The sequence below is a fragment of the Phasianus colchicus genome, chromosome 1 (genome assembly GCF_987193195.1).
Source record: "Phasianus colchicus chromosome 1, bPhaCol1.hap1.1, whole genome shotgun sequence".
Taxonomy (NCBI): Eukaryota; Metazoa; Chordata; class Aves; order Galliformes; family Phasianidae; genus Phasianus; species Phasianus colchicus.
In genome coordinates, this window is record NC_143436.1 from 73,886,395 (window position 1) to 73,958,483 (window position 72,089).

At 37.5% G+C, this 72,089-nt stretch overlaps 2 protein-coding genes across 2 annotated transcripts; one reads left to right on the forward strand and one right to left on the reverse strand.

Moving 5' to 3' along the window:
- Positions 1 to 887: 887 nt before the first annotated feature.
- On the reverse strand, positions 888 to 13,716 carry MANSC4 (MANSC domain containing 4). The gene is made up of 4 exons (XM_031606229.2): positions 13,623 to 13,716; positions 8,014 to 8,352; positions 2,576 to 2,710; positions 888 to 1,722 (listed from the first exon to the last, which is right to left on the reverse strand). The coding sequence occupies exons 2-4, from the start codon at positions 8,240 to 8,242 to the stop codon at positions 1,040 to 1,042; spliced, it is 1,047 nt and encodes a 348-aa protein (XP_031462089.1). The 5' UTR covers positions 8,243 to 8,352; positions 13,623 to 13,716; the 3' UTR covers positions 888 to 1,039.
- Positions 13,717 to 21,464: 7,748 nt separating this feature from the next.
- Positions 21,465 to 41,867, forward strand: KLHL42 (kelch like family member 42). Its single transcript, XM_031606220.2, has 3 exons — positions 21,465 to 22,423; positions 29,578 to 29,771; positions 31,619 to 41,867. The coding sequence occupies exons 1-3, from the start codon at positions 21,549 to 21,551 to the stop codon at positions 32,059 to 32,061; spliced, it is 1,512 nt and encodes a 503-aa protein (XP_031462080.1). The 5' UTR covers positions 21,465 to 21,548; the 3' UTR covers positions 32,062 to 41,867.
- Positions 41,868 to 72,089: the final 30,222 nt, after the last annotated feature.

Sequence of the window (72,089 nt, forward strand, 5' to 3'; positions counted from 1 at the left end):
AAAAAAGTCTAATGGTACCAGGAGATAGTGGTATTAGTCTAGGAGGGCTTCAAAAACATTTGAAGTTATTGTCAGAAGATTGAGGTGAAAGCAAAGCATAAATAATTGGATGATCAGATGTTTAAGTTAATGGAATTCAGTAGTTTTGGAGCCTTACGTTCTTAATGGGCATTTTTCTTTGAGGAAGTAAGCAGTGCTGGTTAAATAGTTTTATTCCAGTATTATGACTATATAGTTATATAACCAATGAAAATTATATAAAGGAATATTATATAATTTAATAATAATAAGATGCTATAATAATGAAATAAGCAAGAGAGTTAGGCACAGCGAGACAAAGAGAATAAATAGGAGGCTTACCCATGTTGTGAGCTCACTCAGGAAACTCCAGTGGAGTGGATCTTCCGAAGAGAGAGAGAGAGATCCTTCCCCACTGGTAGTCAGCTCTTAAATGGGTCTAGGAGAGGTGGAGCCAGGCTCCACCCCTTCCTGCAGCACAGGTGAATTGCTTTCACCTGTGCTCCCAGGGCTGACTCATTGCTCGCCTCAGGTGACTAATCAGAGGTTCAGGCCGTGACTCAGCAGATCCCAAACAATCTAGAATTTAACAGGAAAAATGAATACAGTTTTTATGAAAACAACTAGATCTGAGGCTATTAAATAATTCTACAATTAAATCTTTTATGACATTACAAAATTTAAATCAGTTTTACTAAGGCTGGTCAAAGTTAGGCAGAGGTCACGTAAGCTGCAGTGAATCTGCTCTCTTAAATTAGGGTAAGTGTATTGTTTTTGTTAGGCATTATTCTGAGTCAGATTTTGTACCAAAATATGCTCAAACAGACTTGGACATGTAGTGAGACCTGTGAGTGTGCAATTCTTATCCATAGAGACTGTGGAAATATATTTAATTGTTGAGAATGAAATTATAGCTGGATGATTCTGAAACTTACTCTTTGTTCTGTAAAAGAATTAGGCCAGGAAACATTATTCATTTAAAAAAGGCTGTTTGTTCCACAACAAGGGTAGTGACTGTATTTTACAAGCTACCTTGGACAGTAGTGTATTTTATTTGTCTAGACATTGTTCTTCCTCTCTGTATGGGTTGGTAGTGACCTTTCCTACTTCTGCAGCACCCTGCTCCAGGAGCCACAGTACAAAAGCAAAGGAAGATGAGATAAGAGCAGAGAACAACAGGAATCAGCCAGACACCCAGAGCTGCAGCTTCCCAAGCAGGAGCTTCATTATCAGAAGTATAATTCCTGCCACTGTAACCTTTGGTTTCATTTAAGTGTTGTTTGCTGCTGTTCAGACGAGGAGTGGGCATGCGGGATAACTCCTCTGCAGATTTAGGTATCAAAGTTGAGTATACAGTCCTTCTGTCTGAGCGAGTGAATAGTTTAGTACTTCCTGAAGTTGTGCTTGTCCTCTTAGCTAAATGGTTATCCAGCAGAGAAGTTGATTCCCTGGAATATGTGCTGCCTTTTGTTTTTACAACCGTCAGGCTTGTGCTGGAGGTGAAAGTGTTTCCTGTTATACTGTAGCTGATGGTAGAAGATGGAGCTTGGAGTAGAAGAGAACTTGACGTAACATTACCATGCTGGCATCTTTCCCATTCAGAGGTCTTTGTGCTGTTTTGCCTTTCATATTTATTCTGTGAGGTGTAAGTACTTGGCCCCTTGAATTTCAGTCTTTCAAAAATAAGAAGGTCTGGATCCATCCCTATTAAATCATAAACAATATTAGTTTATGTGATAAAAGCTCATCTGCATAGAAGAGAAGAAGAGAGTCCATTTGACCAGCAGCTGTAGGGTGATTGTGTTCCTGGGGGCTCATGCATCCAGGTATTAGCACTAGAGGAGATTGGGATCCAAGGGCAGATACTGGGTGTCTGAGCTGAGCTACTGGAGCTTTAAGACACTTCATATATGAATTAAATATATATTTATATATATACATTATACACATCATATATATGTGTATATGTGTATATACACATATATATTAAATATATATACACATATTTAACTGTATATTCTAACTACACATAAATATATATATTTTCACTAGCAGATCTCTATGTGGCTGCACAGCATGGAGGACAAGGCTTTTGGTGCTGCCTTTATCTGTCTGCTTTATGCATCTCACCGTGTTACCTACGTGGATAGCTGTGTATATATGTACGCATGTGATATACTTGTATGCGTGGTTGATATGCGTGTGCCGAATGGGAACACATTTTTAGCCATGCTACTGTGTGAATCTAGGGGCACAGAGCAGCAACAGGCTCTCCTCTCTCTGTCAGATCTTATATGGTACTTTTCTTTAACAAGAGTATTCGTTAAATATTCAAAGAACAAATCTTGGCAGCAGGGTGCACCTTCAAGGTTCTTTCTCAAATGCTGAATGAAAGAAAGAGTGGGAAAGTATTCCAAGCAGTATGAACATTAAAGAAAAAAAAGTATTACACATTTTTATCATTGTGTGTTGCTACAAAAGGTCTTTTAGCAACTTACTATATATATATATACATATTGCTGTATTTTCAGTCCTTATGCACACAGTGTTTGATTACCTGTCGTGATGTTGTATAAAACAACGTTGATTCTAGCCTTTAGTATGCAACTTTCCAGTGCTGGGCAAGACACGTGCAAGCAATTCATATTTTCATTAGTAGCTCCATGGTAGAACACTGCTAGATTACAGGAAACTATAATACAAAAAGAACAAAACTGAATTTATCAGCACTGTAAGTGTTGTATATTCCCTGTTATTATGAGGGCTTCTCTGAAAGTAACGCCTCCTAATTTGTTGTCCCATAACATCAAAGGAGGATGTTAGTGAAGTGGCATTTGCTATGTGACTGATGGCAGCAGAGGGGCAGTCTGACAAAACGGTGTCTGACATGAAAGTGGGTATGAAACAAAGGTGTAGAATTGAATTCTTCCATGCAGAAAAAAAAATGGCACACATTCATCACACCGTAACACACACTGCATGTTTATGGAGACCAAACAGTAGATGTTAGCTTGGTGAGGCAGTTGTGGTTTGTCTCGGTAGTGGTGACAGCAATGCAAAAGACTAGCCACATTCCAGACAGCCAGGCACAGCTGTCCTACCATGAAATGAGGAGTTTCTTGGCCAGCTGATCCATATCAATTGGCAGATTACAACCATGAAATCATGTATGGAACTAAATATTGGCTTCAGTGCATTGGAACTGGTGGTGGTAATGTTGGAGTATCTCAGTTTGCACCAAGTGTGTCCCACAAATGCTCACACAAGAAATAGAAAGAGTCTTAGCTGGACTGTCTTTCCATACCCACTGTACAGACCAGATTTGGCATGTTCTGAATTCCATCTGTTTGGGCTGATGGAAGATGGACTGCATGGGAAGCATGTCACACTGTCATAGCAGCTGTGAAACAGTGGGTCAACTCCACTAGCGCAGATTTTTACACAGGCTCTTGCTGGCAAAAATGCACAGCTAGTGGTGGTGACTGAGCTGAAAAATAGCGTTTTGTAGTTGAGCATTTGCTCTAGGAAATAGTGTTATTGTACTCTTTGTATCTGTTGTAATCTCTATGGAAATAAGTAAGAGGCATTACTTTCAGAGTGACCTACATGCATTATTTAGCGTTAAAAGAAACGTTAATACTGAGCAGTTGCACAATACATAAAATCTGTGATTCTCTCATTATCATGCAAACTTCTTAAGCACCCACTCGTATAAGTAGAACAACTTCAACTATATTCATATTTTATACCTAGAGAAGATGAAAAGGATAGCCAAATGAATTCTAAATTAATTCTCAGAATAAATAAAACCATATGCTGTAGCCTGTAGTCTTCTCTTATCTTTCCTTTATATCTTTATTGCAGTGATTGGACTATTTCTGAAAGTAAAGCTGTCAGTACAAGTTTGAGGTGTTTGCTCTTCTGCAATTGATACCTGTCTACTTGAAACTGGAGAGCAAACATTTCTTTCACTCAGACTACTAGACAACCATCAGACGTTCAGGCATATCCTGAACTACAGTATGTAACTGGCATCCTGCCTTGCTTTATCTTGTTTGGCTTTGGGCTATATATTTCTGTGAATATAACATTTAAAACAATTCATCATCTGTATTTGGAGACTGGCTTCTCTCTTACCACCTGAGGAAACCGTTAATGAGAACTAATTTTCAAAACTATGTAAATACACGAATACTAGTGGTTTCAGATAGCTGAAAGCATGAAAATGCAGATTTAGAAGTCAATTTAATTAAACGCTTTTGAAAATGTTGTATTTTGTGCTCATAGATATGCTTCAATACTCAAGGTAAATGTTATACTCAAAGTCAAAATATCAAGTCAAAAGTTGAATTTATTTTATATCACTGTGCTTGGAGTAAGATCAGTGTTAATTTTTGTTTAGTCACATGAAGTTTTTTTTTAATAGCAGAAAATCATTCTAGTTGCAGGATAATGATGTCAAGACAATCATGGAAAAGCTTTACTTGACATGAATTGTTAAGAAACTATCTAGCTTTAAAATATTTTCCATTTACTTTGGTATTTATTATAAATATTGCCTTATATTTGTAAGTAATGATACCAACTTGTAATATTTATGCAGTGAAAAAGTAATGCAACTCTTTCCTCTTTCCACTGTATGTATAACTAAAAAACTAACCCAATCTTATCAACAAATGAGAAAAAGAAAGAACATGCTCTCTACCCACCCTTACTATCTTTTCTGTATTCACTGTGTTTTTTTTCAGTTAGTAATCTAAATACTGCATTGAATAAATACAGCTAGAAAATATTTTTCCATCATAATGAGCATATCAGATGTCAGAGATGAACACTGTTTTCAAAAGATGTATATCATGCGATTTAAAATTTGCAGTCAAAATGTACTCTGTCTGAAAAATACAAATTCAGAAGCTTTCTGGAATAAAAAGACATGCTGTAGAAGTGCTGTTACTGAATGTATATTGTACTATGTTTTTTAGCTACTTGCATTCAAATTTGTATTGCATAGCTGAAACAAAAATAGTAATACTTGCAAGAACAACTAGAATCCTAAGCTGTAATGAATAGCGAGTAAAGTCATCACTTGATATTGAACGTAAATCAAAGAGGTTAAACAACAGTTTTTCTTTCACCGAGACCATGTTCTATCTCTAACTAGGCGTCATCAGTTTCCAGTTATGAAAATAGCAGCTGAGCTTAGAGAAGGCTTTTACAAAAGTAGAATTGGTACAAAGAAATTATGGCTATTTAAAGCAATAGAAGAACAGTGCTTGTCAGAAACAGAATGATAATTTACAAGGACTACACAAACTCTTACTCAATTATGTACCAATTAGTTTACATTTTTCTTTAAAAGATTACAAGCATATTGTAGTGTTCAGAAAACATCTGTAGCCAGTACACCTTGATGTACTTCCTGAGAACTATAGACATTTAGACAAGTAGACAAAAAAGAATATAAAAATATAGACATACAGACATAAATAAATAAACAAATAAATAAAAACAGTTCTAGTCGTCAGTAAATATTTTGTATAATTTTTAATATGAGTTCACAATAAAAATAACAGGCCTTCAAATATTTCTATGAAGTATCTATATAATAGTTGCTTTTCTGTGAAATCTTTTGCTGAAATGTTAAGCACTCTGGAAACACTAAAAATAGAATATTATGAAATCTTTTTTTTTTTTAATCAAAATTTTCTGATGTTTGCTCACAGTGATTTTTTTTTTTTTTTTCCAACAGAAAACTGTTCTTCTCTTTCCTTGTGTGTTGTAGCAACGTATAACTTTGCCTTGAAACCCACGTACTCAGTGTTCTGGATTTTGTTGAAGAATTGACATTTTGTACTATCTGTATGTTTTATGCTTGTTTTTCAGTAAGATACACGAACATTATGTAGGTTTGGTGATATACTGCAAGGATATAAATTCTTAGTTAAAAAAATAGAAGATAAATGAAAATACATGAATTTGTTCTAAGCTAAGAGTGAGATTTCAAATCCTTTCCTATCTTCAAATTTTGTTCAAGGTTCTATTGTTATTAGAAACTCATATTTTTGGCACAACATAATTCTAAGAGTTTTTCATTGTAACGATTAGTATACACGCTTTATGAAAATATCATTAATATTAAAAAGAAAAAAGACCATATCTCTTCTGAAGAAATTGGCTTTTGAGGAAGTATTCTTTTTGGTATATGTGTTAGATTTTATTGCATAAAATTGAGTAAGAAAAGTAAGTCACAAACCTATTTTTGGGGTGAGAAAAAATAGTTCTTTGGTCAGGAAAAATACACAAAAAGCATGCTATAAGATATTTTGCATCACATTGTACAAGCTAACTATGCCATTGTTTGTTTTTAAATTATTTCAAAATTTATTTTTATTTTGTATGATTACCTTTCAGTAACTGTACTATTACTGAGAATCCAGCAAAGAAGACTGTCTTATCAACTGTCAATATTTCTTGAAGTCTTAATTAGGGCTTTTATTGGCAATATCTGTGGTAGACTACATCTGACTCTTTGAGACTGTATGGAAATCACAATCCAATTTAAAGCATATTTACGAAATGCCATCTGATATCTTTGTACTTCAGTTAATGTTATAACAAATCTGCACTTGACTGTGAAAAATTATAAAAACAAGGCTTCAATTACCATTACTTACCTTCATTACATACCTAGTCTCACGTTTTATGACCAAAAAGGTTATTGTCCAAAATGGAAAAAATGTTACTAAAATGTTTATAATTATTCTTCATTCACCTTATTTAAAACAGAAGTTGACTCCTCACAGGAACGCTGATGGCCATTAGGTTAGTTGACTTGGTGCCAGATTTTCAAGGACAAAACCTTTCACTGAATTTCAAGATTTTTTTTATTTTTTTTTAATAACCGGTAGCTCACTTTGATCTCCCATATCAAAAAAATTTTGAGTGTTTTGGGTTTTGCAGTCAAATTTAGGCACTACAGGCACCAAGTACACTCTTAAAATATACACCTACTGTGTACAAAAGGAGTGTGGGGCTTGGGTTTTAGAGAAGGAATGACATTTTCTCATTTTTATTCTGAGTTTCATTTTATTAGACTACGAAAAAAAGGATTGCTAGCTGAATAAGCACTGTCTCAGCTTTATTGCTCATACTAATTTTATAGTACGGCAGGACAAGAATCATAGAATCATAGAATGGCCTGGATTGAAAAGAACCATAATGATTATCTAGCTTCAGTCTCCCTGGTGTCGCCAACCACTAGACCGGGCTTCCCAGAGCTGCAACCAGCTAATAAATATTATGTATTTCATGGCACATTTTGCAAGTGTAGCTATAACCCTGGTACCTTAAACAAGCTAATTTAGACAATTAAACTGCTTGCTTCATTCTTCCAGACATTTTAATTGCTAATAGCACTCATTGCATTTTTAAGTTGCCACGGAGCACTTAATGAATTGCTGAAAAGCCAAGAGTACCAGCTTGTCAACAGCACACAGAATGAGATTCCCCTGCTTCCTGACTTCAGATTCTTCACAAGAAAGAAAAGAGGTGCCACCTAATTATCAAAATGACTCATAATGCAAGCAAAAGTAAAAATAAACAGAGGTATCCAGAGTATATTTCTACTGTAGAATATAGTAGGAATTGAAAGAAGACTCAAATATAACAGACTTGTGTGAAGATCCTCCTCCCACCCCTCACAGCCATTCTCACTAGCTTCTATAACATTCGTGCGCTGGGATCATAAAAGAGAAGATTAATTAGATGAAATATGGTGCACACAGAACAGGAGTGTGTTCTTTCCTCTCAAAGAAATGAGTACTCTTGTATCTCAGAGATGGCTAAATAGTGTGTTCCTTCCTTTCCACAAAGCATGTCCTCATATACCAAAGAAGAGCTCTATTGTAATCAGTGTCCATATACAGTGGAGTAGAATTTTTCTGTACTTCTGTTCTTGTTTTTATGTGTGCCACAGTCTTGATAATAAACACTCACCATTCCTCTGAAGGCAGCAGGTTCTGCTGCACTGCTGGGAAGAGACTTCTGCATAAATCTTCAGCACCTGGGCTCCTCTCTTCTGTGATTCCTGCAGGTCAATCAGAAGACCAGGAAAGCGTCGGATCCAGCAGTTCTTGTAAAACATGGTGGGTGTGCAGAGAGAATCTGACTCCACAGCCAATCCCAGAAGCAACAGCACCTCTGATATTGCCACCAGCAGAACCATCTCTTCTGTGTAATTGGCTTAGTGAGTGTGCTTTCTCCTTCATGGATGTGCTGAAGTTTGGACCAGCATTTTAAGAGACATTCTCTTGAGTCATAAGGATGCTACCAATTCTGCCAGGGAAAGAAGTCAAGACAAGTTTTTTTCCAAACAATTCTGATGTTTTTTGGCCAGCTGCTGAAGGGAAGCAGTCATTTTATGAGCTACACATGATTATAATAATAATAATAATTATTCTCTGCATTATTTGGAGAAAGTTTTTGAGAGACAACAGGCTTGAGCATGTGCTGCTTGTAGTCATCCAGAGATCTTGCTTCTGTAACCTCAAGTTTGTGTCATAAGTTCTTCTAAGACCAAACTATGCAGACAGCCTTAGTGTGTGAAGAATAATGGTAAGCACAGCATTAAGTTTCACCTCAGCTCTGAAAGTATGCAGCCCTGTCATTTGAGAGCAGGTGGGTCTGCCACTTAATTCATCCTCACTGCTACTCTCAATACAGAAAGAACAGCTCCATTTAGTTTCTTAATGCATTTTGAATAATCTGGTTCTTGCAAATTTAGTTTTTTTCTTGAGTAACAAACTGAAGCATCTAATACTGTCTGCCAGCTAGAGGTGAAAATTTGTTCTTGCCCACTCTGTTTTGGTTGTAAAAGTGGTACGATTTTATTTGCAAGGATCTAGCAATAGATAACTATGACTGGAGAAGGCTGCAACCTACAGAATCACAGAATTGCAGGGGTTGGAAGATCAAGTCCAACACTCCGCTAAAGGAGGCTTCCTATAGTAGGTCACAAAGTAGATGCCCAGACAGGTCCTGAATATCTCCAAAGAAGGAGACTCCACAATCTCTCTGGGTGGCCTGTTCCTGTGCTCTGTCACCCTCACTGTAAATAAGTTCTTCTATATATTTGTGTGGAACTTTCTGTGTTCCAGCTTTTGGGCGCTGCTTCTTATCCTATTACTATACACCAGTGAAAAGAGTCTGGACTTGTGCAATTGACTCCTGCACATTAGATATTTATAAGCATTGATCATATTCCTTCTCAGTCTTCTTTGTTGAATGGACCCAGGTTTCTCAGCGTTTCCTCAAATGGGAGATGCTCCAAGCCCCTTATCATCTTTGCCACCATCCACTGGACTCTTTCTAGGAGATACCTGTATTTTTGGAACTGGAGAGCCCAAAACCTGACATAGTATTCCAGATCTGGCCTCATCGTGGCAGAGTAGAGGGGGAGGATCACCTCCTTCGACCTGCTCAACTTACTCTTTTTAATGCAACCCAGAATAAAATTGGCCTTCTTGGCTACAAGGCCATGATTGACTTATGGATAATCTGTTATCCACCAGGTCCTCCTCTGCAGAGCTCCTCACGAGCAGGCAATTCATTAACCTGTAGTTATTTCTCCTCAGGTGCAGGACTCTACTCTTGCTTTTGTTGAACCTCATGAGGTTCCTCTCCACCCAAGTCTTCAATCTGTCCAGGTCCTGCTGAATGCCAGCACAGCCTTCTGGAATGTCAGCCACTCCTCCCAGCTTCATATAACTGGCAAACTGAGGTGTGGCTCTATCCCATCATCCTGATCACTGACAAACAAAACTGGACACAGCACTGACCCCTAGGGAACACCACTAGTTATAGGACTCCAGCTAGACTCTATGCCACTAATCACAATTCTATGAACTCTTCCAGTCAGCTGATCCTCAACCTACCTCACTGTTCACTCATCTATCCTATAGTTTCTAAGCTTCATTACAAGGATACTGTGGGAGACAATGACAAATGCCTCGCTGAAGTCAAAGTACACTTTGTACTTTGTTGTACATCCACTGCTCCCTCCCCATCTAATCAGGCAGCCATGACATCATAGAAGGCTACCAGGTTGCTCAAGCATGATTTCCCCTTGTTGAATCCATACTCCTGAAAACCTTCTTCTCTTCCAATTGTTTGGGGATGGTATCCAGAGCAAGTTCCATCATCTTTCTAGGGACAGATGAGGCTACCTGGCCTGTAGTTTCCCAAATCATCCTCTAGATTTGTCTCCAGACTAGAGAAGTAACTGCAGTCCTGCCTTTAATCTTTCACACATTTAAGAATACTGAATGGTTTGCACTGTCAAAATAACATATAACATATAACATGTTTATAGTAACTAAAAATGCAGGTTAAAACTCCAGCTTACTGGACTGTATTCTAGGAAATACTGACTTCTAAAAATATTTATTTATTGGCTGTTTATAGTAATCAGGTGGTTCAATCTTAATTGATAGGAGACTATATCAAAAACAGTTAAGCAGTTTTGTGATGGATGACTTCAAGAAGGTTTCATAATAGCAGGTAACTGATTAAGAGAAAACTGAGATGGGAATCTTACTAATGCTTATTGATATCGAATGGGCAGATGTCAAGAGGGTGGACCCAAGATCTTTTCAGAGGTGCCCAGCAACAGGACAAGGAGCAGCAGCACAAACTAGAACACAGGAAGTTCCATATGAACATGAGGAAAAACTTTCTTACTTTGAGGGTGACTGAGCACTGCAACAAGCTGCCCAAAGAAGTTGTGGAGACTTCTTCCCTGAATATCTTCAAAGCCCACCTGGATGCTTTCCTGTGGAACCTGCTGTAGGGAACCTGCTTTAGCAGGGGAGTTGGAATAGGTGATCTCTAGGTAGAATCTTCCAGCTCTTACAATTCTGTGATTCAGTGTGATTCTGTAATTTTTCTGCTTACATTAAAGCTTGGAATAAGCCTGTGAGAGTGTAAGAAAGAAAGTATAGATGGCATATAGGAAGGCAATATTTCAAGCACCTGATCTGAAATCTGAAACTCTTGTGCACATTGTTTTTTAAAAGGATGCAATCTGATCTTTGGTTCCCACTGCTGTGTGCAACATAACATAACATGCAGAAAGGATTTAAAATGCTACGATACACATGTTCATATACACTCAATGGGCCAGGTAGAGATGCTGAGGGAATTAGGCAGAAATACAGTTGCCTACCATAAAGATCATGTTTGGAACAGACAACAGTGTTTTAGACAGGATTTTTTTTCTTCAAGATTAGGATTGTCCTGTGAGATGCATAGAGAGCGTCAAAGTCGTTTCAATTCTTTAGGTATTACTGCTAGCATTTGTTTTGCAAAACAGATCCCCCATTTTGGAAATGAGACAGCATGTACATAGTTTTATTCTTTATAGAGCTCCTTGAAAGGTAATGGAGTTCAGCACAGGTTAACTCCTGTAGACCCAATAGCAAGATCAAAGAATTTATTTCTTCAGCTAAAATACTGGCTATGATTATAATATATGTGTAGGTCACCCCAAAAGTAACACCATCTATTTATTTCTATGGAAACTATGACAAATACAGAAGCACAGTAACACTGTTTGGTTCAGCAAATTTTCAGCTACAGAACACTGTCTTCCAGTGTAGTCATTAACTGTGCATTTGCACCAGCAATGAACAAGAGCCAGCATACTGTGCTTGTAAAAATCTGCATCAGCAGAGGTGACCTGCTGTCACTGTCACTACTGCTGAAATGCACCACTAACCACCTCACTGTATTCACATCCACTGTTTGGTCTCCATAAACATTTAGCAAGCATCGACAAATACCAGTGGGTGCCATTTTTCCACATGGAGGAATTCCATTCCACACCTTTGTTTCATAGCCACTTCCATATCAGACATCATTTAGTCTGACTGCCACTTTGCTGCCATCTGTCGCATGGCAACAATGTGTAACTGAATATTGGTGGGAAGGTTTAGCCTCTACTGTCATACACCAACATCCACCTCCAATGTTGTGGACTAACACAGTAAAATAGAAGACATTACTTTCTGAGAAGCCTTCATATTATAATGTTTTCATACAGACTCTATATCTATTGTGAGAGCACTAATTAAATTGTTAAAAGGAGCCTAAGTAACTAATTATTTAGGCATCTGTCTTGAAAATGAGCTTTTGGCATTTCTGTTATTTTACTTGTTGTTGTGATTTATTTATTTGTAGTCTGTTGTGCATTATTTTTGTTTTTATCTCTGCCTGAACATCATTATTTAAAACCTTGAACATGTTTCACTATACTTTTTTGCATTCCGTGAAATGCAAAGAGGTGATTGTAAGCATCTGCCATTGTCACGAGCATCACTGACTGTATTTTTCTGAAATAAATTTTGGTTTAAGCTTTCCAAATATTCCAAAGCACCACCTGAAATGAGACACATGCTTCTGAAAGATAAGCTTGTATTGTGGCTTTACCTCCAGTATTTAGTATGAATTTTGTCTGTAAGACTGATATACAGAAATGTTCATTCTTGACTGCTTTCCTTGCTCCAACTCTTCTCCAAGAAGAGAAGAGTTTCTGAATAATATATTTCTGAATAATATGGGGAAATGTAGAACAAAGATTAAACTCATAGTAAACAAGCGTTTTTACTGGGTAAAGCTGAATATGTCTTTAGTTCGCTGAACTGAATTAGACTACTTGCATGACAAAAAAAATTGATATAATAGGTAGCTTTAACAGTAGTGGTACATATATTTGTGCTTATTAAAGATTATGATGACTCAGATCATCTGTATAAGTGTGATGCCTTGCAAATTGTGTATGTAGATCACAGATATACTTCTTCCTTTTAAGGAAAAGATAGTTAATTAAAGACTAGCTTTGTGCCCTATTTCAGTTAGAAGGACTTGAAATACCATACAATTTCTTCCGTTTCAATGATGCTGTCTCTAGATATTAGGATAAACTGTAACACTGGATGTGAAACATGCCTGAACATCTAATCATATTTCAGACTGTTCAATAAGTCTTTATCTGGCATCACATTTTGATTAAAGGAACAAATACTCAAATATCTGCTGTTGCCTTTGATGCAGTCACCAAACACAGTTAAGTGAGAGTACTCCTTGTGTTTAACTATGTTGTTTTCAAGATTCAGATTTGGTAACCAGTCAAGTTCTATATAGATTTATGTGTCTGCTATATATTTTATATTTGTATTTAGTTTGCCACATGTTGCTAGTCTTTCTCAGTACCTTCCCATTTTTATTCTGTTCTGCTGCCTGCTTCAACCAAGCAGCTCATTTTCTACTTCATTACTCGTAATTCTTTCTCCTTTCTCTGTTTCTGACTAAATCATGAGAGCAGGAACAGCTGCACAAAAACACTTGTGTAAAGAATTATAAAGATATTGAAATAAATAGATAAATTACGTAGACAACTTTCTTTCAAAACTGAAAAGTTTTTTCTGTTAAAGCTCATAGTCTTTTGCCACCTTACTCAAAATTTCACTTTGACTTTTGGATGGAAAATGCATATTTAATACTGAAATTTAGTTAAAACTTTTCATAAGAAGTAGATATCTGAATCTTACCTTCAAACTAGTAACCAACTGTTCCATGTGCTCTGAAAGGAGGGATCAAGAGACTTTTGCTGCTAGTAAGGAGTCTCTGGTATCAAGCCAGATATCATGCTATTTGTAACTCTTTTCACCGTTCTTCTCAAATTTCTTCCTGGAAAACAAACTGGCATTTACCTGTTTTCTGTAAGAACACAGATGCATTTGCAGATCTTTCAGTAAAAGAGATACAAGTGTACCTGGCATAAAGGAAAAGAATGATATTTCTTGTTATAAACAGAAACAGCACCTGAAGAGTTCCACCTGAGCTGGCAGAAATAGTGGCGCAATCCAAAAGCTTACTAGTACAAAGGATTCATCAGTCATTAACTCTTTTTTTGCCAGATTTAAATAAAAGTAGACAACTTTTCCACCCGTAGTTTCAAATATCTATATGCTTTTTTATTTAGCTTATATGGAATATATGTTTTTAGTATTTGGAATATGTAAAGACCAGAAAGAAGATCTCTATGGTTCAGGGAAGCATTCCTGAAAGTGACCAAAAGTGCCAAGGCTTTGATTCTGCAGTCAGGTCAGCCAATCTTAAATTATAGCACACAAATAGTTTGGCTTTGTTCACCATTGCCCTCTGGCTCAGAGGGAGCAGGTGGACAGTAGATGTCTCCTTGTGGCTTTGTGGCATCACACTTTGTTTCTGTTTGAAGTACTATGATAGATGTGCACCTTGCTCTTTCCCAACCAACACTAGATCCTTTCTTGGAAAGTTTCCCTTTTTCTGCTCTGTCAGTGCTGGTTAAACCAGAGGTGGATGAGAGATGGATGAATCCATTGTGTAGATGCAGACTAGACAACAGAGAACAGGTGGGCCTCATGTCTGGGCCTTCTCTGTACCAAGGAGGTTATGGGAGAGAAGCAAGAGATGCTCTTAATGCCCATAATGCAGTCAAGAATCACTCCTTGATGCTGCCATGTTGATACACAAGTACGTAGAAAATTATTCTTGCAAACACAGACCCAGCTTGTTTCAGGCTTAGGAACTGACCACTGCTAAATATAAAAACCATTCTCTACTGCAGCTGAAGTCATACACATTAGCTTAAACCATGTGTGTCCAACTTTTAGTCTTGCTTGGGCTGCGTTAAGTGAAGAGAAATTGTCTTGGGTTGCATTTACATAGGTTGCTTTAAAAGTAATGTCTGCTATTTATTTCCACAAAAATGACAACAAAGAGCACAATAACATTGTTTGATAAAGAAAACTCACATCTACAAAATGCTACTTTTCAACAGTCACCACCATTAACTATGTGATGGTGGTCAGTGATGGACAAAAGCCGGCATACTCTGCTTGTAAAAATCTACCAGCAGAGGTGACTTCTTATTGCTATCTCCACTGCTGAAATGCACTACCTACTGCCTACTGTGCTACCGTCCACTCTTTGGTGTCTATATATATTCAGCAAGTGTTGATGAACGTCAGTGGGTTCAATTTTTTTGGCATAGAAGAATTCAGTTCTACAGCTTTGCCTCATACACATGTCAGATGCCATTTTGTCAGACTGCCCCTTGGCTGCCATCTGTTGCACAGCAATAAAATCTAATGTTTGGTTGGTGCTTAGGGACAGGCTGGGTTGCTCGGTGTTGCAGAGACACAGCCATTATGGTGCAGGACAGAGGGTGGGCCACATAGTGAGTTGTGTGATGCTGCACACAGCCTGCAGATTGGACATGCCTGACTTAATCAATTTGTGTTACAGACTGATAGAGCAGCTGAAAGTGGACAATTGCAGCTGAGAAGCAAGACTGAAATCTTCATCTCATTTGACTTAAGTATATACATGTGTTTTTTATTTTACTACAGAAGTGATAAGATAAAAATTTTACCTAAGCCTGAGTATTTTGATAATGTCAGAATATATCACTGTGACTCTTACACTCTAAAAGTTGTTGATGTATCATGAAATAATGAAATATAATACTTTGAAACAAATGTAAATGCAAAATATCTCTGACACTACTGGAAAAAACTGTGTTCACTTTCTTCTTTCAAATTTCCCTGAAATCAAAATATATCTGTGAAGTGTTTTAAGTAAACAAACAAACCAACCAACCCTAGATTTCTTGAGATAACTTTTGTTAAAAACAACTATTAGCAGTCAGATTTTGGTTTGGAACAATATACTGACTTCTTAATAAGTTGAATTTTCTCCAAATTTTGGAATAGATCCAAGACTCTGATTACAAACACATTTCTCTATAATTCTTCTCTGGTAAAAAGAGGTAAACCTTTACATTTCCTTGAGACATTGTGGGGGCTGGGGAAGGGGAATAAAAAAATAAAAAAATTAAAAAAACACCTATTTTAAACATTGTTCCCAAGGGGCTGCCAGGCCCTAAGATTCTCAGAACTTAGCCTCAAAATAATTCTGGCAAAGCTTCAATATGAAAGCTGGAGTCCTTGTGTTCAAACAAAGAGTAACATAAGGCTTAACCAGATAAGGTTATACAAATATAAATCTACTAGCTTACATATAAACTTGAGCCAGGTTTATGACAAAAGGGCACAATGTTTAGCAAACTTTCCAATGTATGACGACCATTTATATATGACAGAACAGAGAACTAAGTAAAACGGATGGAATTTCAATATTGTAAAAAAATTCATACTGCTGGATGCATAGTGAAAACCCTCCATGCAGAATACTGTTCATCTAACCCAGTTGTTTTGTACTAAAACTTGGTTCCATCTGTTTATGTGAGGATTTAAATGTGTGTGATGTTTTAAAAGCTACCAGTTTACTCTCCTCTAGACAAAGCTATGCAAGAAAATTCTGGCCTGGGCATGCCCAATGGATTTGTTCAAAACAACTAACTAGCATTTTAACTATTTACACACTCCTACCTCGATTCTGCTGTCTGGTGGCTGAAACTTACCATGATCCATGTAAAACAACAATATACAAACAATTAGAACTCTGTACACAGCAGAGTACACAACTCTGCTGCCTGTGACATACAGTTTAGTCTTAATTATTCATTAAATGTGATTCAAAAAATATCATGCAAGCATTTTTTCAGTACCATTATAAAACATTTGTGTTACAATCAATAAATATTAAATTGTACATTCAATGCAGAAAAAAATTAAACAGAAAAGAATAGGGAATAAAATCAAAACGTGCTATTATTTTTTTTTTTTTACCCCTTAGTAATATTGTTAATGGAATCATATAAGAAGTGCTTTGTTTGGCTACAAATCTGGAGGGGAAAAAAAAAAAAAAAAGAAAAAGAAAAAGAAAAAGCCTTTGATTAGCAGCTCATTCTTCACAAATGATAAAGATTTCAATTAAAACAAAATTATGCTCCAGTTAGGTTTTCTTGGAAACACAAATATAATTTAAAACATTGACATTTTAATGCTGAAATAGTGCAGGATATTTCCTATGTTCCACAGATACTTACTTTGTATCTCATGACAAGGAAAATACTAAATGATGGCAACAGCTAGTGAGTTGTTTCCAAAGACTAATTCCTTTCTTGAGTAATTTACTATTTCTCAATATACAGTTCCCTGGCAGTACAGTACAATTCCCTGGCATCTTAGAGGGAAGAATGTGGCACTTTATATTAGGCAGCATTAATATCTTAAACAACCCCTGATTCCAGCTCACATTTCAGACTGACACGGTGAAAGGAATTTACAGTTTACCCTTGTCGTTTTTTTTTTGGGCGGGGGTTGCTCTTTTTATGGTCTGGTCCTTAAAACAATCAGCTTGATGTTTCTTATGAATTCCCATGTATTACCCACTGTCTCTATGTTAAATCAAGATAAGGTTTGCTTAAAACATACACAAAACAATGCAGTTCTCCACTGCTGCACACTTTTTATGCAGTCTTGGGCTAGAGTCACAAAGAAATCATAGGATCACAGAATCCTAGAATGGTTTGGGTTAGAAGGGACTTCAAGGATCATCAGTTTCCAACTGCCCCCTGCCACATGCAAGGTTGCCAACCACTACATCACGTACTAATTCAGATTGACCAGGGCCACCTCCAGACTGGCCATGAACACCTCCATAGATAGGGCATCCGCAGTCTCTCTGGGCAGCCTGTGTAAGCACCACCCTCTCTGTAAAAAAAAAATTCCCCATGACATCTAATACCTTCTTTCGTTTAAAACCATTCTCCCTCCCATTCTCCCACTATCTACCCATGCAAAAAGTTGATTTCCTTCCTGTTTATGATCTCCCATTCAAATACTGGAAAGCCATAATAAGGTCTCCCTACAGCCTTCTTGAACAAGCCCAGCTCCCTCAGCGTGTCTCATAGGAGAGGTATTCCAGCCCTCTGATTATCTTCATGGCCTTCCACTGGAGCCTCTCCAAAAGCTCTGCATCTTTTCTTGTGTTGGGGGCCCCAAACCTGGATGCAATTCACCAGATGGTGCCTCACAAATGCAGAATAGAGAGGTACTCTCACCACCTGCATCAACTCAGGCTGTATTTCATGTACATGTAAACCAAGTTTCCTGTGAAGAAAAGCATTTGTCATTCTGATTCTCTGACTGATATTTCAGTTGCTGGTACTTTGTTGAAATGTCATAGGAAAATAGACTGGAGGCCTATCCAGCTTGCCACAGAAAATCATCAAGTGGTTTGCTGAGATAAAATAAGTGGCCATATTTTACTAAGTAAATTGAAGTGGTGTTAAATACCTGAAGTGACCCTAAAGTTTAATCAGGCTTCAGTCTTAGCACACAGAGAAGGTGTGTGCCAGCCTTATAGCTGTTCAGTGCCTCCATGCTCTCTGTGAGGGATTAAAGCAGGGAGCCACGCTCAAGTACTGCTTCTCTGTTATCTCTGTCTTTGCGTTGTTTTGATTTATAGCAGCGGCAGTTCCTCCTGACTCTCTCTTTCCTTATTTTTGCTATGCTAGGAAAGTCAGAGGACTATAAGAATGTATGCCCAGGCACAGTCAGGATCAGAAGCTTAGTTATCCCATATCATGGTTGAATGGTCTGTTACAATGGCTGCTGTGTAAAAGAGCTTCTTCCATTTCTGAGTCTTTCCAATAGAAAAGAGTGATCTTTTTTCAGCACTGGAAACAATTGAGGCATTAAGTAAAGAGAACAGCTTAGGTACTGTACACAAGCAAAAGCGTCTAGCTTGTGAATGCCAAGCAGAAGTGGCCATCTCAAGAGTGAGAGCCCTTTACTAACCATTTCTGGTAACTTCCTTTTTCATTTACTGGCACACAAGCATTATCTTTTCTCTAGAAATTAATTTGTCTCTCAGACACTGTAGACAGAGACCTGAAGCATCTAAAACAAGCTTGAAGATTTCACTCCAGAAGCCCAAATCCAAACGTTTGGTATTGAAAAGCTAAGCATAATTACCCTTCCTCTCTGTGTGTCTTGTTCTTTGGCTCATGTTCTTTTTACTCAGTTTACACACTTTTTTAATAGCTACCAAACTTGTTTTCATGTTTGTTCCATGCTTCAACTTGTTGGAGTTACAGATGGTCTTTCATATTTGCTTCAAAGATCACGCACATTTTTATAATTGCCTACAGATTTTGACTTTATAGCTCTAGCACTAGAGATTTTCATTTTCAGCTGTGAAAAATGCATTGCTTACTCTCCTAAGATCAACAAAAATGACTGCTAGTGAAACAGCAAGACCTTTTCTTTGACTCCAGTATAGCAGGATATATATTACCAATCTTATCATATACTACAGTATAGCTGTGAACTGGGAGACAGATCGAATTATGTGTACAAATATGGAACAGAAAGGTAGTCCTTACCTTGATGCAACTGCTGTATTATCACCACATAAACACAGCATGCAGATTAATATAGTAAGAGAGCAGAAGATCTACCCTGTCAGTGTGCTCTGACTTAACACTGTTGCCCAGTCCTAAGCATAGATAAAAACATAGGTGGCTGAGAATCAGTCTAGGAAAAACCACAGATTGAGGAAACAGACAGGCTTTCTGCAAATGTGGCTACTTAGTAAGGAGTGCTACTGTCTCATTGTGCATATGGCAACTCCTGTGATGACAGCTAGAGAAGTCAGCACTCTCAGAAGTTTGGTGGTGGGAAGAAAGTACTCATATCTATTAGCACATTACAGAACTGATGCTGTCTAATAAAAACCCTGTGAAAGGTGAGCTTAAAATCCCTTGCAGAGTGACAGGTGAAAGCACACAGGAAGACACTAAGACAGTAGCAGAAATATTCTATCTAGGTGCTGGTGTTCTTATTTGGAGGGAACAGATCTTACCATAACTCACTACATGGAAAAAATCACTCAGCAATTAGTAGCTAACTTGCCAGTACATCAAACATATGAGATTCCAAACCAGATGTCTAAAGATGGCAAGCATACCACCATGTTGGCAATCACACTGTATTCCAGAGGGAATCTTAATGGCCTTAACAAGCATGAGCTCTCTGTTTACATCTAGCATGTTAACCATTACAATGACTTGAAATGTCTGGCTCTGGGAGTTAAAGTGCAATAGGATGTATACCTTGGACTCTTTCTGAAGAGGTAGGATCCTCAGCTTGTTGTGAATTATATCACTGAAGCTGCTGAAACTGCTTTGGAACTGAAAGGATTTCATATCACAAAATGGGCCATTTAGAGCACTTGCATCATGTTACTTTTGAAGTGAGATGGAAAACAAAAATGAAATCTACCCTACTTCAACTCATACATGCTTTTGTAAAAGTTGGCAGGAAATAACACCTTTAACCCTGAGATTGGCATTGATATCATTCGTATGGAGTAGAATAAAGTAGCAAAAAAAAAAAAAAAAAAAAAAAAAAGTGAGAAAGGATCATTTCCCAGAGGAAATTCTAAAAAGCAAACAACTGTTTTTCTAAAACAAATGAAAAAACAATAACAAGTAAATAATCAACCAACCCAAACACAGACATTCTGAAGAGTTCTATTAACTGGGGGAAAAGAGCAGGGCAATCTGCAGTAACTGGAGGTAAGTCACATTAATGTTGAAAGGAAAAAAACAACTCTAGAAATGCACAGAATGAAAATTAAAAAAAAAAAAAAAAAAAAAAAGAGAGAATAGATTTTTAAAGTCTTTTTGTTGTGCATTTTATATTAATTGTCATTATGTAATTATGTAAGAGTACATATTACAGCATCACCTGTTTCAGAAGTTTAAAAAAGAAAAAACAACCACTTCCGTTGTGCTTCATGTGCATGCAACAAGGCCAGCACCAGAGCAGCCACTTTAAACATGAAGCTAGATGCTCAGCTATTAACTCATTGGTTACTTGCTCACGTCAAACAAGATCAGAGCTCTGCTTTGTAGTTGACTCTGGTGAATAACACATATTTCCTATTCCTGGAACTTAGCTTAAATAGAAAAGACAGAATAGCAGAAAAGGTTATAGTATCTGTATACGCCAAAGGAGGAGCTGATACAAGTGCAAGAGGAACACAGTAAGAGTTACTAAATCCTGGAAATAGACATGAAAGATGTTCCTTTTCGTTGTGTTTGTTACACAGAACAGCAGGGAATCGGCACTGCCACCTCCCCCTAGCTGTTCAGGGTCACACGCATTTCTTCCCACGTTCCAGAACATTCCCCGCTGCGGGGCTTCACAGGGACATTTATGGCAGCGGGTTGGGGCAGCGCGAACAGCCCAATTCGGGCAGTGCGAAGAGGAGGTGAGCAGCTGCTCCCCACCCTACAGCGGGCTCTCAGGCCGCCAGCAGTGAACTCACTGGGGCGGAGCAAGACGGGCGAGTGCAGCGGCGTTCCCTTTTTAGGGCTTTTTTTTTTTTTTTTTTTTTTTTTTTTTTTTTTTTTTTTTTTTTGCCGGCTCAGCTCCTCCTACCCGGCAGCGATCCCTGGGGCAGAGGTGGAGCCGGCTGAGGCCGGCAGCGGCCGGGTTGGGTTGTAGGGGGTCGCGATGTCCCTTGCGGAGCGACAGCGGATGGAGGAAGAGGAGGGGGAAGGGGCCGGCGGCGGGGAGGAAGTGGTACAGATCCGGCTGGGGGACAAGTGCTACCCGGTGTGCAAGAGGAAGCTGATCGAACAGAGCGACTATTTCCGAGCCCTGTACCGTTCGGGCATGCGGGAGGCAGGGCAGGGCCAGGAAGAGCAGCTGTTGCGCGGAGGGCTGAGCGCGCTGGGACTAGAGCTGGTGCTGGACTTCATCAACACCTCCTGCCTGGCCTGGCTGGAGCAGGAGGGTGAGGAGGAGCCCCCTCTGCTAGAGGAGCTGGTGGAGGCCGCCTCCTACCTGCAGGTCACTCCCCTGCTGCGCTTGCTGCTCTCCCAGGTGCGACTGGGCAACTGTCTGGAGCTACACCACTTGGCCCAGGTCTATGGCCTGCAGGACCTGCACGACGCCTGTTTGGACTTTATGGCTTCCCATTACCACCAGGTGCTGCGCAGGCCCGATACCCAGCTGCACCTCCATCTGCCACACGCTCTCCAACAGCACCTGAAGGAGAGGCGGATGAGGGGCACTGCCACCCTGGTGGCCATTGGGGACTTCATGGGTACCTCATCCCTGGGCCTGTCCCCGGGCTGTCACCCGCAGGCTGAGGCCCCATGGTCCATGCTGAGGTATGACGAGGAAGCAGAGCAGTGGCTACCCCTGGCCAACAACCTACCACCAGATCTGGTGAACGTGCGAGGCTACGGGTCGGCCATGCTGGACAACTATCTCTTCATCATTGGGGGGTACCGGATCACCACCAGTCAGGAGATCTCAGCTGCCCATTGTTACAACCCTTGCCTAAATGAGTGGAGTCAGCTGGCTTCAATGAACCAGAAGAGGTAACCTCTGCACCCTGGTGTGCACATGCGTCCTTGTCTGTATTCAAAACAGAGACTGCTGAGTCACCTGGAGTTGGACAGACGCAACCTTACAAGTAGTGATTCAGAGCTGTCTCTTGCACCATGTGATGGGAAGCACTTAAGGGTTTGGCAGTAGCCTGGTAGCCTAAAGGCTTTGGCTTTGCTGGCAGCAGCCCCCCAGCTGTGGCACAGCCTGGCATCCTCTCTACTTTTTGGTGACTCCAGAGTGTGGCAGAGGGAGCTGCTATAGGAAGGGTGAGGAGAATAGGACTCTGAGCAAATGCAGGTGATTAAGGCCACAGCTGTGGGAAAATGGGAATTAGGCATCAGCTGAGGACTGAGCTGTGGCCATCTGCCATAGGTGGTCATTTTCACCTGGGTGTAAAGTGATGGTGGATTACCATTTTTCCTTTAAATCATAGTTCTAGGAGCTCTGGTCTCTCCAAGCAGCCATCAGTACTGGTAGTTGAAATTCTATTTAAAATAACAAAACAACAAAAAAGAAAATTCTGTGTTTTTTTGTAAATCTTAGCTTCAGTACTCCATGTGGTAAGAAGTTTTACTACTCATAATAGAAGTGTTCAGTCTATCAGAGCTAGGGATTGCTGGAAATATTTGTTGTTGGTTTGTACTTTTACAAAAATCCCAATGTTCTGCAGGTCTGCATTGTGGTGAAGTCTTTACCAGAAAAAATGGCAGGAAGATTGTCAGAAATTTCTCAATTTGTGAGAATATTTGGACCTAGTAAACATTCAGCATCTTGATTTATTTATTTATTTATTTATTTATTTTTCTTCCAACATTTCTGATGAAGTTGCTATTCAGAAACATTTATATGTTTAGGGAGCTAGTGTTGATGGAAACCCAAGAAGAGTCCTCCCCAGGACGGGCTGTAGCTGCTCTGCCTTAGTCATGTTGAAGAGTTATCAAAATACAGACTTTTACTTTATTGAAACAAAATATCAAAGATGAATTTTCTAGTTATTTCCATTTTAGAAAAAAAGTGTTTAATTTTTTTTTTCTTCTCTATTGGAATCAGAGTGGAAATAAGTAGGGAGTCCAGAACTTGCTTTAGAATGAAAATTCTCTTTTCCATTCAGCAAATTCAAGTAGCAGCCAGAGACCCCAGCCCTTAGCATGAATGCTTTGAATTAGTGTAGTAAATCTGTAATCTCTCCTCCAGGTGAGCTTGAATGCTAAAATGCCTCAAAACGGAAGTTTGACCTAAAATGACTGGTTTCCTACTTCAACCTTCTTTCACTGCCTCTGTTTATCATTGTGAGAAATTCACTAAAATGTTTGCCTACCTGGCCAGTTGTTGGAATTGATTGGAATCATAGGGTGTATGTCGTTTGTTCCAACAAACACTGTACAAAGTAACTGCTATGAAGTATTTAGCTTTTAAACTCTGTGAACACCTCTTTCTGCGTGTATATTTCTTGCAGTCTGTTGGTAATCTCTGGAGGCACCTTTGGGGACTGAGCTGTTTTGGTAGAGCTGGTCTATGCAGTATTGCCTGCCAAAATTGCCGAAAGCATGTTAGACTCAGTAGAAAAGAATGACAGATCAAACCAATCAGTGTCTCTTGTAGAAGCCCTGTTTTGATCAAATTATGAAGTTTGGTATTGGTTTGCATGGTGTCCATAGCAAAGTAGGTGTTATTATGTGAAACAACTCTGCAGCATGGCAAACGAGACGGGTTTTAAAAATGCCCTTTTTTTCACCTTATTACCTGATTGTTCAAATTCTAGATGAGCCTTTTACTTCCACGCTTTCCCATTTTTTTTCTAGGATATATAGTGATTATATGAAAAAAATAAATGATTGTTTTCTTCTTTTATTAATATTTTCATCTGTACTACCTTGCCAACAATCTTTAAGCCCACAACACCTGACAGGTGTTAATCAGCATGGGATTTCATGTTGGCAATTTATGTTGGAAAAGGAGCATGCAAATAGATATTTTTGAAATAGTCACCAGTCTTACATTTCAGTGTAGCGACTGCAGGCTAAAAGGGACAAACATCATGTTGCCTTCTAGGCTGGATAGCAGCTAATGAGTATGTAGCTTTGTGAATAATGAGTAGGGGGAATCTTTTTCGTGGAAACTCTACTAATCTCATCATAAAACTTGTTGTTGACTTTAACATCTTTGTGGAGTCTCAACCCTGAAGTTTTTTTTTTCTTTTTTAAACTTTTCTAACCTAACATTTCAACTCTCTGATACCAGATTGACCAGCTGGAGCAGCTTGTGGCCAGAATCCAAAAAAGGATGGCTTGTGCTGTGGGAGCTAAGAGCAGGGGAAGGGAATTTTTGTACTCAATGTTTACATTCAACAGGAGCAGCACTGATTCCAGTCTGCTGATTAGATGTTTGCTTGGCATTGCAGTTTTAGTTTGTTGTGCTGCAATAAAACAAGCAGGGCAGTTGCCTAGTATGCTGCTCAGGTAATTGGCTTGTTTGGCTGTCTACCAAGCTAGTTGATGTCAGCTGATACAATTATATACTGTGGGTGTGTCTTTTACATACCTTGAGAGAAAGTTCTCCTTCTGATTGAAGTGGGTTTGACTTCAGACAGCATTTTAGCAGTATTTAGATTTGGCCTTTATGACTGGAGGCATGTGTTGGCTTTAAGAGAAGGATGAAGAGTTATGGATGTAACTGTGTTTATTTCATTTGAATATAGTAAGTATTTCACCCTCAAAAAACTTGTGAATCCTACAATGTCTTTAATTATTTGTTTTATTATAATGTAGAAACTGAGGATGTTGGGATCTATTATGCGTGTATAGATGAAATATTCCCAACTTACCTCTAAATAGAAGAAAACTGTCAGATGTATGCTGAATACTCTAGTTTATGTTGTAGCTTTTACTACTTTGTAAGCATAGAGATCTTACAACAATCATTTTAAATTTGTTCATGGTAGGTAGCTCCCATATATTATTCCTGCGATGCCCACATAAATTTGAGAAAATATTATTTCCTGTTTATACTTACATAAATCAGATAAAATAATTTGCCCAGATTCATAGGGAGCTGGTGTCTGAGCCAGGAATTTCTCATTATCTGAGGCTAAATCTGATACCAGCCATAAATAATCCCTAACAGATCATAGTTTCTAGATCTCTAATTTTTTTTTCATTCTAGAGGTGTTGCTGTGCTTGGAATAGTGTCTTCAGAGAACTACATGGACTTCTTTGAGGAAGAAACTTCATGTAAAGGTTGCCCAAGACTACTTGGGGTCTTTGGGGATAGGAAGGTAATAAGGAAATTTGAGGTTCAAGTCATGTATTTCAGTACCTTTCCATACTTTTTTTTTTCCTTTTCTTTTTTCTTCTTTTTTTTTTTTTTTTGATGCTGGCAGTTTAAATTGACCATATAAAAATAATATAGGATTTCTACTGCATGTTCCAGTCACAGCTGTGTATTTCATGTTTATTTTCTTTCAGCACACTCATGGCAGATAAATCTTCTAGTTTTGGAAGACCCTTACAAGCCCCTGGCTGCGATTATATACATGCACTTTGAATACAGTTTTTGTGAGCCATCTTTGCCTGAACTGCTGCCACTTTGGAGGCTCTTACAGGAATGCAAGAGAGAATGTTCTAGGGATTGGTAATGGATTAGGAGACTTCCTCTTTCTTTGTTTGTTTTTTTTTTTTAATCATTTTTCCCCTTTAAAATTGCACTTTGCTGGGGTGAAAATAGATTTTTCAAAAATTTTCAGGTAAAAAATATACATGTCACATCTATCACAAATATATCATCTGTGCTTCCAAAGCTCAAGTATGGAAGCAGTGTGTTCTGCGGTCGTATAAGGAGTGTAAAAAGAATAGTTCATGCAATAAATGTAGAGTGCTTTGAGAGTAACTTGTTTCCTTGCTTAACTACCTCCCTGATCAGAAAATTATCTGTAACATCTGTGCTAACTTCTTATATACTAAATGAATAAGGTCTGTCAGTGAACTAAGGGGACTTGCTCTCTTCTTCATAGTCAGTGGTCTCTTACAGACATGTTATATGGTTGTTAATACAATCCTGAACAGCCTCCACTTTTCACAAAATGTTTGGAAAGTTATGCATTCTGACTGTTTGGTCCTTGCACATTAGATTCTTTTTCCTTCCTGCATGAAGCACTCTACACTGCTTTCAATGAATGGAAAAGGTTGTAATTTGAACTGCTGTAAAACCCACTCTTATGTTCCTGGGGCTACTTTCAAGAGGAAATGAACATCTTCAGAAGACTTAGCTGTATCCCAACAAGAAGGGATAATCACTAGAGAGTATTTCACATTTCCAAGTTTAGGTAACTCATGTAAGTGGGTGGAGTTACCACAGCTGAATCTGATAAACTTTTAAGCTTGGTTGTTTCCGAGCTGTAGTCTATGAAACACTTGTTATGGAGAGCTGGCCAATGTTTGTTGTTGTTGTTTCTCCACCACATTAAAAGTATAAAAATACACTAAATATTTCTTAATATTCTCTCTCCATAAAAACACCTGCTGTTACTGGCATGGAAAGGTGAATGGGAGAAGTTTTTCATTATGTATTGGGCCGTTGTCCGAACATGCATGTAAAGCATGCTAATGGGTACTTGTTGCAGCTTTTGAGTAACATATCCCATAAATTTGAGGTACTTGCACTGATTGTCATCCTTTTTAATGAATGTTGGAAGTGGTTAAATCACTCAACCAGCAGTTAAAATTATTGGCTTACTAGAGAAGCGAGTGTCAATTAGGAAACCTGAATTCTTTTGTATTTGGACACTTGTTTTTCATGTCTTATCTTCTAGAAGCTATAGCATGTAGGAATGCTACTCTGAAAGTAATATCTCTCATTTTGTTATGTTAGTCCACAACATCAGAGGTGGATGTTGGTGGTATGTCAGTACAGGTTGAACCTTCATGTTGATAGATAGGCCATTAAATTTTGTTGCCTTGTGACAGATGGCAGCAGGGAAGCAGTCTGACAAAATGGCATCTGACATGGAAGTGCCTATGAAACAGAGGTGTGGAACTGAATTCCTCCGTGCAGGAAAAAATGGCACCTAGTTGACATCCATTGATAGTTGCTGAACATATGGGAACCAAACAATGGATGTTAGCACAGTGAGGTGGTGAGTGGTGTGTTTCAGCAGTGGTGACAGCAACAGCATGTCACTTCTGTTGATGGGGATAAAAATCCATACATGTGCAGCATGCATGTTCCTGTTCATTGCTGGTGAGAGTGTGTAGTTAATGGTGGTGACCATGTTGAAAAACAGTGTTCAGTAGCTGAGAGTTTGCTCTATCAACTAGTGTTATTGTGGTCTTTGCATCTATTGCAGTTCCACAGAAATAAACAGGAGGCATTACTTTTGGAGCAACTAGCATATTAAGTGTGACTAGAAAATTTTACAATAATGAAGCACTGTCTCTGTATGTATGAATTCATTTTGTTAGCCAAAAACCCTGTACCATCTCCATCATAGACAAAAAGTTGCAGACTTTCTAATGTTGATTTTAAAGGATGTTTGGAAAATGAAGTTTTACTATGGTTTGGGTTGTTCTTGTTGTTGTTGGTTTGTTTGTTCTTTCTTGTCTCTGCTAATTTATGGACTTTTTTTCTCCACCATAAGTCTTACAAGAGATAGATTACTTTAAAAATAATTATGTTTTTGAAGTGATTATCCTCATTTCATGCTCACTATTGATCACCATATTTTTCTGAATTCTTTAATATGGAAAACAATTGTTGTACAGAGGAAATGAACAGCGTGACCTAATCGTAAATATCAGTTTTTTTTTTTAAAAAAAAAAAAGAATAAAAAGCAATTAATTCCTTCAAAGAAACATTTTAGTTTTCAAAGCTTTATCAGGGTGACAGGAGCAGAATGTTTCCATCTGGAAACAATTGTTTTTTTTCCTGAATACATTTAATGAAAAGAAGTTGCAGAGCAGTCTGCAGCTAGAGGTCTGTTTTGTCCAGATAAAACCCTGCAAAACTGCTTGGTGGTAAGTTTTTAATCTTGGATTCATGGGGAATGAAATTTACTTTACAGCTCAGCAGGCCAGTGCAGTGCTAAAACACCACAGGTTTACAGATGTAATGCAGTTCCCCATTTGTTTTTGTGTTAATGTGTTGCACACCAATGACTTTCACACACTTAGTTAATCAGGATACTGTGTGGTAAAATCTCATGGATTTGGCTTGAAACGGGCAGTACTGAATAATCTTGCTTAGATGATGGCATAGACTTGTAAGTAGGACTGTTCCTGAAGGGAGAGAGGCTTCATTAGACCATCTTCCACAGCCACAAGGAACAGATTGAACCTCCACTTCAGATCCTCCTTTATTCTGCTATCCACAGACTAGTTATTTCCGTATTGTCTTAAAACTGTGAGATGTAAGGCTTCTTGCACTTCAGTAACTGGGTAGTTAGCCTTAGTTAGGTATAAAATATAACAACATAATTGAGTAGAATAAGAAATAAAAACAGATCATTGTCTATGGAGTGCAGTGTATTTTGTTCAGCTATGTATGGAACACTAATTTACAGATACATCTTGCTTCATTGGGATGGAGGATGTCTTTATCAGTCTAAATCAATGCTAAATGAGGTACAGGAGTTTCTCTTTTTTCTCTATTGCAGAATGTAATTCATATATTTCTATTTATTAAAGTTATTAAAGAGACTGTATACGCATTCCTACTTGATGGTCTTGTTTGAAATTTCCGTAATTTTAACTGAAATAATCTTCTTGACTGTGGGTATACATAATATATTTGTCTGTACTAAAGGTACTTCAGTAAAATGTACTTTGGTATTAAAACTGAGTCATCTACTGAATAGATTAACAGTTAACAAAACATTTACAGCTCAAACTGCCATAGATTGAAATCCAAAGTAAAATATTAATTAGTCTCAGTATCAACATCATTTATATCAAAATGTCACTGTTTGCTGTCCTGAATAATTAAAGTGTAATTACAGAATTTTGGACATGCACTGCACACTTCAGATTCTGTAATGTATGAATTGACATGATGTGATGATAAATGTGTTGGAGCCTGATTGGAAAAAAGTTTTTCTTACGTTTTTCTGTCCATTTGTTTAACCTATATCAGTGCTGCAATCTGTGTCTTTCAGGTCAAATTTTAAGCTGTTGGCTGTAAATGGAAAGCTCTATGCCATTGGTGGTCAATCCCTTTCCAACGTGGAGTGCTATAACCCAGAAAATGACTGGTGGAATTTTGTGGCATCCATGCCAAATCCTCTTGCAGAATTCTCAGCTTGCGAGTGCAAGGGCAAGATTTACGTTATTGGAGGATACACTACAAGAGGTAGAAAGCTTTTTTTTTTATTATTTTCAACTGGTGTAATGAAACAAACCCATGAAATGGAATAAAAAAATTATTGCTGTCATACTGGCATCAGGTTGTGGGTTTTTTCACAAGCTATACCTAGGAGCTGTAATTTTGCATGCCAAACGTAAGTACTTGAAAACTGGATAGCTGTCTGTAATGTCCCATATGACTAACTGGTATTTGAACCTGCAGCTCTGCTCTTCCAATAAAATAGACCAATTGGTACTTTAGAATTTAGGTTAGTCCTCCTCCTGTTAGATTTTGGTCATATAGTAGAAAGAAAGGTCTCAACAGATAGACCTTTGTGGAAAAACATTAAAAAGTCTATATTGTGTTTTTCATGTTTGTTATAGTTCATATAGCATTTCAAAGTTGTTGGGTGTTTTGTTTTTTTTCTTCCTGTGCATATAAAAAAACTTGGGCTTTGTACTGAGTAAATGAGGGCTACATCACAATAGACTTCTATTTCATGTGCCTTGTCTCAAATAGTAGAATCCTATTTTTTTCCTCAGAAGTTTACTGCTATGGAAAGGCATGGAAACTTAATGTTTCCAGGAATGTTGGGATTTTTTTTGCCCCCCTAGTGAGTCAGGGAATTATTCATTGTTTATAGGCAAAGATCATGGAGTTTTGATCAGCATTTTTATACAGCACTGCTAATGTTTCCTATTTTTTTCTTTATTTAATGTGGATTAAGTGTACAGGAAGATGAGTAATAAGCAATGACCAAAAGTCATTACAGTGCAAGAAAATGCTGTGGCAGCACCTCCAAAGCCATGCTGCTTGTGAACTTCATTTACGACAATCCAGTTATATTTATGGCTATCTATACCTGTGTTCTTACATAACTTGTTAGCGTGTCACCATCTGCTGTTCCACTTGGGAGTTCGTCTGGAGATCATTGTGCAGAATAGACTTGTAATACAGAGCAGATTTTATTGAAAAGCCAAATCGGAGTCTGCAAGCCTGTTACCACTTGTCACTTGGGTTTGTATTTAAGTTCCGGTCTCCAGAGGTTGAAACTGAATTTACTAGCTAAAAGCTCAAGTGCGTTCTTTAATTTAGTGAAGCCTTCAATGGGGATGCTGTCTTGGTCTCCTGAGCAGTAAATTAGGGAGGTAGTGTAACAATTTCGCAGAATAACAGTGTTGCAAACACATCCATGAGTTGTAGCTGAAGCAGAGATAGGGCTTTAGCTTTTCTCTCTTCCGCTATTTGGTACTGTTGCATGAATTTCGTGGTCTTTAAATGAGTTTGACTTTGTGTATTTCTCTCTTTACAAGGTACTGTAAATGAGCCCTTAGTTTATCCATGCCACTTGATGAAATGTAGCTGGCTTTATGAATGTTATTCCCTAAGACTTTGATTTGTGGATTGAAATGCTAAGTTAAGCTTGGATGATAAATCATCACTTGATAGCTATTAATGAAGCATACAATTATCATGATAATTTGATTTATATGATATCACCAAGCTGAGTATTATTCAATTTACCTTTTCATTAAAAATACCTTGCATATCAATCAGAGGCAAAATCACAATTATTAGGTAATAGCTAGGAATTATGCTGCTAAAATCTAAATTCCCAGATCATTTGTATCAATTAATAGAGCAGCAGCTGAATTTTTTCCTGCTATGATAGAATAAAATGTTCTAGCTTTATCACTGGGGGCAAAAACTCACAGTTCTCAATAATCTGTTTCTTCCCTGTCACCTACCCTTTTGCACTGTCCATAATAATGGCTAATACAGTTCATAAACAGAAATAATACTCCTCCATAAGTGCCATTTATTTATTTGTAAATCTCTCTCCTCTGTTTCAGACAGGAATATGAACATCTTGCAATACTGTCCTACTTCTGATTCTTGGACCAACTTTGAACTCTGTGATGTCCATGTTCGTAAACAACAGATGGTCTCTGTTGAAGAAACAATCTATCTAGTAGGAGGTTGTATTCATGAACTTGGACCAAACCAAAAATCCAGCCAAAGTGAAGATGTGTTAACTGTGCAGTCTTACAACACTGCTACCAAAGAATGGCTCTACCTCAAAGAAAACACATCAAAGTCGGGTCTTAACTTGACTTGCACTCTACACAACGATGGGGTTTATATATTGAGTAGGGATATTACTTTATCTACGAGCTTGGAGCACCGTGTTTTTCTGAAGTACAATATATTTACAGACAGTTGGGAGTCACTAAGACGCTTTCCAGCCTTTGGACAAAACATGCTGATCTGTTCTATGTATTTGCCTGATGTATGAGATGTGTGATGGCATCAGGTTTTTCTTTGCAGCTCATTAATCATTCTCAGAAGAAATATTACTCCCTCTAAGCAATCCAGTTTCAGAATGTAACATAGGCATGAAATACTGATTCTTTTCTTTAAAAAAAATGTTTCAAAATCCATTATTAAGAGCAGTGGTTCTAGAAACAGTTCTAAGGTTTCAGTTTAATTTTCTTTTATTTTGTATTTATATTTCACCAAGTATTGTTTACAACTTAAACATAAATTTTTTATTTTGGTAACTAATGAAGGATATAGTTCCAAAGGCAAAACTGATTATTCTCATTTTATTCTCCGTCATTATAGACAATGCGGAAGAGAGAGTATACATGGTGAAAGTGAATATAATTCAATAAAATGAATACTATGTAAAATACTATATAAAAGAGAAATCAAAAAGGGAATTTTTTTAAAGTACAATTTTTACACAAACTGTTTTCTATTGAATGCATAATGTTTAAAATTGCTTACACTCTCATGCTATTCTCCCTTCTGCAGTCACAAGTGAGAATTTCAAGGGTTCCAGCAAGTAGGTATCACCAAGAAACATCCCCTGAATTTTTTGTCATAAAATGCTTTGCAAGGGACTGGGAAGAATTATCTGGAGACTGAAAGTTTCTGTCTGGATTTTAGATGCTGCTTTAATGGCAGTTAGCAGAATTTATGGTTGCCGTTATGACAGAGGTAAAAAGTCTGCAAATTCAAATGAAGAAGTTCGCTTATCTTCCAGAAAATTTTTAGTTTTAGTTATCCTGTTTTCTGCAGTGCTGAATATTAAAAATCAAATTATAGAAACAAAGAAACAGATGTTAGCAGCAAGCTGCATTGTAGGAAGATACAGATGAGTACACACTGTGGTGAATCTGCACCAGGCACTTACTGCTTGATAACAGTCACCTAGGGCAAAAGAGGAGACTGAATCAATTGATGTGGAAGGGTTCATTTTTGTAAACAACTTCCTTATGACACCAGCTCTAACAGGTGTATGTGGATATTGACTTTCTTGTTTTACCAGTAGCCTGGTAGATATAACCAGTTTGCTACCTAAAGTTGTTAGCTTCTCCAAAGAACATAAGGGGATAGTCACCATAGATTCTCACTTGTGTTTCCTAGTTTCTGCATATTGCTTGAGACTCTTTTCATTTTGGAGCTGACAGGTTCCTTCCTCCTGAAGGTCTTGGTTGTTATCATGGGAAGATTTCACACAACTGCAGCCTTTGGGAAGGAGAGAACTAGATTAGGTGTATATTGAACAGATTTCACTGATGTCACTGATGTTGATTTTGTGCGAGATTTTATTCACTTGAATGTGTTCCTATTAAGGAGAGGTATTTTTTTCCCCTTCTGAAATTTGGGTATCTGAATTGACTTTTGAAAATGAATGCCTGTTGTGCAGAGAAGGAAAAGAGTGCAATGGTTCCCTCAAGGTTCTTTTAACTCCCATCTTTTCCATCTATGCTTAGATGCATAATTTTGATGCTTCTGATCATGTATAGGAACCCAAATAGCAAATTCCAGGAAACTCTGTTTATCTAGTATGGACACTAAGAAAAGTACTTTGAATATCCAGAATAAACCTTCTGGATGGATTTTTTGCAGTCTGGCAGAGCATGTTATGCTTGAGCCCCAAATAGTGTCTGCCATTCATCTGTATGCATGAATTTCACAAGTTTTAGACTTTGTCTATTTGTTAGCTTTCGTTCTCTTTGAAAATCTCATGCACTGAACGGCAGCTGTGTTATGTCAGTTGCATCAGACCAAACAATAGCTTTTCTACAATGAAGAAATAGGGTGACTTTCCTGAAATTCTTAAGTGATTTCTTTTTAACTTTTGTAAGTGTTTTAGAATAAATATAAGCACTGTTCTGTTGTCTGGTTATAAATTATTTAATCCACATTATTTTACTTCCTCCCTTTTCATTTCTGTGTATGCTACCCTACTATAATCCATTAGTAAATTCAGATCAATAATGGTGGAGATCATATTTGAATTGTGGCATTCTCCCACCTGGCAAATTATGTGTGAAGAACTCATGTTTCCAGATTTTCAGTTTAGTATGTCTAATCCTTTCAAACACATCCATTTTGTAGAGCAGGCATTGTTATAAAAGCTGTGATATGGTGCTTTTAATGTGGTCTTTTTCATGAGAGGCATTCTGAAATTGGAATTATATAGGTGACCGTGATTAGGTGACCATGCAGAAATATGGAGAACCTGCTCGAATGTAGAAAAGAAAACAGCTCAGATCGTAAATGCAATCAGACTGTGTAGTCAATCTGTGGAGCAAATTTATCAATAAATGACAATTAACTGTGCTACAGTAACAAATCAAAACTGGTGTTGAATTGAGTAGTATGAAACTAATTAAGCTAAGTGGACTGTATAACTACAGGCTGAAATAAATATAGTTTTTAAGCAAAATTAATTATGGAAAAATATGCAATGGATATTCCTTGTAAATTAGGAAAAAAATCCTACCTGTAATGGCTGTCCTTTGCCCTTCTTATTTTCTGTCTGACATCTTAATATTCCACATAATGCACTGCTGAACAGTTTCTGCCCTTCTGGGTAAGGGAAAATGGTTTAGAGTTACTAGTAGTGAGTAGTTTAAAAGCTGCTTTTTAGCCAGTGGAAATGTTCAGTGAGCTGTGTTTGCTTTCTTGGTGGGGAAAAAGTCCTATCTTATGGACGGAAGAGCTCCTTCTGAAAAACAACAGTTGAAGTGAGAGCAAGGGTCTTTATGATCTTACCAGCTACAAAATTCTTCAGTGTTATCCCGGTAACCACGTTCTAACTTTCCATGTGGCCTTGGAGAGATTGTTCTACCTGCTTGTGTGTTCATTCCCTAAGACAACACGTGAGTAGGAATGCTGATCATGTGGGGGCACGTGGTTTTCGTGGTGTGACAGTGTTTGTGAGATCTCTTGAAGGTGTGCAGAAGGACTAATATCCTGCCTCTAGTAACTATTTACTTGGTTGTTAAAATTGTTTGATAGAAAGTGGCAAGATAGAATACAGCTAGTAACCTCATTTTGGTCTCTGCTAATTATCTTCATTTTGAACTGATAGCTACTTCCTATCTGTTTCTTTTGTTTCTGTCACCTACAAGCTTACAGTTTGCCTAAGTTTCTTAGAGTTGGTTTTCTCAAGACTGTATCCAAATTTAGAACTGCTGCTTTCCTGCTGTGGCTTGGTTATCCATTGCTTTCATATCCACTTCTCATCTTCGTGGAGTGAGTCTGCTTGATACTAGCCAGTAAAAGCTGACTATAGTAAAGGATGATCCCAAGTTGAAAGAAAGAATAACAGGAAGAACAACAGCCTCTAAGTCCTGAGGGAAAGGTAAATGGAAAACTCTGGGAACTTTAGTCCCTTCCCATAAAATAGAGAAGTGTTTAGAAAGGTTGCTCACATCAAGCATAAGAGAGAGCATAATAGTTTCTTCCTTTCCAGGAACGGTTTGTGGTTTTCAATGTGAAATAAGAGTTATGTGGAGCTTAAGTTTAATCTCCCTGGCCAATTTCCATAGATTTCTCTTTCTGCCCTGTCAGCTGAACTTTCTTTGCCTGAATATTTTTTCCATTCTTTGAGAGTTTTGTCCTACATCAGAGTCCAGACTGTTTGGATGAAATCATGTGATAACACTTTGGCCTTTTCTTTTTGTTAGTCTCCTTTTCGCTGGTCTATGTATATCAATCACTGAGATGAAAAAGTGATTTGTAACTCAGGTATTTTTTTTCAGTTATTCAATTATTGGCTCTCAAAAGTTAAGTCTACTAAGCTACGGGTTTTTTTTTTTTGTTTTTTGTTTTTTTTTTTCATTTAATCATCATTTTAGCGAGGAAAGCTACAGATTCAGAATGTGTGGAAATTGACCTATATCAGTAATGTGAGAATGAAAGTCACAGAGTGCAATGATGACAGTTAGTGTAAAACATGCTCAAAGACCTACTAGAGCAGAGATTTATCATCACAATCACCCCTATAAGATAAGGTATGTACTGTAAACGATGTTCAACCAGTGACAATCCCTGGGATACTTGTCAGTGTTACCAGTGAACTTAAAAGGAGTCACCAAAAGTCCTTTAAGGGTGGAAACTGTCAGCATCCATAGTATGCTGTATTGATTTTGCATTTACGATAATGACCAAAGGGTGGCTCCCTATACCTACTTATGAACATGAGTAAAAGATGAGATAAAGAACAGTTAAATATTTTTCTCTACTGTACTAACATTCTCAGAGTATGTTCTCTCTTTAATCAACCTAGAATCTGTTTTAGTGTAATAATGTATTTTTTTTCACCAAAGGAAGGATGGAATCTGGATTTTGTGAACTACTTGGGTAATGCATCCACATTTATAACTTGCTATCCCAAATATGCATTCTTTATGATTTTTTTTTCTGGAGCCAATTGCTATTATCAATAACATGTACGATGTCCTAAGTATGTCAGTATTTTCAATGTAAGTTTCAGTTCCTTTATTTATAATTAGAAGACTTTCATTACTGAACTACATTTGTTCATCTTTTTATAAAAAGAAAATGAATCGCTGCAATTACTGTCTCTTTCTAGTGGAAGGCAGATTAGACAACATCCAGTTTTAGAGTATTCAATTATCTTCTGTACGTTTTCAACTAATACAAGCTTTGATAGGAGAGAAAGTTGTTCAGCTCTTGAGCATTCTCTGCTTGATGGTACTTATACCATTATTTTAGATTTAACAATAAACGTAAACCCTCTGAATCCTCAATCCCTCACTCTCTCACTTCATATTCTGTTTTGAATTTGTGATTATTTGATTTATTGTTCATTTTCCACTGTCTGATATTTTCCAGGTGTTTCTAAGGTTATGCCTTTATGATAAAATATCCTTTATAAATAATTTTCCAAGATTAAATAGTTTACTCTGTCCCGCCAGTATTTGCCTATGAAGATTTTACCCAGCCATTGTGGCTGGAGGAATACTTTACCAGGGCAAACCTTAAATTCAGTGCTTCTACTGTACTGGAATACTCAATTTTGAATTAAGAGATACTGTCACTACACAAATCACTGCTGACATAAGATTTCTTATGAAACTGTCAACTTTCTGTGTATTGTAAGCTTCTGTCTGTTTCTGAATTATTTCTAGCCCCTCTTGTTCAAGATTTCTGTAAATATAAAAAGTTCCTCTGCATCTTACTCATAAATGCTATATAGCTTTTGGTATAATCTAATATCCTCCTTCCAGGAATCTTTCTAACTTTAAGTTCTCACATCTTTAAAATAACTTAACCTATAAACTTTCTGGTTAGCTTTTATTTGTAATGATTTGAAACACAATTATTTAGAATCCTGAATATGTTATTGTACTTAGTGAATGGTCATAATACAAGGGATTTATGCAGAGTAAAGATAGTAGAATCTTATCTGTTGTTCTACAAGAAGACTTCAGCCACCATGGCTTGAAATGTAAAGAAGTAATGTTACTTATTCTCCCTTGGAACTTGATCTAATTTCATTATTTACACTTTTTACTGAGATCAGAAAATCTATTAGCAGTCAGACATTTGGAAATGATATCAAAGGGATTCTGTTTTCATCTTGGGGAATTTTTACTGTAGTTTTCTTTTTTCTACTGGGCTTACTATATATGTCTGGAATAGCATTCTATCATCTTTTTAGTAATGCAAGGGAAATTTTGCCCTTTAACAGGTAGGGCCTTGATTTATTGTGAAGACCAGAACTTTGTCATCTGAAATGTGTGTTTTGCTGTTATAAATTAGCAACTCATAACTGCTCTGAAGCCCATAAAAACATGATTTGGGGTGGTGGGGATGAATATGAAGTCAGAAAACAGATGCTTATGAATAGCCATTCTCTAACCTCCAGGCATAAGCAATTTTCAAATGTGGAAGCAAATAGAAGTTGTTTTAAATGCTTTTAAAATAACTCCCTTTTCCCTCTTCCCCTCTCTCCCCCTGCAACCACAATAATTTCTGGTAAGTCATGTGTACATTTGGAAGAAAATGTTAGTGATGAGGTAAGAATACACTGTTCTTGGGAATATGATCTCTTATCAGAACTGCTGCTTTAGCAGGTCCAGAAACCTACTTTCAGCTTCAGTATATCTCTTTGAGTGACATTTATGATTTTTCATGACATGCTATCTCTTAACACATGTAATAATGGTAAATGTGACAGGAATTACAGAAGCCCTATTGCTGTATCTAGGAGCGAATGCACAATGGGCTTGAAGAAGGCTTTTTTAAATTTTTTTTTATATTTTTAACAGATCTGGATTTAAGCCTTTTGATTATAGTAAATCAGAACCAGCTTTGAATTTGGCACATGTTTCAGTGAATTAATTCTGAAAGACTCTGAAAAGATGCTAATTGTGCAGTTGGCTGAGAAAAGAAGAGCCATAGAATGAAGACTTGGAGAATCTTCTTACAGTGTGATCTCTGATATGCCCTATCTGCATTGTGTGTTGTGTGAACAGAGGTAAGACAAGTCTTTCAAATATACTGCTTCTAAATATTCAGGAGAATTGTTTCCCTGGGAATATCTGGTGAACATGTTTTATTTTAGATTACAATACTATGAGGTTTTTTTTCTTTCTGCGATGTCTCTGATAAAATAAATGGAAAAAAATCTTGTGTATAGGTAGTTGGATCTGTCAAGAGTTACAACACATCAAAATACACGACAAGATGGTGAGTGGAACAGAGACCCATCATTTCTGTTTTACATAGTCAATATATGGATATACAAGTTTTATTTGCAGAAGAATTGGAGCTTTGGCAGATAACCATGCAATGCGAAACAGCTCCATGAACAGTTTGAGAGCAACCCACTTCAGGTCTATGCTTTTATATTTATCAAACAGCTCATGAAATGAGAGTATTTCCTTCTGTCCTACAACCTGCTATGTTTGTATCTGTCTGTGAGAAATTGGGCATGGGCTTTACCGGCACTGTTATTTCATTAAGGAAAGTGGGTCACTGTGTGGAACTTGCTATTCAAGATTAGTTATAGAGACTATTTTCACTGTTAAGGAATGACTGTTGTTAATCAGTGTGGCCATAATGACCCTAGAACATCCCTTTTCTACGTAGCATAATCATAAAATGGCTTGGGTTGGATGGGACCTCAAGGATCATCAAATTTCAACCCCTCTGCCAAAGACGGGATTTCTAGCTTCTAGATGAAGTGTTAGATCAGGTTGTCCAGGGCTCCATTGAATTTGGCCTTAACGACCTTCAGGAATGGGACATCCACAAGCTCTCTGGGCAATCTGTTCCAGCATCTCCCCACCCCCGCAGTTTACAAAGGCCCACCTTTCAAGTTTATCTGGTCCCTCTGGATGGTATTCCTTCTGCTGTATCAACCACACCACTCAGCTTGGTGTAATCAACAAACTTGTTTGTAATCAACAAAATTGTAATCTCATCATCTCTGTCACTCTGTAAGATAATAAAGAGTATCAGTCCCAAGATGGAACCCTGTGGGACACTCCTTGTAATGCAGTAGGAACTCTGAAATTGTATCTGTGTGGATTCTCACCTGATCCATCTACTTTACAATACCTTGAAGTCCACAATCATGTTTGCCAGCAGCTTTTCATGAGAAGTTCCACTCTTTGTATGTCCCCTGATATCCAAGATAAACTTAGAAGAACATAAATTCTTTCACCCCTTCTGGGTCCAGTACTCTGCTGATTCTCTTCCAATGGTAAATAGAAGTTACAAACAAAAAAACAAGGTAATACTTCCCTCCTGTGTGGGAGCAAGAACCCTAAGTCACTAACAGCAAGAAAAATCACTTGTTTTCTGTCAGGCCTTCACCACAGGGAGATTTTAATAGGGTGCAGTCTCTCTTGGCTTCAGGCCATTCAGCTAAAGCTGGATACTCACTCTGTCAAGATAACTCTGTTGATCTAGCAACTGCTTCCTTCAGGTGCCATAGGGTGGGACATATTAGGAACTCAGCAGCCCATTAATTCCTTCCTGAGTTCTGTGGGAGGTCTTAAAAGCAGTTGTAAGATTTTTTTTCAGAGAGAGCAAGTTTGGGGTTTGACTTTCAGACTCTATAGCAAGCATGAGTGGTGCACTGGAATAGTAAAATTTAACCGTCTTTTTGTCAAGCTAAGATGCATTTAGACTTTAGCATCAAATGAAGTCAGAGATATAGGACGTGTTTTGATGCCAGGAAAATATGAACTGGAGTACAGGGTATGCCATTATTTTTAGTGTCCCAGTGTAGGTTCAGCTCAATTGACACAGATTTACATAGAATTATGAAGAAGGCGTCTTTCAGCATGACCTACAATGCCTAAGCATCAGGACATTACATTTCAGACACTTCTGCAAGGGATGTGATGTTTGTAAGTTCAGCACTTAGTGCCTTCCTGGAATTTTTTAAGTGGGCATTCACAGTCAGTGACTCTGAGCTTGTTTTGTAAATTTTACTAAGGACCTCTCAGTACCATCCTATCATGAATGCTCTACAACACTGAAAACACTAGTGGCAAAACACTTAGTTGCTTAGTGGAAAGTATTCAGTTGGGTAGTCTCCCTCAACCCACGTTATCTGGACCAAAACAGTAAGGGACTTGCCTCTCTTCCAGTGTGGAAGAGCAATTCTTCCAGCCCAAGTCTCCATAGTTTTTGTTCAATGTATTGAACAAAATACGTACAGATAAGGGATTGCAAAATATATTGTATGTGTATATTGAGAGCTACTGAGCAGCAATCAGTAAACAAGAGTAGTATGATATAAGAAAACAACTCAGCATTGATGTAGTTAAGCATTCAGCTAAGCAATAAAGGGAGTACATATTCAGCTGAAGAGACAGGCAGAGAAACGGAAGTAGCTGTTTCTCTGTAAATTATCTGTACAATACTGTGATAAAGAAGATTTTGTTTTCAGATGCACACCTTTTTTTGTGTAGGTTTTCTCTAAATCTTTTTCAGCTATTATAGTATTCAAATGATTTTTTTTAATTCTGTGTCCTCTGATTCTGGTCCTCTCTCAATTGGTTTCTTTACTTTGTTTAAACTAGAATTTCCTTTATCAGATTTTAACAGATGTCTTTTCCTTCTTCACCCTTCTTTCTTCTTCCATCCCCTAATGTTTTCTGTGGCAGGGAAATTTTGTGCATGTTGTAGATGATTTTTGGAAGAGGGGGCAGCCTTGCACTTCCATTTCTCCATTATGTTCTGACAGCAGCAACTGGGAACAGTTAGGACCCAATTTCTTTACTGCACTTTTAACCATCACTCATTTAAAATATAACCTTCTGTTGGAAGAAAAAATGTATTCATTTGTATATCAGATTTGTAGAGCTAATATCAATTTTGATGTCATGTGATATAACACTCTTGGATTCTCAGAATTGCCAACTGTAAAATTTATTTAGCTGATGGTATGCTACGAAGAGTTGCCGGTTGAAAAATAATACAAAGTGTTTTTTGGTTTTCTTGGAAAAGCCATTTCAGAGGCTTTACCATCACAGTTCTCCATGTTGTGCAGAGGTATGTATAAAGAAACAGTAAGAACTTCACAGCAGAAGTATCTGTGTGAATTATTGTTTTATGCCATGGTATTCCTAAAGTAGCTAGATTGGAGAGGCAGAGATGTTTTGCATTCCTACAACCCTGTGAGTATGTCACAGTGGGCTTATTCTGGGTAGCTGACAACTTCATCTGTGCTGTGTCAAATAGATTGTGTAGAATTATTTATTTATTTGCTTGTTTGTTTGTTTATTTATTTATTTATTTAACAAATAAATTCTACTCTTCAAGCCCAGAAAGGAATAATTCTTCATTAGTAGTAACAGCAAACTGAAGCTAAGAGTGAAATTCCTCTTTTCTGCACAAGTTTCAGCCAGCTCTGCTTGGCCATGGTGCCAAGGTACGATCTGTGGCAGAATCTTTGAGAGCTTCATCTGTCCAGCTGCTGATGGTCTGAAGGAAGGTTGTAGTTCATTGCTGGTTGATTTGGTCTGCATATGTGTATACAAATGAGATTTTACATGCATTGAAGCAGGCCGTTACTCCAAAAATCTTACGCTGTTGTCTCTGCAAAGCTTTTCCTTTAAATTTAGAAGAAGTTTATTCTAAAAGAGATCTGGAACTTCCTTTTCCAAAAAGCCACTCTGATTTGATCTGATTTTGATTGCATAATTACAAACTAAACAGTTTCAGCATGTAACAATACAGAGAAACTAAAATAATCTTATCATTTGAAAAATAAAAAGATAAAATTTGATAATTTATATGGCTCTACACCCTAGGTAAGATGGATGATTAATGATTTCTTAGTGATGTATGTATGTAGGTCACTCCAAAAGTAATACATCCTTTTAATTTCCATGCAACAGATACAAAGAGCACAACATTATTTGATAGAGCAAATTCTCAACTACATAACATTTGTTTTCAACATGGTGTCCATGTTTAGGTATGCATTTTTGCCAGCAATGAACAAGAGCCTGCATGCCAAACATATAAAAACCTGCATGGTTGTCTGGAACATGGTTTGTCTTTCATATCACTGTCACCAGTGCTGAAACACACCACACACCACCTCACTGTGCTCGCAGTGTAGCGCAGTAGAACAAAAAAAAAAGTAACAATTCCGATGGGAATATCTGCTGCCTTACCGTTAACATCTCCCTCTGAACCAACATAATAAAATGGAAGACATTGCTTTTGGAGCAGTCTGTATACTCTGTCCCACATTAGCTTTCAACTCTACATGTAGTTTTGACAGAAACTCTCATCTATCAGTTGTTGTAAAAAGTCATATTTTGTGTCATTTAAGAACATTTCCAAAAATAAAGCTTCGTACACTTAGGATAAACCCTATGCACCTACTCCACAGTTTAAATGTGCTGCTTTTGAAAAAGCATACTATGCATTCTATAAACATTTTTCATATAATACATTTCCTTCAGTAAATATTTAGTTATCTTATTCCAACACAGATGTAGACTTCCCCAGGGATAAGAAGGAGGTTGATGCTAGGTGTTGCTACTGCTTTTGCAGTAGTGGTGCATCATTGCTGAAAGAGTCTGTTATCTAGAATAAATATGTGGGTTTGCCTTAGTTAAAAGGTTTTGTTCTGGTTATTTATGAAATAAAAAGCTTATTTCAATTGTATATCTGTGCAACTCTTGATCATGATGGAAAAACCTTTTCTTAGGCTTTGCAATAGCTGTAATAGTTCCCTGTGCAAGGAGATGCAGTCTGCACTAACATACGCTGCTAATTGCAAGGTACAGATTTGCTAAACAGAGTACAACCTGGCCTATCACATCCTATGTTCTCAAGGCAATACATTGTTGGTATTTTGGTACTTATGTCATCTGTTTTACGGCTGTATCCTGTTTTTAACTGTATGTCTATTCTCTCTGTCCTACATGTCCAATTCACCTCTTAAAATGAGGAATTTGATTTTCCTCAGCTAAAGATACAGGAATTTCATGAAGTGTATTTATTTATGGACTGTAGAGTCTTCAAAGGAAATTCAGAGAAGGTCAGCTCTTTTTAGCTGTCAAAGATGGGAGATTGACTTTCATTTTCCCATACAGTCAAAATATTCCAGAGACCACAGATCACTGGCAAAAATATGATGTGTTTGCCTGCAACTTTATCATAATGTGATCATAGTCTTGTAATACCAGTGTTCCTTTAAGACACAAAATAATGCACACATACGTGGTCATATTCCGTTTAACTTTTATGCTTATTCTCATTTATGCTTTTGCCTCCAGCACTTGTTCTCTCTGATGCTGTGCAATTTGAAAGTGCTCCCAATGAGCCAGGAGCATATCCCTGAGCTCTGACATCCTTGTCAGTTTTTTTCTTACCGCCTTATTGGCTTGCTTTAATGTGAACTTAACTGCATGGTTTTGAACTGCTTGTGACAACAAATTAGACATGGAATAATAAACCTTGGCGTCTCTTTTCAATAGTAAAGGTGTCCCATAGCTGACTATAACCTCTGATTCTTTCTTGAAGAAAGGACTTTCATCTGTAACCTTTTAAGAAATTTGTCTCTGAGTAAGTATATGAAGAAACTTCAATCTGCAACTTCAATTGCTCGCAGACTTTTTTATGAACTAAAAGTTTGAGAATTTTTGATTTATTTTTTTCCTTATAATTTGGAAAAATCATTATAAGGAAGATAAAGGTGTCACATTTTGACAGATTATTTGCTGTTCTGGACAACCTCTCCAGAAGGCAATACGTTGTAGTGAAGCTGTGATTGTGTTTGTCAGAATTTACCTTTCCACTTACTAGCAAGCATTTCAGAGTAGGCAAATATTGTCTCAGTGGTAGATGTAAGTTAACTGAAGATTATATTGAATATCAGTTTGGAAACTAAATTTGGGGATGTTTTTTTCCACAGTAATATTTATGGCACATTTCAAATTATTCCCAAATCCAGGTAATGGGAAAACATTTATAATAATTGTACAAGCAATACACTCTATAAAAACCTAAAATAAATAAATAAATAAATAAATAAATCTATTTTAACTTTGAGATGTTAAGTGTTTTAGAGAGATTCTGTTAAGTCATGGAGGTATGGAGTCCTCTTTGTTTTGCCATTTCAGTGTCGTAGGGACAGTGAAACACACAAAATAGGATTGCTGCATGGATGAAAATAGTGAGGAAGAGTAAAGATAAAATGAAAAGTATTCCAAACATTACCATGATAACAGATTCTCAAGTAGACACATAACTCTAGGATATACACAAGAAGATGCCACACTGAGAAGGAAGCAGTGGCACAAAATATCATTAGAGAGACTCTCTGTGCCACTGTAACTCAGCACTTCTGTAATTCGGCTATATCTGAATGTAATCACTACGGCTGGGATCAAATAGGAGAAAATAATAAACTGATGACCAAAGTTAATGTGCAAACCACTGTCGGCATCAAGGCAGTAGTAGAACTTTGGGAAGCTCTTAAGTTTCAGAATGATTTTGGCTCTTGTAGACGAGATGATATACAAAAAGTAAATGCTAGCAGCAGTAAAAAAGCTAGATGAAGATGGAAAATTTTGCAAAATATGTATCCCAGAAGCAAGTAGAAGCAAGAATGAAGAGCATGAGGGTGAGAGTAAGCAGGTCTGTCGTATGTGCTGAGAAATGTACTCAGCTGATCATTCTGTAAGGAAATGTATGTATGAAACAACCAAATCAATTTCTACTAGATAATCCAACAATCAAGATCAGTCCAAGTACAAAGAAATGCATCAAGAGTAGAAGTTGTGTATATCATATAATATCTCTTAAGAAACTGGCCTGAAGTCTGCAGTCTCTTGTTATATTCAGAAAGGTGAGCTCATTAATACTTCAATATTACTTTAAATTAGAATTTTTGACAATGTTTTCTGTTCTCCACGTCATCAACAGTTAGTGGGACACCCATAGAATTCAAGTTTTCTAAATCTTTTTTAAAAATCAAGTTATTCTCCAGGCAACATTAGCATTTGTTTGTCCATTTGGTGAAGGAAACTTGAGAATTTATTTCTTCAGAGACTGGGAAACCAACATTTTATTTTCTTCTGCTGCTCTGGTAACTCTGTATGGTGCTCAGTTCCACTTAAGTCAAAACTAATCTTTGGGTAATCATTATGCTACCATCAGTTCAGCAGGCTTTTAAAGTGTATCCTTTCCAGAAGAGTGCTCTTGGGCCAGATTGTTATGCCAGTAATTAAGAGCACTAACTACTATGAACTGAAAATTCTGAAGGTAAAAGAGTGAATAACTCACCGGTATCAAAGGTAAGAATGGAAGAGGTAAGTAAAAATGAAAACGCTCCATCAGGATGCCATAGAACTTATTTAATTCTGTAAAGATTATAGAGAATAATGCAATAAAGGGTTCAATTTCACAGAAGTGGGAGAAAAAGCCCTGTGAAACAGAATTCATAAGTGGGGATATCTTTTATTATTCAGTGTAGCTGGAAGAAGCAGACAAGCTTCCGGGCTTCGAGCGCCAGATTTGAATAGAAGAAGTAAAATCCATGTCAAAGAGCAGTTAGTTTTTTCCACAGATGAAAGTTTTGTATTTAAACTTGTTCAGGTGTGAATGTAGTAATCATAATCATATTTTAATTGCATGGTCCCAAATTAGCAAAAACTCATGACAGTGAATTTTGCCAAAGTATCCTGCAGTAAGTCCACTGCTATCCAAAGATATCCTTGCTTGTGCAATGTTTCTGTTTCTCATTTTGTTGTTGCTGCCATTTTTGTTGCAGTTTTTATAGTTTAGCTTTGCTGCCACTTTTTTTTATGAGCCAACATTGTTTGCATCTGAATATTGCCAGTGCAGTTAGCTTTCCTGTACAATGTTTGTCCCAAGTTGCAACTGGGGTAACATGAAGAGACAGTTATTAATTTCTGAGTTGCTGAATATTTGTAGTGATAACATAGTACACAAAAAGAGAAATGACTTGTTCTATCTGATCCTGATGTAGGTCAGGATGAGCAGTGAAGGGGAATAGAAGAATATAAAAGGAGATCTATGAAGATATCTGCTAAACTTATTTTCTGTCTTGCAGAAAGGGGTAGTTGTAAACATACTTCAAATGAGGATTGCATGATTGCTTTGAAACCATCCCTGCCTGCCACTGTTCTCATGTTGGCATGAGTTGGTGCAGGTTTGAGAAGTACCAAGGTGCATGTTATTAGGGAATGACTGAGCACTTGAGAGTGTGGTCTGGAGAAGATGGAGTTGCTGTCAAAATCGTTCATGGAGTCACAGCTGGTCTGTCAATATCAAGATTTTGATGGATGTTCTGACTTGTGACTTTTCTGTACATTCCAGCCTCTGTGCCACAGCACACCTGCACAGTTGTGCTGGTAAGACACTTGCATAGCAATGCTGTAAAGATCAGAACATCTTTTACAAAAACAGATGACTAGAGGATTTGGGAGATGGCTAGCCGATTTTATCTGAGGCTGCTGCTTTCCAAGATAAAATCTGACAGTAAAACTGGCTTGAAGTTTTTCTCCTTTCCACTTATCCCAACTGACAGTTCTTCTGCACTTACTCTGTGCTGCCCTATCCCCTCATACTGGGCTTTAACTGCTAAAGCCTAGGCATTCATTTGGCTTCCGTTGCCTTAGCAGGGCAGCTCGTGGGGCTGGTGCAGGTGGGGCCTCTCCCCATGCCACCCACTGCTCCTTCAATTGCCTGTCTCACTGTGCCTTGTTTTAATCCCTCCAGCTTTCAGCTTCCAGTTTTATGCTTTCTCTTATGGCAGTGCCGCAGTCCGCCCCACACATATCCAGGTTTATTCCTGGTTGCAGTTGGTCTCACCAAGTAGGAAAATATGAATTTGTAACCTTGTGGTTATTTTTATATAAGAATGTCTTAATACATGGTGGATGTTTGAGTCTAGCTTTCGATGTTTTTCAAACAGTGTCTGTATTTTGGTTTTTAATTTGCCTCTGAGCAAGACTGTCTACAAACACTGGCCAAATCTGCCTATCTGGGACCTGGAAGGAGTCCCTGGAGAAAGCACTTCAAGTCATTTATTCAGCACTGGCTGCTTTTACATTTGGCTTGAAGTCTGACAACTTTCCACCAGACCTGCAGCATAGTAAAGCACATCCTCTCTATGACAGCGGGAGAGCCAAGGAACTAGCAGGTTGCAGGAGTGAATGCTATAAAACAGATGTTATTAGTGGGCTTCACCAAGGGTGGGAGGCTGAGTACAGTAGCCCTATTACAGCCTCCAAGGTGGGCCACAAGATTGCTGTCTTATGAGCAAGCTGTGCCTGCAGTATTTGGCTCAACATCGCATCCTGAAAATTCCAGTGCTGAGAAGCACTTTTGCACTGTGAGTAAACTGTAAGCTAGATTTGAAAGGAAAGATTTTGATTAAAATCAGCATTTCAGAGCCTTCAACTGGCAGCTGGTGTGGTGTTAAGGATGGACATCATTGGAGACTCCTGAGGTAAAGAGGCCCCACGTCAGTGTTTAAACCAGGTTCCATCCAGTTGTGATGGTGGTTTTCAACAGTCGAAGGAAAAAAAGTATTTCTGCATATTTACACATAGGGACAGATTCTGCTCCCATTAAAACCAGTGGCAGAATTCCCGTTGATTTCCATGGGTGCCTGCCTCAAAATGTTTGAACAGTAAATATATTCTTCTGGGTGGGAAACCAGGATAGAAATCCCTCTCATAGCTTGCTCTCAGCACTGCAAATGTCAGGGTTTTTCTGTGCTAGGCTCAGAAACTTTACTTCTAATTTTAAAATCCTTTTAAACTTCAACCTCTGTATGTGGCCTTACTTCACAACAGTCAAGTATTACATTAGCTTGTATTTACCTCTGTTCTTCCTGTGTGTGGAATTATTTCATTTTTATAAATATTAAACGTATCAGAGTAATTGAGAAATATAGTATCAGACACACAAACGTTTGATCCCTAAGTCTCGTAATTAAATAGTAAATCTTGACGTACTTTAGTTTCATTGACACTAGATGAGCTGATCTCATTGGAATTTTTTAGTGCTGTGGCTTATGCTCTATATGCATTTCCGAAAGATTTTCTGTGCTGTGGGCACATATTTTGTGTCTCTATTTCAAACCTCTGTGTTGACTGAAAACTTAAGAATTTCACAATCATTTAGAATTTTTAGTGGATATAAGATACAGAATTTACAGAAAACAGCATATTAAAAAATACATCCCTAGGTTCTCCCTAGAAATTTGAGACAAAAGCCTTTCCCTAATAATGTCTCTGAAAGCTTCCCAATGCAGAATATTCCCTCATAAACTATTGAGTTTGTTCTAAATCTGTAATGTATACATGGGTTTCTGTTTCCAATAGTTTTCAGATTTCTGTTTAGTCAACTCAAATTATACAGAGTTTATGACAAATTACTGACAACCGGTATCAACATTTACATCAATAATATTTGGTATCATTTAATGGATTGTCTGCATCCAAGCTTTGGAAATAGGGATAAAAAAAGAAACAAACTAACAAGTATTCAAAAAGAGGGGAAGAAAAAAGGAAAAAAATAGAGAGAAAGAAATGGAGAAATAAAAAGAAGGTACAAACCTGAGGAGCTAATTCAGTTAACATACCACTGCTTATAATACTCATAAGATATTAATCTAGTTCTTAAGCCACACATAGCTGATTTTAAATTGCACTGCTGTTAACCTTGGAAGCAGATTTGAAAATGCTCCTCCCTCTTTTTTTGTGTGTATATGTGTGTGCTACTGGAATATTAAACAAAGTTTTGAGCCTCTGCAGGTTTCCTTAAGTTGCCTATGCCCATTAGCTGTGGAGTAAAATCAGCCAAACTTGTATGTACAGCCAGCAGTACAAAAGCCTTGCTCTGGCTCACTGTAACAGATTCAGCTAGCAAATGTCACATCTGACAGAACCACTCTTTCTAAATTACAGATTAATGGGGGTGTAGCTCTGTTTGCATATAATTATTCTCTTCTGAATTAGAGGTGTCAGTTTTGATGAAAGGTAATAGAAACTTCCCAAGACAAAAGACTGAAGTATATGAGAGGAACAGAGGCTTTCATTTCCTACTCTTTCTGCAAGGTCAGCTGTCACTGCTGTTGGGATAGCCAGGTTGCTTGTGTGATGAAATCAGCCAACCTGGAGGTAGAGAAACCCTTGATCCTCCATGATCTGAGTGCCCTGAAGGGAAGAACAGGGGTTACCACATAGGTGCTTGCCCACTCCTGCCCTATTTATTCATAGCAGGCCTTGCTTGCTTTCTCCACATGACAGAAGGAAATGTGATGGAAAACTTGATGCAGCTTGTCAGCTCTGCAACTCCAGTGCTTTTACAATGCATAAGGAATGATCTATTGAATACACACTTTTTAATTAGAGATACCTCTTTTTACAATTCAGCTAGGTTTTTATTTTATTTTATTTTTCAGAGTTGCTTTCAAATTTTATTGTCAGTAGCTATACATGCTGTCAGTAGAAGTAACAAGATAACCTAGAAGGAAGAAAAGGTCACATTTGTTTCTTTACTTTGGCTGAAATTACTCACTAGTCAGAATTTTTGAATCTCTTCACCTTTTTGAGGTAAATAAATTTTAATATAAAAAATTAATTAAATTAAAAAATATATATAAAAAAATAAATGGGTCTTTCATATAAGTTGTTAAAAACTGCATTGTGTAGATAATAGGTCCATTGATGAGTGACCAGACTGGGAAGTGCCTGAGCTGGTTTCTCTTATACCTTCTCTCTCTAAGCAGCCATGTGGGCTTAAGAAAATCACTGAGCTTCAGAGACCACATTGGTGACAGCTCCTCTCCAGGAAAGATCATGAGGGTGCAGAGGAAAAAATAGCCAAATACAAAGGGAGTCAGGGCTAAATCACTTATCCTCCTGTATCACAAGTCAGGACATAATCTGCTTTTTGGACAGGGGAGAGGGGTCGTCATCTTCTTTTTTTTTTTTTTTTTAATCCTCCTGGTCCTCTTTTCCTCTAATGTGCATCTTCTGATGGTGTTAAATGTGGAGTGATTTTAAGTGATGACTCATCAATCTATTTGTTCAGAAATGGAGAATCTGCACATCAGCATGAAGCACTCTAGATAGTGTTAAAAAATTGTAAAAAACAAAAAGTGATAGCAAGCTATATAAGTAATGGATTTCTCAGTTTATTGTGATACTGAAAAATAATCGAGTTTCTGATCTGCCTGAGATGTTTAACTTTTAACTTCTCTTTACCAAATTCTGCCTAAACATAAAAAACCTTATTTTGAAATAAAAGTTTGAAGTGTTTCATTTAGTGTCGTGCAAAACATTTCACCTTTCCAAGATTTTTATCTTTTTTAGTCAAAAATATTAGTGAAATTCACACAACCTCATGAGTTGGTTTTAGCCTTGCCAGAACTGCATTGTTCTGCAAATAAGCTATTTGTCTAAAAGTGAAGGAATCAATCAATTTAGTTTTACTTAAAAGCAACATCAGTAAGAATTCATCATTATTTTCAGAACTGTGAATAGTTTTCAGTCTTGTAGTGTGTTTAAAACAAGGAAAACAAAAATCTGGAATGCTTTCCATGTTTTAGTATTTATTTTTGTCTGTGGCAATGACATATACTATTTGTTGTCTATGTTCATGTGGACATATTCTGTGCTTCTGTATGGGCAGTGGGAGAGTTTTAGGCTTGCATCACATCTGCTCAGTTTTTTGCTTCTCTGTTTTCACTCTCTCAAACATTTAACTTTCTTGGCTGTGCCCACAAAATAACAACGATGCTGCATGATCATCAGGGAACAGTAAAAAACCTCCTGAGGAAAGGCAATTGGATTAATACTATGGATTAAAATATATTTGTGTTTGACTGCTTTTCCAATATCTTCATTAAAACTGGTGTTGATCACACAGCATTTAGTAATTTTAATAACCACAAATGCAGCATGGAATAAAGCAAATAAAGCAAACTTAACAGTACAATTTAATGCAATGTTTCATGACAGGAAGTGAACAGGATAATAAAACCTTTACTGTTTTAAGCCACACTTAATATTTTTATGGCATAGTCGGCTCAACAAAATACTCTTTGTGAGTCGATATTTCAAAGCAAGGTCCTGAGGCCAATTAAAGTAGTGTCTACAGCTCTCATGTGTAACTGCATGTAAACATGAGATATTTCAGAACATCTCTTTCAAGTAATGAGAGTTGTACCCAGATGAAGTAAAAGAGGCCTTTCACCTCAAGCCTTTTAATTTAATGAACTCATGTATGGAGATGCACTTGGGGAATGAGAAACTGATTTTCATTCTTTGCATAGATCCTATGGTAGTTTGAGAAGTAGTCCATTGAATTTGTCCTACAAAAATGTTATCCTTGACAGATAAACAGTAGAAAGAGAGATTGTTGTTGATTTCATGCTTTATCTTGAAAGAGAGCAAAATATCTCTATCACGGCTGATCAAAAAAAGCAATAAATTAAAAAATATTCAGTTTGCAGTTTCTGGGCCAACAGGACTGAGTGGATTAAGAACAGATACACAGACTGGAGAACATTCTGTTCTACTTTAATCTATGTCAATAGCCTTGTTGCTCGATCAGGGAAGATGTTTAATGCCCATTTTGTTGATTTGAACTTTGAATGAATTCACAAGGTGTTCATGTTTTTCTATTGTTGATATTACCACATCCCTAATGCAGATGTTCTCATCTGAATTGCGCAATGAGCATTCTTATGTGAATTCTGTAGGTTGTTTTTTTTTTTTTGAGAATCAGCTTGGATAGAAACCTGTTATAAGAAACATGATGATTTTCATTCTACAACAAGTTATACACATTTTTTGTTTCTTCCTTTAAAATCATCTAGATAAACTCCCGTTCATTACTTTGCAAACAGCATGCATATAATGGTAATCTGCCTTTGGAGGAACAAGAAAGCAAATCTCTTGCATACGTACAGAACAGATGAGCTGTTAGGTGTTTTTTTTTTGTTTTGTTTTTTGTTTTTTGTTTTTTTCTTTTTCTTTTTTTTTTCTGACAGAAATTTCTCTCTTCTGTCTAGAAGGCATTTTTTCAGGTATGATTCTATGAACCTTTGTCCTCCCCACACTTCCTGATTATCTGCCCTTTCAGTGTCTCTATAACGTATTTTTGAACTAAGTCCAAGGAGCATCTTGGGACCCTAAAAGGAGATGGCTTTGGTAATTGACTCATGTACAGATTTCTGAATCTAAGTAGGTTCAACCTGTGGGAAAGTTTCAAGGCTCATCTTAGGACTCAGCTGCAAATATTGTTAAATGACTGAGGTTAGAAGTAGTGGGAAAAGGGCAAATAGATACAGAACTGCAAGTCAAATCTTTGTACACTTTGTACACTTTCTTTTCCCTCTCCCCACAGCCTTGCTTTATGCACTGTTGTTATATGAGTCATTCTGTTTCTCCCTGTGCAGCTCCCCTTTTCTCCCCCCAAAGGGGAAAGTGGATCTATAAAAACTAATATAAATGAGAAGGGGGAAAAAAAACCCAAAAAACTCTTGATCTTCAAACCGGGAGACTTTGACTGAGAGCCAAATATTTTGAACAGCAGCCCTTTCATAACAGAGAAAGCTAGTGCTAGATCTGTTGGGTATGCAGTATGACCACATAACGCTCAGCACATGTCAACTTAACTGATAACAAAATTGTACCTCTCAACCTCCCATACAGCATAGATTTGGCAGGCTGCCAGTCCCTTGGTCCTAATTAACACTGCCATGCTGTGACTAGAAGGTTAAAGCCACAGCTTTATTTACTGCACAATTAACGGGTAAACATGACTTAATCATAATTTAAACATTCAGCATTTATGAGAAAATTCAAAATCCTCTTAGGAGCCCTTTTGACCTCAAGTCCCCAAGCAGACTTCTTGTAATATGGAGTTAACCACCTGTTCCACTAAGGGACATTGGGGGCGCTCTTTGACACTATGGATTTCCATCCTTAAACAAATTAAAACCAACATAAACTTAAAATAGGCATTCTTGTGTGTGAGTCTGAGTAGTCATAGTCCCATCTCAGTCACAGGGCTCCCATGAGCTTAATCTGCATCTGATTGCACTGGAGAACTGACTTCAGTGGGGATCCCAAAATAGCAGGATTTGCTTTTATTGTTCTTGGACTTCAGATGGTAACACTCTGATGTGGCCTATGCCGACACCTCAGCTTTGGTCAGAATGCAGCATCTTAGTTCTGGCCCTGCAGACTTAGCCTATAGCTCTACAGCTCTACAAACACACTAACTTCAACAAACTAGCCACTTATAAAGTCTGATATTCGTGTACTTCTTGTTTATCTTGTTTAGAGCTTTAGACGATATCCAGTTTATTCCGTTTTTAAGTACTATATAAGCCCACAGATATAAAATCACTTTATAACATCAGATATATTATGTAAGAGAACTGTTGTCTCAATACCTAAATTATGACCTGCCTTACCCTGAAACATAAATGTATCCTTTAAAGTAGGCCAGATATCAGACCAAGGGTGGGTATTAATCCTAGTTCTTGTGGAATTACCACAGGAATTGTGTGGCAGTGACCCTTCACCAGCATCACTGCCCTTCTTTGGGCATGCTCCAGGCCTCAATGTCTTTCTTGTACTGAGAGGACCAAAACTGAATTCAGTACTCAATGTGCAGTTTTACCAATGTCAACAAAAGAAGAATAATCACCTCCCTAATCCTGCTGGCTACACTATTTCTTGTTTTGTTGAAACTCGTAAAAATGTCCTCAGCCCATTGATATAGCCTATCCAGATCCCCCTGTAGATCCATCATATCCTCAAGCATATCGACACTTCCTCACAACTTAGTGTCATCTGCAAACTTACTGAGGCTGCACTCAGTCCCCTAACCCAGATCATAAACGAAGATATTGCACAAGGCTGGCCCTATACTGACCCCTGGAGAATCACTAGGGGATTGTCAGCTGGCTTTAACTCCATTTACCACCACTCCCCGGACCTGACCGTCCATGAAGAATACACCTGTCCAAGCCATGAGCTGCCAGTTTCTCCAGGAGAATACTGTGGGAGATAATCAAAGGTTTTGCTAAAGTCTAGGTAGACTAAATCCACAGCCTTTTCCTCATCCACTAGTTTGGTCACCTGGTCACAGAAGGAGATGATGTTCATGCCTTTCATGAACCCATGCTGGCTCGGTCTGATCCCCTTGCTGTCCCACACATGCCGCATGATTACATTCAAGATGATCTACTCCATGATCTTCCCTGATACGAAAGTCAAGAAAAGTGGGTGAACAGAAGCTGGTGCTTCTAGAGTGTGTGGAGGGGGAACAGAGTACAGTCTGCTCTTCACAGCTTACTGTTCAGTATGTAACCAGTAATGCAGTTTAGGTGGGGCAGAGTTGAACAGAATTGTCCCTGCATGTGGGATGCTGTCCTTCCCAGTCTCTCTTCCTGTTCCTTTGGGCTTCCTCCAGCCTCTTAAGAGGTGTTTCCTCTAACCATTCAGTCCATGCTAGAGGCTGGCATAGGATAGGATGGACTGTAGAGGAAAGGAAGCTTTGTGGTTCAGGGATTGGCCAATCCATTGGCAAAATTCCTCTGCCCTCCTACTCATTACACTTACTGCTGCTGCCCATGGTGTACTTATCACCTGCTGCTTAGGTGCGCCTTGTGCCTGCCAGTAGGCAGCCATTGTGCACTGCAGTAATTCAAACCTGCATTTAGGCACTCATTGGAGACCATTTAGGCATGAGATTGAATATGAAATATCCTATACCCTATTTCTAGCCCTGCCATTTGCTTGCTTGCAATTAGAAGGAAACTGATTACTCTGACTACAACGCTCCTCAAATTTCCTGTTTGTGGAGTGGAACTGATGGTGTTTATCAGGAAAATGTGAGTCTTTTTTTCATTGTGCTTGGAGAAAGTTCTGGTTTCCTGGATTTAAGAACCCATTGGAAGTGTCAAATAGTATTAACATAAAGAGAATATAATGGTTGTTTGTTGTTTGGTTTTTTTTGTTTCTTTCTTTCTTTCTTTCTTTCCTTCTTTTTCTTCATGCATTACTCGCTGCTTGCTTCAGGAATAATGTTGCACATCCTCATCTTTTTCTATGCCCATGTTCAATATTGTATGTGCCAAGAAATGTTATAGTGTCCAAATTTACTGTGTAAAGCCTACATACAGCCTCTCTGAGTAAGTGTGGCAGCAAGAGAAAGCAGAGGAGTATCTGTGTGTCTGTATATAAGATCATATATTTGCACAGAGTGTGTGTCTGTGGGCTTCAGAGACTGAGGGGAGTCTGTGGTTCAGACTGTCTGCCTGCTTTTGCTTCCTTTTTTTCCTCCAAAGGCAGCGAAATATGTTGATATGGATTTTTTTTACAGGAACTTTTTATGTTTTAATATATTTCCCTCACATCACATCTTGCCAAACATCACTTATTTACTAGTACTGTAAAAGCAGGTTACCAAAGGACAGCAAGTACCATTCCCCTGTAGCTTTTATCCAAACTGCCCAAAGACGTATTGTAATAAGAGTCCTAGTTAAAAACAACAGAATATCAGCATGAGTAGAAGAGTTGAGCAAAAATGTCTGTGCTTGTACTACATACGTGCTTAATTATTTAGCTGAACTAGGACCAGGGTTGTGTTTTATACAGCAAAAGTACTTTGCAACTGTGACCCAGTAACTCTGTGAATTCTGTCCAGAGTTATGTTTTGGTTCAATATTCCCACTGATAAAATGAGGTTTTAATCACGGTGCAAATGAATGAAAGAGAAAGGCTTCATTTAGGCTAGTCTACAATTAAATATATTTTTTTCATTTATGAGAATAACGTGATTTTTTTCCCCAGAAGTGAAATGCTTGCATTAAAAAAGTACAACACAAAGGAAGTGAACTCTTCCTGACTGCACGAAGTTGTAAGTAATGACCTCTTTTTTTTTCCCCCTGTTGTTTCTTTCTTTTCTTTTTTTCTTTTTTTTTTTTTCTTTTTATAACTAACAAGATTTCTCGGTGGAAATAAACTATTTAGTCCATGTATAGATGTTCATCAGAGAGATTAAAATATATTCTTCAAAAGCATACCTAACATGCCCAGCCATTAATAACAAAATTGTTAGTAGTGAATAAAACAAAGGATATTGCTCATTTCCAGTGGGGAAATTGATTTATCTTGCTTTGGTTATTTGTTCACATTAGGAAATGTCACACATATTTGAAGTGCTTTGCATAGCTACTGTCTTGTGTTTACAGCACAAAAATCTCTGCTAAACTACATTTTGGCATCCTTTTTCTCATTTCAGTGAGGAAAATCTTCTTCAAATGAGTTACAGTAACCGTTTTACTTATATATATATTGCAAGTATATTTATATCTTATATATAAGTACGTATATATATTCACATATATATATCTAATTATGCATATGTTTAGGTACTTTGATGAGTATGTTAAACAAATAATAACTTATCTTTTTTCTCCCAACAAGACCACAGTGAGCTGTATGCACATTAACTTTGCTTACAATTTCTCACCAAAGGAGAAATTATTGACATATGAGAAGACTTGCTGCTTCTATGGAGAATTTCCACTAATGAACATTATCTTTTTTTTTTTTTTTCATTGAAATCAGTGACTTTAAGATAATTGAAATTAGATTTATGGGCTTAGAAGATAGCTCACAGAATGATGCACAGCCCCTACAAGTAGAAATCCATTTGTGTAGGTCAACAAGGCTAATTGGTGCACTCTCAGATAAGTTTAAGCAAACTGGTTTAAAAAAATGCACAATCCATGATATAGCCATAAAAGCAGGATATAAGGCATGTTATGGTAATAGACGCTATTTAAAATGCTTTTTAGCGCCGTATGTACACATCCTATGAAAACTGTAATGCTAATGCTGATTATTCCACTCCAAATATTTATAAATTTTCAAACTGCATCTTCAAAGACATTAAGTATCAAAGTTGCATCCTGAAGGTGAAATTTAAAACTTATAACACTGAATTTTTCAATGTCCATATTTGGCTTGTGGTTTTTATTTTGTTTTGTTTATTTTTCTAAAATCATTGAGATCAGTGATATGTACAAACAAAATTTGGAATTCTTTACTGTGGCTGATTTTGAGTTCATTGAGCAGAAAATGTCTGATGAGAACATACACTGAATTTTTTTGTGTGTGTGTGGCTTTTTTTATTTTCAGTGCTAACATAAATAAACTCCTTAACCAATTTTATATAAACTTTCAAAAAAAAAAAAAAATCTAAAGCATGGAAAATTTCAGCCTAAAATGGAGTTTATTTGAGAAAATTACAAGCAACAGAAAAAGAGGGTTAGAATGGAAATCTGAACTCCTCATTAACTAGAGTTAAGCGCCAAATTCAATGCCAGGTTTTTTCTGCTAATATTTGGTTTAAAGTTACATACAGGTTTGGAAGAACTTAACTCTTTTTAACCTCTTTTTATTACTGTCACTGTCTTAGTTGTGTTTCAAAGTGATGTCATTTTTTCAGGGCTTAGTAGCTATCTTCACCACAGCAGGAGACATAGTTTTAATATTTTCTTTTCAGATCGTTGCTTGAAATCATGCTCACACAGCCTTACATTCTGACTAAATCCCTCTGTCTAATATTCACTATTGGTCAACTCTAAATTACATGTACTGACATAAGCCACTAGAGATCATTAGAATAAGGCCTTTAGTAGTCAGATTATGGCTTCTGGTTTCCATTACATATCTGTGGCAGTTGAAGAAGAGAGGAGTTCTAATTAACACTACAGATTTGTGAGAAGTTACGGATAAAACTTTGTAAAATACAATGTAGAAGTAACAATGGAGTACTGTGCTTTTAAACTTCAGCTGTGGTAGAAACCTGCATAATTTCATGTCTGAAAATGATGACTAGTAATGTTTTGAGCACATGTCATACTTTTCATCTGGAAATTTCAGAGCATTCTGAGTAAAGTTAGAAGACAGATATTATTTGACTACTTTTGCTCTTGATCTAACTAAATATGGAGATTACTGTGGTCTAATGGATAAGACCTGTGCCTAACTCCTTAGCAAGCAAGATTCTGTTCTTGGCTTTGCTGCAAATTCCCTATGTAACCTCTGGCAAAGATTCTTTTCCTTTGCTACTTCCTTTGGAAAAGTTCTCTGAATTCAGGGGGGCATTTTGTTGGGGAATGCAGGATGAGGAGTCACTTTACCAGATTTTGAATCTCTTTTGCATCTTGAAGACTCGCCAGATGAGTTCTGAGACCAACAATGATTGTCTTCACGGCAGTTCTTAGGAGAATTATCTTGTTTTCCATCAGTGTAAATTTTGTTTCCATTTTATGCTTTCTGCTTTTAAAAATCTTCCTGATTGTTCTATTTTGTCTCAAAGATCTTATCCAGAGGGGCACTGAAAGCATTGAAGTTGTTCCAAAAGTAATGCCTCCAATTTATGTCCATGGAAACTACAATAAACACAAAGATCACAATTAAAGCTATTTGGTAGAGCTAATTCCCAGCTACAAAACATTACTTTTCAATATAGTTACCACAATTAACTATTGTTTACCAGCGATGAACAAGAGCTTGCATGATGTGCTTGTCAAAATCTGCATCAGTGAAAGTGGCCCACTGTTGCTTTCACCACTGTTGAAATGCACCAATTCCCATGCTAACATCCATGCTGGCTTGGCCTTCACAAACATTCAGCAAGCATTGGTGAATTCTTCCTTATAGGGGAATTCAATTCCTTATCTTCGCTGTATACGTACTTCCATGTCATGCTTTTTGTCAAACTGCCCCTCTGCTGCCATCTGTCACATGGCAAAAAATGTAGCAGAATATTGGTGAGTTGGTTCAATCTCTACTGTATGTCCATCAACATCCACCTCGGATGCTATGGACCAACATAATAAAATACAAAGCTTTACTTCTGAAGCAGTATTTGCACAAGAAGGCTTAATTTAAAAGGTGCCGATTAAAAATATTCATAAAACATACAAGAGGTTTGATTAAGCTGTATGTGTGAGTGCACACTGATTTTCAAATGACAAAAATGATTAAAGTAACAGTGACAAAGAACCTGACATAATAGATACCTGAAAGAACGGGGCTAGAACTTTAGAAATGCATCTCTGAAACAGAGCTCCCTGCTGCTTGAAATAAGACTTCAGTCTATCACTGACAGATGACAGAAACATGCATAGAAGCTAGAGGTCACTATGCTTACTCACTAAGGCCATAATCAGACAGACTAATTCCCATGAGTGCCTCTGCCTGGCAATTTCCATTGGCTGGTTTGCAACATCTCCAACCTCAGCTTACTTCAGTCCTCTTGAACTTATATTAAAGGTCTTCAGAAATCCTTGGCTCTCTTCACCAGGTAAGAATAGGGACTTAAGTAGGTTATAGACTGTCTGAATGTGATCCTTAGGGACTTATGTTCTCACTGATATTAAACTAGTACATTAAAATCTTCACTGTTGTCACTCACACACTGCTGAAATAGTCTCTGATCAGCCCACAGCAACACTTATTATGAAGGACAATTTACAAAATTTTTTTATAAGCATTTTAGACAAATTCAGATTCTCTAGACATATAACCCCTCATAAATTGGTTTCTGAAAATGCTCTGAAAGTATCAGTCATATCTTCACTAGCATACTTCTCTTCAAGGCAATCTCATCATGCAGAAAGTTTAAAATTGTTGTAACAAGCAGTATTTTGCTGTTTCCATTTGTTGGTAATGGGGACAAAAATGCAACCTAATGAGCAAAACATTTATTTTGGTCCAGGATTCTTCCTGCTTCCTAATGCTCTTTCCTTCTGCTATTTCTAGAGTACACGGTTTTTCACATTGGCAGGACACGTGTGGACATGGGCTGAATATATATTTAATCTTCAATTTGATAGCAAGCACTGACATATCGAACAACAATACCTACATTAAGACAAAATTATACCAAACCATAGTTATTTCTGATGTTTTCTAAGTTTCTTGTACAGACTCCATCTTGCTTTCAAAGAGTCCAGCATTTTTTGCGTTAGCAACAGTTTTGCTATAAACACTTGGTTCTATAAAATTCCAAATAAAAATATTGTCACTCTTGTGAGGAAGGAGAAAACAAAAACTAATTAAAATACATTTTTGGTATATATTTTTCTCAAGAAATGGTCACTGCTTGAGCATGTACGGTCATGATTATTAATGTAACCTGTACTAGGAAATGCAGTGACTATTCAAACATTCTGTGGGACTTGCACTGATTAATGTGGACTCGGGATGTTAAGAGAGACACGGGTTTATATGAATAATCTAGTGCTTAGATACTTAGATGGAGAAGTGTCCATCTAAGAAATGTCTAGGAACTCCCTTCCTGATCCTAAAAGAAATCTTATATACCCTTTTCTCCCCCCCCCCAGTACCCCCCTATGAACTTTCTTTCACAGCATTTTACAGCTGGGAGAAATGTGGTGTGTGTGGCTGCTCAAAGGAATAGTCATAGTTGCCAGTTAGCACAATATCACTCTATGACTGACAATACTGAGGTATTTTCATACACCGACCGAAAAGTCCCAACTCAATCCAAGTTTTAGTGCTCATGGAAGAACCCCTCACAAAGTTATTCCACTCACTTTGAGGTCCACCTGGACACACAACTTCTTTGGTTCTGACTTATACAACTTGATATAATTATTCCACTGCAGATGTTTCCTTCTTGCGATGAAAATAGCTCAGTCTGTTGCTTTTGCAAATAGTGTTATCCTCTCTCACAAGCACTCTTGAGTTTTGGCTTGGGAGAGTGGGAAGTCATGGTGAAGGAAATTTGACCTTCACAAGCTTATAGCAACACAGCTTTTACTCATTCCATCATTGTCCTCAGTCTTTCCCAGATGAGTGGGTATGCCCCAAGGCACAATTACTGATGTTCTGCAGAGAAGGAACAGTCGACTAAAAAGCAAACTGCCAAGAATTTTAGAATGAATATTCACAAAATGTAACACAACATTTAGACTTGCTTAATTGTATCTTACATATACTGAAAGGGCTTAGATTTCTAAAGGTTTTTAAAAGATTAAAAATCTAGTCATTTAAAAACCCTAGTAGATCTCTACCTGCTTGTTCAGGTGCTTAATTACTTTTGTAAATCTGATCATCAGATTCTTCTTTCCATACAAGATTTGAGGTACTTTTTCCTGTGTTGTAACTGTTGTTAGCTGTTGATATGCTGTCACCCTCAACAGAAGGACACGTCAATTGCTAGGTAAGCTTTCAGAAAATATAAGGAAAGGAGAAGAAAAATAAAGACATATGGTTGAAACATGGATGTAATACTGCTGTTAATGTGAGTGACCAAATGCCTGAATATAATATATAAGATGCCTTTTTTTCCTAGTGAGGATCTAAAGATAAAACTCCATCAGTGTAAGACTGAAGCCAAGAAATATGACAAGTGAAGTGTGGTTATGGGAATTTCTAGCAGGCTTATGGTTCACATGTGCACTTCATGTGAAAGAATGTCATATGGCTGTCCTGGCTGATTCTTGTGAGTTTGTTGAATAAAAGTACATAGATGAGAGCTAGAGTGATTTTATTTTTTTTTTAAATGTGTGCCTAACAGGGTATTTTCAGCCCAGGAGATGCAAATTACTGGAGCAAGGCAAAGAATTTTTTCTCTGAGGAAGGGCAGGTTTTTCCACTTAGAAAAATTACTTTTTAATGTATCTTTTTGTTCTAGAATTTATAGGGCAATTTGTAGGGTATATTATTACAAATTTGTATTGAGTTGCTATCAGAAAGCTGGAAGCAAGCAGGAAAACTTTATTTTTCTAAGAGAAGAGGTTTTATAAAGTGTACTGGTATTTTGCATGCATACATCTACTAGGTACGGCAGTAAGAAATAATAACAGGGTTGTCACCAGAAGAAAAACAATTCAGTTATTAATTCACGTACACTATTTTTAATTGTTGTAATACCCTTCCACTATCTGAAAAGGAATTTAGCATGCCCATCATGATAATTGATGTTCTACTTCATACCTGTAAGCATGTTCTTTTCTGCATCGACAATGTTTCTCAGAAATGAGTCACTGTAATCTGCAAAGATGGATTCAGGCACTGCAATTTATTGTTTATTTTGCTTATCAGAAATCTCTGATGCTTATTGTGATATAGATCATATATAAAGTTGCAAATGTATTATTCGGGTAACTGCCATAGTTTCTGTGTCTGTGCATATTCAGATCATCAGTGTGGCCTGAACCCTCAAACTTTTTAGTGAAAGCATGAATCCTGTCAGATTAAAATAATGACCTAGACTTGTAATGGGGCAGTTTATATTTCAAACCTTTTGCTGAGCATACAAAAATGGTTAAAAAAAAAAAAAAAAGGAATAAAATCCTGTAATGAGGATTATACTTTTGTTCTTAGATTCTGTAATTTGCCAAGCAGGTGGAAACTACCGCTCGTCTATGACTGGTTGGTTTAGGTAGAACAGATGATAACCCCTTCAAAAATATCTGTGCTTATGCTGGCTTCAAATGATGGCAAAATTTTGAGAAACTATTACTATGAGAGAATTGAGAGGGGAAGTCAGAAATAATGGATAGAGAAGAACATATTGGTAGGCTTGATGCTTTGGTGACTATCCTTAAATAATAAGGAATAAATAATCCATCCTAATAATTCTGAACCTTTATCTTAGTCAAAAAAAATAAATAAATAAAAAAAAAATTCTTGCTGTGATGAACGTTGAAAAGCCTTGATTTCTTAAGTGAAATACTTCTATGACTTCTCACCTGTGAAGTTTTCCTGATTTTGAAGAGATAAATATAAGTCAAGGCTATCTCAAATGCACTGATTAGGCAGATGGATTAGAGGATGTTTCACAGAATCACAGAATCACTAAGGTTGGAAAAGGCCTATATGATCATCCAGTCCAACCATCCACCTGTCACCAATGGTTCTCGCTAAACCATATCCCTCAACACAACATCCAGACGTTCCTTGAACACCTCCAGGGAAGGGGACTCCACCACCTCCCTGGGCAGCCCATTCCAGTGCCTGACCACCCTTTCAGAGAAGTAGTATTTCCTAATATCCAGCCTGAATCTTCCCTGGCGCAGCTTGAAACCATTCCCTCTAGTTTCTCTCAGTCTTACTGATGTAACAGTCTGTGTTTATATGGACTCAAATTTAGGAAGTTTTAAGAAAACAGAATGACGAACCAAAGAGAACTTTAGTCCATGACACTTCCTTCCTTCTCCCACTGAATTTGTATTATATAAATACTCCCTGAAATTATTGCTTGGAGTAGCCACAGACAGATTCTCAAACTTTGATGAATTGCTTTCAGTTTATATCTCTGAGAAGTTTACACAACTCAAGAAAAAAAAGATATTCTTAGGGGATTCCCTAGGAAGATCTGTCTATCTTGTTATGGAGTATATTTCTTGTACTGTCACAGGAAGAAATGAGGGGCTCCCCTGACAAATATATAAGCTATGTGACAACCCAGCTATTTTTAGATGGTTTAAATCAGTGAAGAAGGAAAAACATTTGTTTCCAAGACTGTAATTTTCCAGATGACACCATTTTATTGCACAGTGCCATACCATGAGAAAGAGCATTCTTGTGGCTTCTGAACTGGAAATCCTGTTGAAATGCTGTTTCTGGCATTTATTTGCTGTGAAGCCAGGCACACATGGAGAGCAGTCAGACTGACCAGATACAGTTTATGGTATTAAGGCATTCAGAAAAGTCTCTGCTGCACAACCCTTTTCCGGTGTATGAAGTGTAAAGTGAAGTTGAAAAATTATCAATGAAGATCAAATCTGAAAACCACAATCTGTTCAGTCAGCCAGACTGTATTCTTCCACTTGCAAAAACACTACTTTGTCAATTCAGCTTTTCTGTCCTCTTACATTGATGCTTATAACATAGTTCTTGATAATTAACAATATTCTGATACAAAGTGGGAATGGAGGTTGAATTCACACTTTAGTGAAAAATGAAATGCACCCATTCCTTTTTAACTAGGAAGATAATTTTTTACTTACCTGAGTACTGCATGTGATCATAAGAAAAATTGTTAACTGAAGAATGAATAAAGAGGAGGCAGCTTGGGCCCATCATTCAGTAGCCATTGCACTGATTTTACTGTGGTTACCCATACAAGAATGCTGTGAATGGATAAGTGCCTATGGGAGGTAATGCTCTGCAGTGCAAGGATTTGTATCTTCAGGTACATTCTGTGTTTAGGTAAGTAGGCTGGATTTTTCCTTAAAAAAAGAGAAAAAAAAAAGCGTGCTGTTTAATTTCTCTTGAATGTAGTGTCACTCCACAGTCTCCCACAAGAACTGTTCTAAAATGATAGTCTGCCTGAATGGAGAAAAAACCCTAATAAATACGGTGCATTCCTCTTTAAAAAGTGTATTTATTTAGTAAGCTTAGAAACCACTCTGAGGTTAGGTTACAGCTATTGGGATTAGAGGGCGTCTCGTGGGCAGTTCAGACATCAAGTTATAGGTCCATGGAGCGAAGCTGAACTGTTTCTAGCCTGATGTCTGAATTATGAATTAGGTTCATTTTAATTCCAATGGGGTAAACCTCAGAGCAGTTTATATACTTATGGCTAAGTGCTCCTAAAATATAAGCTATTTATTTAAAACATGCATGTAAAATTTAATATCTAAAAAAGATGTCTGGCCTACCAAAGCAGGAGGACAGCAACTCAGCCAAATAAAATTTGAATTGCAGCTTTGGAACCTTTCAGAAGGGGATGGCATAGCTGGCTTTATGCCAAACACTAATACTATCAGCTAAGTCAGATCCCAGTCTTGGCAAAGGATGAACTGGAACAGCCACAAGGCTGAATTAGTTTGCCTCAGCTCAAGACACTTGCTACTTCCTCAGTCATGCCAATGTTGGGAGAGCTGTGGGTCATGATACTTTCTGTTGGCCACTCACAAAAGCTCCTTAGGCTAAGAATACACTGCAGGGTTAGCTCCTACTATTTTTTGTTGCTGGAGTTGTGCAAAGAAGCCCAAATCTACTTTATAATCTAGTTTGATATTTGGAGAGCATAGTGGAGCTGGAGAGTTGGAAAAGAAGCACAGGAATTATTTATACAATCAGAAACCATTTCCATCTCAAGCCACCCTGGTCTGAGCTCATTTGAGCAGCAGTGCTAGCTGGTGAACCTCTCACCTTGATCATGTTTTTGACCCCTGATGCTAGTAGACAAGCAGCTGTGCCAAGCTGCATCCTAAAGCTGGCTTTCCACTTCTGACTTCTTTTGAGGAAGAACAGTCAGTGAGGCTTTCTGTAGGAGGCTATGCCTTCCTTTCCTCTATTAATGTTGCCAGAGAACTTGAGGGAGAAACAGCATCTGATGTTGTTTTCCTGGAAGGGAAGTGAAACAGAAACTAACCATCATTTTAGAACAGCTGGACTGGCTTCATTACTGTACAAAAAAAAAAAAAAAAAAAAAACGAATCAGTTTGCACTTTGGTTTTCTCTTCTCTCCTCAGTATCCTTCTTTGACTTTCATCCCAGGGCAGGAATAGGAATAGGAATAAAAATACCTCTTGAGTTATTACTTCTGCCTTGGTACTGGGAGCAAGGTGTAGAGAAATCTGGAAACTGTCATTCTCAGGTTTGATCAGAAGGGGAAAATCTGTTGCAGATACAGGAGAAGCAGAAATGTAGCGAGGCAAAAGACAAAATTCTCTGAATGCAGCCAAAGAAGTGCATAGTTAATTCCCGTGGGGATCCTGGGATCACTTGCTACGAATTTGCCGGAGTTGGCAAAACTAAATGTCACAAGTGAGCTAGTGGGAGTTAAAAACTGATTGCACAAAACCCACTGTTATTGTTTTCTGTTTTTAAAGAAACTAGATCTTGCCTTCTTTGTGTGGCAGCAGAGTGCTTACTCATAGTTCTTGGATGCCTGAGGCTGACCATAAGGTACTAAGTATGCATGAGAGTAATGACAAGATGGAATAATCTCTCTTCCTCAACTGCTTTACTCCATTCAGAGGCACTTAGGAGACAATTCTTCATTTGGCATAAATGAATTTTGGGCTAGGCTTCACTTTGCGTAGGAAAAAAAGGAATGGAGTGCTTTCAGTCCACTGCTAGGAAAACAGCTAACTTCCTGTGTCACTGCTGAGTATGAAGGTAGCTCAAATGAAGAATTCTGGAGAGTGCGATAAAAGCAATGAAAGATCTGAATACTGGATATCCATCTAGTCCCGCTTCTGCCCTTTTTTTCTGTGATATGAAGCACTACCCTTCTCTGGACGTTTCCAGTATGTCTTGATTATCAGCAATGTTTTACTGGACTATAGCACTCAAGTAGGTAGGCAGTAACACCAAGTCCATACACGCCTTTTTTTCAGTAGCACTCCAAGTACAGGAGAGAGATCAGGTCTAAAATCACTCGCTCTCTACCAGAAATATTTATACAATATGATTTAGACAAGTGAATATCTTTCCATTTCACTTACTTTTAAGAAGCTACCCATCTTTTTTCAGTTCTATCTGGATTAGCATTAGGATTGCTTCAGAGGAGCTAAAACATGTCCTCAAGGGATAACAGCACTATAGAACAGACATTACTGCTTGGTAGGGACTCTGACATTGTGCCTATTATGAATTATAAAAAGCTACATGCCTAGAATGTTGTTTTCTTAGCTGATGACAAGTATGTAAGGGCAGAGGAAAAATTGTTCAGAGGATAGGAGAATATATATCGGTGAGTAAATGCAGAACTACTCTCAGAAAAGATCCTGTTGTAATTCATTAAGTTCTTATCAAGTGACAGCACCAACCTATTTTCCTCAAGCAAAAATAGTCGATACTACTTATGCACAATCCTAACCCCAAGTGTTTTAATTCTGATGACACTTCTTTTTAAGAAATATAGACAAAATAGAAAGGTGCACCTAATGGAAACAATATCATAAAGTTGACAGAATTTCTACAAAGTAGGTTGCCACCTAAATTAGCTAATAAGGTTTGAAACAAGACAGACAAAAACCAAATGGAAAGAAAACAATTTGCTGTAATTCAGTTTTTACAGTTTAATGTTGTTTTCACAGCTAAATAAGATACAAAGAGATTTAGATCTTATTTGTTTTCTTCTAACTTCCTGCTCTGTTAATTAGCCAATCAGGAAAGCTCCAAGCTCAGGTGGAAGCTAATATTCACTTTTAATTTCTCTTTGACTCCCCAAAAACCTGAAAGTGTACTTAGTTAAGTTCACAGCTCATCCTATACTCTTGAAAAAAGTTAAATTCAACGGATTCAAGCTTCCATGTCTTCTAAAATCTTGGTTTTGTAGGCATTGCTTATCTTTATCTGAAGATATACTGCCAATATACTTATTATTTATTTTGTGCAGATGACCAAAATTGCATTAGTATTCTTATATGGAATGCCAGTATTACCATACTTAATGTATAATTTATTAATTTCATTTTTAAGGGATTTTCTTTTCCTAATTTGCTGTTTTCAGGTTATTAAAATCATCCAGGAGGTTAAGGAGGCCAACAGTGTGTTTTTATTTGATTTCTTGATAACTTTCTCAGCCTAAGCAAAACCAAAGCTGTATAACACCAGAAGAACCTAAAGGAGAATGGTATACTTTGAAGAACCAGGGTTCCTTTTGAGTTCAGTCTTATTGCTTCTGAAAGAAAGCGTTACTTTTGTACTAGCCCACATTACAAGATTATTCTGCAATCTTCTGTGCAGAGGTGGTGCAGAAAGATGATTATATGTGGACTGAATTTTTGATTCATCATCAGTCATTTAAGCTTTGTTACATTTCAAGCCTATGGATTTAATCAAATGAGACTTTAAGTCTGGAGGTCATTCTGGAGATCTCAGCTTATGCTTCTAAAGTGTTATTTTCCTTTCCTTTTCATATAAGAGCTTCTTTTCATACAATATTTTGTTCAAAGATTGGGATTTGGTGCTCTGTCTTCAAGCAAGGGTAAGTCCTGTGGAAGAACTAGAAAAGGACATTCACAAAACAATTTTAAAAAAATGCATAACCATGAATATATTGGTTGGAATTATATTCCTTCAGGTTCTCTTTTGACATTTGGACTTTCAGACTCTTCCATTCAAAAATTTAACTTGACAGGTAGACCAAGATGTTATAGTTTTGGGATGATATATCTACAACTGAAAGCATCTACATAAAAAATAACAGAAAATATCTCTGATATCTCTGTCAACATGTCTAATGTTTTGAGACAGTCTGGAAGACATTCTATTAAGCAGGCTTCCATGGCTCATTGCTTTAGGTTGATTACCCATATTTTCTCTTTGCAGTAAAGTTTTTCTAAATGCATTTCATTCAACATAGTATTTCTACAAATGGCAGCTCATTGTTGAATAGCTAACACTGCTTTGATGATTTTGTTACTTCAGTTCCTATTTGCATAGCAGAATCCTCTACAGAACTAAGGCAGGCCATTCCTTTGTGTCAAAATTTTTAGAGGTTTGAGCATTGAAAGGGCACAACTTTCAACAGCGGAAAGATGAGTGCTTCATCCAATGAAAGTGCTTGAGGTTCATGAAAGATTCTTTACTTTCTTAGTGGTGAGGCCAGGGAGAACTGAAAGACCTTGTAAAATATTTTCACACACATGTGCAAAGACGACTTGGGACAGCTAAGTCTACTTAGGGACTTATGTCAGAGAATTGTTTAGTGGAGGTTTAAATGTACTTTTTAATATCGTAGCTGACAGCCTCAATCACTATGCTGTCATCTACACTAATTTATTTGGTCAGCCTCATGTGTGTCTCTCTCCTGTCTCACATCAGCACAGTCCTTAATTTTCCTGTTTTTTCCAAACCCTCTAATGTCTGACACACAGTTAAAGGACTTCCATGTTCAATTTTTTTCCACAGAGAGAAAAAAAATTCTACTAAGCTTCCAAGCAGAGCAGTTTCAACCTGTTTCGGACTACTCCTAGATTCCAAACTTTCCATCAAATTCCATTCAAAATTTAAGAGTGATATCCTGGCATAAGTTTATTTTAAATTAATAAGTTCCCACTAAGATTTCTGTTTTCATGGAACTTGTATTTTTTACATTACGCGGTATGGTAAAAAGAAGATTTATGAATGTTTTTGTTTTTCTGCAGACACACAAGAGGTAGATATCCTAATTTGAGCAAAAAAGAAGCAAGAGTTGTAGTGAAGAACTAGTGAAATGCTCCTTCTTAAGCAAATAGATCTGGCTATATTGACTATACTGGGAGCTGGTTAGCCTTTGAAAGAAAAGTATATTTATGATAGTATCCTGTTTTGGTTTTGTTATACCTGATAATTCTGGATATCAAATCTTGTTTAAAGAGGTGAGCCCTCCAATATTGCACTGTACTCCCACTAACCTTCCCTCTTCCCTGGGAGAACGGGTGGGCCAGTTCACATTTCTTGTTCTTTCTCTCATCCATTTAAGATGGTTGGAACCGCAAACTTAATCTAGTGTCATAAACTAAAGAACATCCTGGTGATTAGGAGTTCTTTGTTATTAGGCCAAATTTCCTTCTGCGGGATGAGAACTGACTAGGTTGTAATTAACAGGAAATTTCTTTTTATCTTAACATGGTGGTCATTGTAAAATGTAGATTGTGTTTAGAGCTCTTGAAAGGCTATACACTTTAAAATGGCATCTAATCAACCAGTGGAATTTGTTGCTGCAGGACATGGAGGCAAACAGTTTGAGAATCAAAGTGAATTAAGTACTTGAATAGGAATAATACCTGCAGTTAACTTGTGAGGTTTAAGTATTATGAGGTTTGTCAGTTCTTTTGCTTCTGGGCATAAACTGCCATCTCAGCTTGTGAAAGATCTTGTTTCTGCTCCTGCTTTTTTGCTCCAAGCTGTCTGTGGGATGTTTTTAAAGGGTGTGAAGCACTCAAGCAAGCTGGAGGGGGAGGATAGGAAAGCGGATGGCCAACAGCTCTATTGTTGGGCAGGCACTGCCCAGCTCATTTTCATCACCATGGCTCTAAAGGATTCCAGAGCCCATGTGGGAGGCAAACAGCACAGCCAGTGGGCTGCCTCATATTGAATCCTCTTTGCAGAAAATTGTCAAGGCTGCAAGTAATTTATTGTTCTGTCACTGTATGGCCACTTTTCCATACAAAATATAACACCCTGATTACGCATGTGTCTTCTGCCACATGAGTATACTAAAGTGAATGAAATATCTTATCACTATTTACTCTAAGATCGAGATTATCTCGATGTTATTATTTTTACCTTTCCGGTAAAGATAGAAAAAAAAATGTAGCTTGGACATTCCTGCTTTTTAAAAACAAACAAATAGAAAACCATGATGTTTCTTCACAGATAGAGATTATACATACGTGTTCTGGCTAGAAGTAAATGTCCAGGCATTAACTAAAGCAGCAGGTGTTTAGGGGATTGTTCACCTCTAGAATATTTGACAATACTATTTAAACAGTTAACTGTTTGCCCTCAAAGGCTGGAATTTGTAATATGGAACACATCGTAGCAAGGGTGGATCTGGCTCAAAATAGCACATGAGGTTTTTTGTTTGTTTAGAGACTTGAAGTCTAAGACTAAAACTTTAAGCGTTTGATTGTACTGAAGCAGATATTTACATTTACATTTCAAAGCTGTGTTTAGGCTGCAGGAGAGCAGAGAGACATTGGTAAAGACATTGCATCAGAAAACAGGGCTGATTTCTAATTCAGGCAGAATTAGTGTCTTCAGATAGGCTTGCAGAAGCATCTGATGGTGCTATTTCATAGAGTTCTTTCAAAAAAGGAGAATGCTGTGACAGCTTTGAATGATTAATATAGTCATGAGTGTGACCTAAAGCTCAAGCTGAACTCTAACAATAGAAAGCAGTGCTTTTCTTCCAGTTGACTTCAGGGAGTCAATCGAGGTGTTAGATACCCTGTTCTCAAAGCTCAGGATAAAGGACTGAGGAAACTAATCTAAATGCTTCTCAACTTTTCAAACTTTTGCAAATTTCCATACTCCATCTGCAGCTCTAAAGAGGGCAAGTTGTTGGAAATGCTGTAAATGTATCTCCTATTGAGCTGGGTGTCCGTGTAGCTGGATTTTGTAATGTGTATGGAGACAGCTGGACAGACATTAGCTATCTTCATGGCAACTACTGCCAAAAAAATTAATATGGATCTACAGACTCTACCAATCCCTCAAGTGATCTTCTCTTTCAGTCACTGTGTGCTGAGGTGTGTTGAGCAACTGGACAGACTACTATTAATAGGATAGTAATTCCCTCGTATTTCAAGCTGTATTTGTCCTGTTACAAAAGTCACAGCCCTGGGGGCACCAAAAGCCCTTTGTTGCCCTAATCAACCTTACCCAGTCCTCCACCCATGCAGCCTCAGCCTGTGGGCCCATAGGCTTCACTGAGCTCAATCCTTGGCCCCAGAGCACCTGAGTGATGCTGCAGATGTGCATCTTGCTGTCCTGAGGTGTTGACTGAATTTCCTAGATGATC

Excerpts from the sequence above, each read along its gene's own strand:
- MANSC4 (XM_031606229.2), bottom strand. The coding sequence starts at position 8,242 with ATGGTTCTGCTGGTGGCAATATCAGAGGTGCTGTTGCTTCTGGGATTG. Across the intron at positions 2,711-8,013 it reads CTGCTGCCTTCAGAGGAATG|TTTCCTGTAATCTAGCAGTG; the intron begins GTGAGTGTTTAT and ends TTTGTATTATAG. Across the intron at positions 1,723-2,575 it reads TTTATACAACATCACGACAG|GGATGGATCCAGACCTTCTT; the intron begins GTAATCAAACAC and ends ATGATTTAATAG.
- KLHL42 (XM_031606220.2), top strand. The coding sequence starts at position 21,549 with ATGTCCCTTGCGGAGCGACAGCGGATGGAGGAAGAGGAGGGGGAAGGG. Across the intron at positions 22,424-29,577 it reads GCTTCAATGAACCAGAAGAG|GTCAAATTTTAAGCTGTTGG; the intron begins GTAACCTCTGCA and ends TGTGTCTTTCAG. Across the intron at positions 29,772-31,618 it reads TGGAGGATACACTACAAGAG|ACAGGAATATGAACATCTTG; the intron begins GTAGAAAGCTTT and ends CCTCTGTTTCAG.